We start from the raw sequence: 70,434 nt of genomic DNA on the forward strand, positions 1-70,434 counted from the left end.
ATTGGGGTATTATCCCATAGAAAGATGTGGGAAGTACTCCCTCCTCTTCCGTTGTCATTGTTATTATTGTTGTTGTTTTGGAAGAATTGTAAGTAATTGGTATCAATTTTTTTTTTAAAATGTTTGCCAGAACCATATTCTTTGAACCTGAAAGGGACAAACTAATTGTTTGTCAGAAAAAGAATTTTTTAATAGAAAGAAGACTGGCTCAAATTAAGAATGGCTCAAATGTTTGCAAGGGCTTTTCATGATCTGATGAGACAGAACATGATAAAAATTTATAGTCCGATCCATTTTATGAACTTTCATATGAAAATCTTTATCAAAAATACCAATGAATCAAATGTGACACTACCACTAATTGAAAAATCATGAGGACAAAACAGTTTCATTATCAAGGAGGTAAGGACAAAGTACTATGAAAAAGTGCATTAATATCAATAGTCCATTAATATCAATAATATCATTTTCAAAAATGAAAATCATACCAACTCAGTTGAGGCTAAAACAACATTTGATAAAATATCCATTCTTGATAAAGACCTTAAAGAAAGATGTCATTCATAGGTGGTACAACAGCAAGAGTGAAGTTTAATATTAACCAAGGACTTCGGGTGATAATGATGTGCCAGTGTAGGTCCAAAGATTGTAACAAATATACCACTTTGGTGCGGGGTGTGGGGTGTTGGTAGTGGGAGAGGTTGTGTGTGCTGGGGAGCAGGGTCTATGGGAACTCTTTGTACTTTCTGCTCAGTTTTTCTGTGAATCTAAAACTTCCCTAAAAAATAAAATGTATTTCAAAAAGGAGCTAAACATAAAAGAATGCTTCTTTAAAAATGATTTTTAAAAAATCTAACTTCAGACCAAAAGTCAACAATGTATTCACTGGTGAATTACTGAAGGTCATCCCATTGTAATATCTACTATCTCCTGGATTACTATCATCATTTGAAAGGTTCTGGCCAACACAGGACACAAAAATAAATTTCCTTTTAGAAAGGAGAACACAAAGAATTACTATTTACAAATGATAATATCCATTAAAGAACTCAAAGAAATAAACTGGAAAAAAAAAAGAAGTCAAAATGAGTAAGAAAACAGAAAATACAATGGCCAAACTCAAGGTAAATAGAATTCAATAGTTTCTGTTGTTAATAATCATAATACCTATATCAGGTGAATGCATGTTACATAGTAGGTACTGCGTAAGTGCTTCTCAATCTTCTTAAAACACTTCAGCCATTAATTAATTACATTTCATAACAACTTTTATGAGGCATGTACTTTGATTAACTTCATTGTATAGAGGAGGGAGCCAGGACCTAGAAAGCAAATTAACTTGCCCAAGGTCACAAATCTAGTCTGAAGCAAAGAAACATCAATTAAGCTTCACTCTGTATCAGTATTGTTATTATGATGATGATTATTGAAGAATGTAAGAAATCAGATATTCCAAAATGGAAAGGTGACTAAGATGTGCTTATTAAATAGTCTTTTGTTTGTTTGTTTTAAAGATTTTACTTATTTATTTGACAGAGAGACAGCAAGAGAGGGAACACAAGCAGGGGGAGTGGGAGAGGGAGAAGCAGCCTTCCCCACCCCCTAGCAGGGAGCCAGGCACAATCCAGGACCCTGGAGCATGACCTGAGTTGAAGGCAGACACTTCACGACTGAGGCACCCAGGCGTCGCTACCCCTCCTCCCCTTTTTAAAAGCAAGTTGCATGTATAGTATGAAACCATGTTGCAATGACTGGATATATTTGGTGGGGGGCGGGATTCACTGCTGGCATCCAGTGGTTAGAAGCCAGGGATGCTGCTGAATGTGCTACAATGCACAGAGCAATCCTCCAAAGAATTTCCTGGCCCCAAATACCAGTAGTGCCAAGGTTGAGAAACCCTGTTCTAGACGAATATATGCCAAACTCTTCACAGTGAGTATCTCCAAGAGTTTAATTATGTGTACTGGAATTATACCCTTTCTAAATCATTCATTTCTCTCTTTGCCTTTCTTTTAATGAACTTATTATCATCAGAAAAAGTGTTTTGAAAAGCTCTAAGCAGTTAGAATAGATGACACATTTAAAATATCAGTATATTTAATCCAATGACACAGCAGATGAACAGCCAGGAACCAAGACCAAAGCAGCTATGAGAAGAGAGACCTGGCTTGTTCCTAAAGGACGCTGCCGAACTGTTTAAAGAACTCAGGTAAGAAAGAGCCTTCCATCCAAAAGAAGGTGTTTACTCCAGAAGCACACCTCCCGAAGGGGCACTTCTCTCCTAGTCTCACTTGGAAGGGCTCCCCTTTCAGAATAGGGTTGACAGGGCACCGGGCCGTGTGGGAGCTGGAGCTCCTCCCTGTCTCACCTAGACATCTCACCTAGAGTCCTGGAGGTTGGGGAAGGCCACAGCTGGAAGTTTGATAGGATATAAGCGTACATGTGAAATAGAAGTCACGGTGCAATGTCCTTCCGCATCATACATTTTGCTCCTTCTCCCGCCCCCCCACGCCGCCCATTCGCGTTGTGGTTTTTGTTACACTGGACGCTCCTGAGCGCCATCTGGTGGACAGATTTCTATTAATACGTCAAACGTGGCTCGGGTTTTCCCTACAAAGATTTCCAGTTCCATTTAGCCACAGGTCTACACTTTAAGCTATGTCTTGTCTTCAATTCCTCAGCATCTTGCAAAACTGACAGATTATAGGCAACCAGAAATTGCTGAAAGAGTATATACTGTTGCAGTATAAACTGAGAGTGGATACTGGAGTCAAGTTGGAACCGTTGGTGAAAGAAGCCGCTGCAAATCAGGAAGGAGGCGTCTGGGGTAAAGGGTGAGTATGTTGCCTGCCACAGAGGAATAAAACAAACTCCAGGCCCGGGAGCCTCCGTGGCCCACACAGGGAGCCCAGCCGAGTTCTCAGGCACTCTAGGCAACTTCTGAGAGAGGGGACTCAGGCCCTCCCCGGGTAAGAGGTCACGAGGGGCCCAGCTTTACTGTGTGTGATTTAACTCACCCCTGCCTTTTCAGCTCTGCCCTGCCCCCCCCCCCCCACCAGACAGTGCGCTCCAGGGGCACGTTCCCTTGTATCAGGGACAACTGCCAATTGTGGGCCCTGGGGGTATGCATGGCCAGTGATGCAACATTTTCAGATTCCTCAAAAGAAATGCAAATCTTTTTTTTTTAAATATTTTATTTATTTATTTGACAGAGAGACAGAGATCACAAGTAGGCAGAGAGGCAGGCAGAGAGAGAGGGGGAAGCAGGCTCCCCGCCGAGCAGAGAGCCCGATGCTGCCTCGATCCCAGGACCCTGAGATCATGACCTGAGCCGAAGGCAGAGGCTTTAACCCACTGAGCCACCCAGAAGCCCCAAGAAATGCAAATCTTGATTATCACGCGAAATCTCCGAATTGTCCAACACTGGCTCAAGTTACTTTTGAAACACTCCACGGGCCAAAAAACAAACGAGTTTTTGACCAGCGTTAGTGACCCATCAACTAGAAGATCTCTAAGCTTCTCTCCACTCTTTTGACTCGCTGTGCCCACATAGACGCATGGCTGGTTTTTAAATAGTGTCAGTTGATAATCCTAGCTCAGTGTGAACCTCAAGGTTAGGAGTGCTCTTTCTTTGAAGTCTCAGTAGGACGAACTTCTCTTTAAGGAAAACAACAGGTCATTTCTCTTTGGGTAGGATATTTCCCAGAGCAACCCTTCCCCACCCCTTAACCCCACCCTATCCAAACCCAGCTGTCTCTTGTGCTTCTCTGTGCTGCACATCTCTGCAGTATGTTGTGTTGTATATCTGAACTAGATCCAGCCTCTGCATTCTGATCTTTTTCCCAGGGTGCGGTCTTTCAAACTTTCTGTTTTCATTTACTTAGAAGCCTATGATGCTGTCAAATTAATCAAATTAATTTCAATCAAGCACTGTGTGCTAAAGCTAGTGAATCATTTTGCCAACTGGTCTTTAAAAAGAGCAGGGTTGGGGCACCTGGGTGGGTCAGTGGGTTGGGCTTCAGCCTTCCACCCAGGTCATGATCTCAGGGTCCCGGGATCAAGTCCCACGTTGGGCTCTCTGCTCAGTGGGGAGCCTGCTTCCCCCCTCTCTCTCTGCCTGCCTACTTGTGGTCTCTCTCTCTCTGTGTCAAATAAATAAATAAATAAATAATCTTAAAAAAATGAAATAAAAAGAGCAGGGTTGAATGTAGACCACAAGACACACACACACACGTAATATAATACACGTATAATTATATGTGTATGCACATTATAGATTACGTGTAACGAACGTATATAATTGTTTATGTTTTACTTAAACTACATGTTTTCACCTTATTCACAGCTTGAAAGTTCTAGAGAACTCAATGTGGAAAGAAAAAGTTGATGAAAAATGTCTGACCCTGACCCCTGACTCACAATTACATTGCTGATAATTGTGGGAATGTTTCTCGAGTTTTCAGGCACAAGTCCCTAAGAGAATCTGACCAAAACAACTGAGTCTTCCCTCAAAGAAAAAAAAAAAAACACTCATAGGCATACATTTCCCAATGTCTGCACATAGATCACTAGGAATACATAGACCCCAGGTCAAGAACTCCAGCTAGATGAATGAGGAGTAAGGCAACTGCACAGAGCCTGTAGATCTAATTTAATTTGAAACCTGTTGACCATAAACTCTCCAAAAGTACATCCCACCTTCCAGCAAAACTGAAGCAGGATTCCAAGACACAATTTTTATACTGTCTTAAGAACTTGGGGTCCTATACCATACAAAGCTTCCCTGTGCCATTATAGCCTATTAAGATCATATCTGACCACTAAAAACTCCTATTTCTAACTTTATGCTTGGGCCCTATCTCCTCCATTTACTGTATCTCTCTTCCTTCCACTGGATTAGGATGGGATTGGGTCAGAACCGGGGATCTGTTAGCATCAGTGATGGGCTAACCATGAGAAGGCTGATACCCCCAAACCTGACCAATCTACCATGCTGTGATAGGCTTCAGTAATAGGGTAATGTGAGGATATCCTGGAACTAGTATCAGGAAAGTAACCAGGCAGGTGAGCGGTGCCTTGAGAAAGCCTGACAGGATATCTGGTGGGATCAGGAACCTAGCCAGGGAACCAAGGGTCTGGCCAGGACTATAATCTCTAGGATTTGGAGAAGCAAGACAGGAACTAGTATTCAAAGCTGTAGCCAAGGCAGAAAATTAGACACAGGGGAACAAAACAGACACCTAGTCACCAGTATTACACTGGAAAGTGGTGATTTGGAAATTAAGCACATTTTCCACAAACCAAAGGATAAATTCCCAGCAGAGCTAGCAGGAGATTGACTTGATTCTAAGTCAGTGAGCTTTGGTCTATAGCTCCTTACATCCTTCCTAGGTATCAGTTCATCTCTGAGTTAAGGATGGGGCTGACTCTAAAAGTGGGGACCAAATGGATCTACTAGAGGGTCTCAGAGGTCTTGAGGGGACAGAGAGCCAGGAAAAAACCAAGGGAATATCACCAGCATTCCCATCTTTGGTAGTAATTTATGTAATAATCAGAGTGGGAAGTCAGCACGGAACATACCCTAAACCAGAAGTATTTAGGCTGCGGATTTGTTTTGTTTTATGTAATTTTTGTTTTCCATAAAGTAAATAGAAAGATAGTAGTTTTGTGGTTATCAACAAACTTTGGAGGTGGAATCCCTGACTTAAATCTCAACTCTGCCACGAGGTTAGCTGTGAGACGTTGGCATGTGTTAAAAATCTCTAGATTCCTCACAGAGAGGTTAATAGAGTCTCTATTATAGGATAGAAGGTAATATTAGTACCCGTCTCATGGCATTGTTATGAGTAATGGATGAATGTGCTTATAACAGTGTCTGGCACATAATAAATACAGTAAATGTTGAAATATAATAAAGAAACTGAACACATTTATGACTCAGGCCACCTCAATATGAATTCCAAGACTCAAATGAAATCTCTTTGACAAGGAGGTGCTCAAGAAATGGTTCCACCGTGGTGACAGTATTGGGTTGGATTTTGGTGGTAGACATAGGACTCCAGGGACCTACTGAGATTTGGCCCTAATATAGTTGGGTCTTGGTTTCTGGAATATGAAGGGTCTGCCTAAGAATGAAGACTAAGAATTAATTCATCAAAGGGGAGAAGCAACTGGGAAAATTCACAAGGTAATGGAATAAAACATTATTTGTCTCACACCATACAAACCCCTTGGACTTGTCAAATTTTAAGGAGGTAAGAAAAGGAACACTTGGCTTCTCCAAATATTATTTAATCCCAGTTTGAGTTTTTCAACATCAAGAGCCATGTTCAATTCTTGTTTGTATCCTTTGGTCAGCAATGTTGGGCAGTGCGGTAGTAGGGGGGGGTTCTGTCCCACTTACTCACTAAAGACCCTGGGTGATGGGGCTTTACTATTGTCAACACATGACTTCCAAAGCCTCTCTGATCTCAGCTGGCAAATGAGTAGGGGAGAGAGGTTCATGTATCATAAAATAAAATTCACCTTCTAAATGATACATTTGGTGGAGCTTTCGGTAATTGTGTACCATTGTATAACCACTATGACAATCAAAATATAGACATTTCCAACACTCTGAAAAGTTCCTGGTGCCCCTTTATATCTGGTCCCTTCTCCCAACCCTTAGCCCCAGGCAACTTTCTGCCAATAAAGATAAATTTTGCCCTTTCTTCGATTCCACATAAACGGAATACAACATGTAATATCTTGTGGCATGCTTCCTTTCCTCAGCATAACCCATGTTGAGGATTGGATTAGTTGTTCACTTCTTTCTATTACTGACAGTGTCTCGTTTTATGGATACACCATGACTTGCTAATCCATTCACAATGGATGGACATTTGAATGAGTTCCAGTATTTAGTTTTTAGGAATAAAGCTGCCATGATTCGCATACATCTTTATGTGTACATATTATTTTCATTTCTCTTGTGTAAGTACCTCAGAGTGGGACCCACTGGGTCCCAGTAGTTTTGTAAGACATCGCTGTAGGGTTTACTAAAATGGTGGTGCCATCTTGCATTCCCACCAGTAATGTCTGAGACTTTAAGTTGTTCCACGTCCTTACCAATACTTGAAACTGTCAGTGTTTTTAATTCTAGCCATTCTAGTGGGTGTGGAGTTTTCCAACAATCAAATAAAGACCAACAATCTTGGTCTTTGTTTGCATGTTGCTAACAACTAGGGGCTGAACATCCTTTCACATGCTTTTTTACTTTTTGTATGTTTTGTTTTGTTCAAATCTTTTGCCCATTTTTTTAAAAGATTTTATTTATTTATTTGACAGACAGAGACCACAAGTAGGCAGAGAGGCAGGCAGAGAGACAGGAGGAACCAGGCTCCCAGCCAAGCAGAGAGCCCGATGCAGGGCTCCATCCCAGGACCCTGAGATCATGACCATGACCAGGCAGAGCCTTAACCCATCAGGTTTCTCATTATCCTCATTGAGTTGTAGGAGTTCTTTATATATTCTGAATACAAGCAAAGAGTGCACTCCTCATTATCCAGTACTTTCCAGTTTCTTCAGATAACCGTGAAATGTTCAGACTTGATAGATGTTTTGCAGGTGGGGGTGGGGGAGAGGTCCTGTAGCATCTTCATTTCTCGTTACAAGAAGTGGACACTATGAAGGAGATTTTAAGGACCAGGACTGGAGTGGGGTCTCATAGATTCTGTTTGCCTTCTGTGGCTGGAATTCGGTCACGTGACAACACCTAACTCCCACAAGGCTGGAAAATGTGGTCAATCTGTGTACCTATAGGATAGTGTGTCCTAGAGAAGAACAGGATTGATGATCAGCTAATAGGGCCTGCAACAGGGGACTGAGAAAGAACATGTAGTAGCAGGAATTCTATCTCTCCTAGGAGCATGGTTAAGTTTATTTCTAGATCCTTCCACAATAAATCATCATGCCATGTATCTACTATACACTAGACACTGGGCTATAATAACTGAGACTTTATTGGACACTTACTGAATGCCAGACTTGTATGGACTCTGTCAATGTTTCTTGATCGGTGAATGGACCTCACTTCCCTGGGTGGCCTGAGGAATACTATTCTCAGCTTTCACTACTGCTATTGCGTGATGACGGTGTGTCTAACGATGCCTCCCAAACTTGCCAGCCCCAGAAGAAGCAGGATTGTGAGTAATGAGGCTGCTTGCCAAGCACTCTAGTTTCCCCAAGGGGAAAGGATCACTGGATAAACAGAGCATTATTAATATCCTCCGAACTTCAACAAGCTAGTATTTCCACTCTCTAAGGTTAATTATTTGTGGGTTTCTGTTGACCCTCAGGGGTTTGGTAAGCTTCCAGCTTACAAGCTGTCCCTTTGGACTCTACTATGTATCTGTATCAAACTCATGACTACCCATGGCACTCATTCTAGAACATTCACAGACCTATAGCTGCTCTTTCAGAAAATTTCCTGTCTTGCCTCATGCTTTTGCCAGACTTACTTATAATACCCCTTTGATTTTTCAAAAGGATTGGAGATGCTGCCTGTTATCACCTCTCTGTACAAAGTATCTAAACACAAAATATGTATAATAATAATAGCTAACCTTTGGTGGGCACTATTGCTCACAAGCTGCTTCCATTTTATTCTATTCAGTCCACCCTCAATACATGAGTCATTTGGATAACCAGTGGTACAGTTACTCTCTTATTCACAGGCTTAATTTATCTTTTTCCTCACCCTACTCTCTTGTCCCAAAGGTTATCCACATTGAAATAGTCCAGAGAGGGGCGCCTGGGTGGCTCAGTGGGTTAAGCCTCTGCCTTTGGCTCAGGTCATGATCTCAGAGTCATGGGATTGAGCCCCGCATCAGGCTCCCTGCTCGGCAGGGAGCCTGCTTCCCCCTCTCTCCCTCTGCCTGCCTCTCTGCCTACTTGTGATCTCTGTCTGTCAAATAAATAAATAAAATCTTAAAAAAAAAAAAAAAAAGAAATAGTCCAGAGACATTCAGTAACAACAGCCAGTGAGAGAAGCAAAAGAACCAGACGATACAAAGGTGATCCAAGGCTCCATAATAATTCATACCTGAATGCTGTCCACACCTAGAGTCCCTCTTACATATTCCAGATAAAACCCACCACCGAATCAACTCTTTACCCCTTCCCTGCTTCCCTATCCCATTTTGGGATAATATGCACACTCCTTGATTGCAGGGCTATCCCTGACCTGACCAGTGTCCGTCCTCCTGGCTCATTACAAATCACTTTCCCCTCCCATCCTACGCTCCGATATTAGAGATCCATTTGCCCTTTCCAGAACACGTCATGGTTTCTCACACACTCATACTTTTAGGCATCCCATCCCCTCTGCATAAAGTGCGATGTGTTTACTAGACTGCTCCTGTGGGCTTTCAGTGTTCAGCTCCAAGTCCCCAGCACCGGGACATCTTCAGCCTGGCCTCACAACCCTGCCAGCTGATCTGGTTTCTACCGGCACCTCTGAGACCTTGTTCACCAAAGCACTTCCCACACTTTTTTGCAACAATGTCACTGATTGCAGCGCCTAGGTGGCTCAGTCGGTTAAGCCTCTGCCTTTGGCTGGGGTCATGATCCCAGGGTCTGGGGAATTGAGTCCCACATCCCCACATCCGGCTCCCTGCTCAGTGGGGAGCCTGCTTCTCCATCTCCCCCAGCCCCTCCCCTCTGCTCCCATGCACATGTGTGCACTCTCTCTCTCTCCCTCTCTCTCAAATAAATAAATAAAATCTTTAAAAAAAAAAAAAGAGTCACTGATTTACCCAACTGGGTGACCTACTCACTGCCAGCTCCTCAAAACTACGGATTCTTTCATATTTTAATAGAGCCATAAATCTGAATAAACAAATATATGAATAATATTTACACCATATGCTTCAACTCTTTGGTTTGTTTGATTTGTAGTTGGGATTACTTTTATAACTCTGTACAGATGGGCAAGGCAAGAAGAGACATGGAATAAAGGTAAGAGCAATGAATAAAATGCTACAAGAAAAAACAGTTTTGATGAAAACGGTTCCAGACTACAAGAAAATAAACAGTCACCTTTGAACACATTGGCCTTTTTCTTTTTTTTAAATCAAGTATGTACTCTTCAAACACACCCAAAACAGTAGGGGCTGTATTTTCTCATCACGGAACAGTCATAACAAATAACAATTGTTTAGGATGCTTGCGTTCAAAGCATGTTCCCTTTATTTTTTTCAGGACCCGTTCACAACGACTCTGTTTTCAGATGACAACAATGAGCTGTATAGAGGAGAAGTGATATATCACAGATCCAATAGCCACAGTATGGCCAAACTGAAAGTCTATCAACTTTAATGATCAGATTATTGATTTATACCTTCTCTGCCTAGAAGAGAAGGTAAAAAGAGTCTCTGTTTGCCTTCCAGAGAATACAGACACATAAATGATTATGCACATATATTAGACATTGTCTAATAACTTGCATAGATGGTTGGAGCAAATTGCTAATGAGCATATAATCGTGGACTTGACTCTAAAATTTACCAGTTAGCTTATCTTTTTTTCCTCCCTATCAACAGCCTGAATCCTGTGTCAATCTCTAAATTAAAAACCCCTCTGTGACATAAAAGGTTTTACCATGACCTCCTTTTCCAAACGAATCTCCTTTCTTTTCCAACAGAAAGCATCTGCTACAGGCAGGCCAACCTCCGCCCTCTCCCCAACTTCACCGCCACCCATCTCTAATGCCCATTGCTGCTTCCACATTTGTGCTTAGAACCCTCCAGAAAGGCTCACTCTGCTTCACTGCCCATGCTATCCTATCCTACCCTATCTTACCCCTTTTTAAAAGCCCGGTCCACCATTCCATGAAGTCTTCCAGAAATGATAGTCCCTGGTTATCTAGCCCACCTCTGAGCAAACCACCAAACATATGGTCCACGGTACTCAATAATAACAATAATAACATAATGTCTTACTAGTTTTCATATTGTCAATGCTGACTGCAGCTCATAACGAAGCCTCCAGTAAATCACTGTTCTATGAAAGAATAGAGTAATGATTTTATTTAAGACCACTGTGCTTTACCTGGTTTCCCCATTTCTGCCCTGGCCTGGAATCTCTCTCCAGACAGTAAGCTGAGGCAATCATAGGGCTTTCGTTATTGGCTTCTTAACTCTCAGAGATCACTGTCTTTTGTTCTAACATCCAGGGTCTTGAAAACCATTGTTTCATATATTTGTCTTTTGTTTTAGTTGTTTCAGGTAAGGGGTAAACCTGGACCCTGTTATTCCATGGTGGCCACCCGCAGAAGTCCTATGCAACCTCTTTGAGCCTCAGTTGTTCGTCTTTGAAATGGGGTTGATAATATCAGTTTGTTCTGCCTTATTGAGTCATCACAGTTTTATGAACTACACAGTTCCTACACAAGTATACGATCTTGTTTGGAGAGATGAAATGTGCATACAGATAACTGTGAGAGAAGTAACATTAAGATTGTATCAGTCATTTGCACTTTAGTGAGAATGGTTAATCAGAGATTTTACTCAAACAGATTCAAAGTTGACACTAGCATTAAAGATAGCAATCTGGTTTTGCCCCAGGCATTTTTACTCTCTATAATACAAGATAAAGATTATATAGAAGAATTAGTCTACATAAGAGTAAAGTAGTCAATGAATTATTCCAGATTACCCTAAAATACAACATTAAATGTTTCTATGAGAAGGTAAAAGAACTGGACCTCAGTGGAAAAGAATACTACCTCTTTGAAGATCTGAGGACTTAGAGAGAGAGCAACTCTGGCCTGAAAATATCAGAAGGTGATGTAAAAAGAGAGAAGAGTAATTCCAAGGTCAGGGTTACAAATGGGGAGTTTGCTGTCTGGAAGAGCAATGAAATGAAGAAAAGAAAGATTAATTCCTACAGTGCAGCCAATGCAAAGTGAATAAATGGAGACTTTGAATTTGTAACTCATGTCTCCCATATATATTTGGATTCTGAAATCCCCTGGGTGCTGTGCTGTAGAAGTAGTGACCCTTGGGTTTGATAGATATTGAGGAAACCTGACCTTGGAGCCCATGTTTTTCTGGGGGGTGGGGAAGGTTGTGCTAAGGTTTTGGAGCATGTTATAGATTAAATGTTTATGTCTTCCTAACAATCCATATATTGAAGACCTAACCCCAAAGTAATGGTATTTGGAGATGGGGCCTTTGAAGGGGATAGTTAGATTTTAATGAGGTCATGGGGACAGAGCCCCCATGTTGGGACTGATATTCTTATGAGGGGGTAAGGGATCAAATCGTGCTCTCTGCCTTGTGAGGACCAGCACGGAAATAGCCGTCTGTAAACCAGGAAGAGGGCTCTCACCGAGAACTCAGCCATAATGGCACCCCGATCTTGCAAAACTGTGAGAAATAACTCTCGTTTCAACCATCCAGTCTGTAGTAGCCTGAGTTGACTGAGGCATTAACAGGAAAGTAGCTCTGTCCTCCACATGTCTCCAATTCATTTTGATAATGACAGGATGAAATGGGATGAAAGTTTCTGTCTGGTGTCTACTTAGAGATGCCTGTTTCGTCTTCAATGCCACTACCTGTGCGCATGGCAATCAACAAAAGAGTGATGGTGCCCAGGTCCTCTCCCCACCCAGGTCGGCCAAGACCCTAGTGGCATTGAGGGATCAAACTGCACCTTCTCTAGGCACTGGTCACAGTGCTTGAATCTTCAGAGGTGTGTCAGAAGACTGTACTGAAAGCCCCAGAAGATTTCTATAGTTAAATGTAGCTTCCAGGTTCTTACATTACATTAAAATTTGATAGGCTGAGTTTCCTGGTTCTTGACCCCTTACCTCCTTTGGACTAGGCTGCTGGTGCTTACCATGATGATGCCAGAGTCTCTACCAGTGATGCCGCCAAAGGTCTGGAAGGCACTGGAGGGGAGGCCTGCCAGGCCCTGCTCTCCCATGGCTCACAACCCAGCCCTGGAACTGGCTGGGGGATGGGCAGCACCTTGCCCTTCCTTCATATCCTTTTTCCTCTCTGGCCTCCGGCATCCTTTATCAGCTAACCAGGAAATAGATGCTTGAGGAGTGAGAGGAGAAGGTAGGAAATTCCTCAGATCCCATCCACCCTGTCTCATTTAGGCTTAACTAGGACTACCTAGGAATTTTGTTTATTTGTTTGTTTTAATGTTAAATTCCCTGGCTAATAAGAAGCAAGGTGGGGAGGGGTCCGCTATTGTTCCTTGTACCCTTTCTGTCTTCTAAAATTTCTTTGTGCTTCACTGCTACTTAATCTGTCTGGATGAAATTTTGTTCTTTTCCTTTCTCGTGGTTTCCAAGTGTGCTAGTTTTCTGTTGTGCTTAACAAATCATCACAAAATCGGTGGCTTAAAACAACATACGTTTATTCTCTTGGAATTGTGGAATTCCGAAGACAAAAATCAGTTTCCCAGGCCTAAAGGCAAGGTGTCAGCAGCGCTGGTTCCTCCCAGAAGCTCTAGGCTAGAACCCATGCCCTTGCCTTTTCCAGTTTCTAGAGGCCCCCTTTGTATCTGGCTTGAGGCCCTTCCCCCATTTTCAAAGCACATCATTCCAATCTCTGATTCCATCACCACACGGCTACTCTCTCCTGGGTCTCCCTGTGTCCCTCTGTGAGGACCCTTATGATTCCATCACTCCACCCAGACAATCCACGATCATCTTCCCCCCACCCCAAACCCTGTAGCATAACCACATCCGCAAAGTCCTTTCTACCATATAAGGTAGTTTCCGGTTGTGGGCATTAGGGTGTGGACATCTCTGGGGACCCATCACAGACCAGCTTATCAGACCAAGATTCACACTTCTCAGTAAATATCAATGTCTCGGACAATTTCTCAGGCAACACAGAATCCTGATTTCTGCCTGTCATCAATAGTTATAACATTCGAGGGGTGCCTTGAAGAGGCCACTTTTGGGAAACAGGCTTGAGCAATGGACACCTGAGCAAGGCAGAAGGCCCCACTGTAACCACCAAGCTGAAGGCAAAGGGGTTCATTAAACGACCCACCTCAAAATGGCCATTGATCCTAATTGGTTACTGTTGTAACCAATTACAACAGGCACAGTTCCTAGAATTACAAAAAAAATGGGAAATTCCCTATGTCCCGATACTGTCTCACTCTCCCATAGAGCAGCGGCCTCTCACCATGACCTGGTTGTAGAACTTAGCTCTCCTGTCCATTGCTCCCTTACAGCATATTCAATAAACTTTTTCTTTTGTTTTGCCTCAAGCAAATTCTTTCACCAATGGTCCTGCCAGCCCCAACCCAATTGGGATGCCCCACATTTGGTGACCTCCCCATCCAATCAGAGTACCCCACAGGGATGACTGGTTCAGTTGACAGAGCATGTGACTCTTGATCTTGGGATCATGAGTTCAAGCCCCACATTAGAGTAGAGTTTACTTAAAAAAAATAGCTACAACATGAAGGCCTATTGTATTGTTTCTTTCTTTTTTTTTTTTTTTTAAGATTTATTTATTTCTTTGAGACATAGAGCACACAAGCATGGGGCGGGGAGGAGCAGAGGGAGAGGGAGAGAGAGAATCTTAAGGAGACTCCACGCTGAGCTCAGGGACACATGCAGGGCTGGATCTCCTGACCTTGAGACTGAGCCAAAACCTGACCTGAGCCAAAACGAAGAATCAGACACCTAACTGACTTTACCACCCAGGCACACCGGTATTGTTATTTCTAAATTGAGTATACTATTTTAGAGAAAGGAGGACTTTTTATTTTATTTTGAAAAACATGAGGACAGCACAATTAGAAGTCTGACTAGAGATTTAAGGAAATGCTGTAATCATAACTTTACAACCTATTGTCATGTAACTTTTGGTAAGTCATTTTACTTCCCTAAATTGTAAAGCTGGGCTAAATATGTGTCTCAGACTTACCAAAAAATAGTGGCACCTATACCATAGAATTGTGAAGATTTCTTGAGTTATACTTAGCTAGCACTTTAAAATGATCAATAAATATTTGTATTATCACTATGACTATTTTTCACGTTGTTACCATGCCTAATCCAGTAAATATGGGCATCTAACAAGAGTTTCGAGGGATCCTAGGAGGCCCACGAGTAGGCTATAAAAGGTATGTGAATTCCAAAAACTGTATGCACAGTTTAGGTGAGTGGGTTTGTAACTTTCCTCAGCTTCTTAGAGAGTTCAGTGACCTAAAGAGGTTTTGAGACATTGTAGTTAAAACTATTGAGAAGAGAACCTGAGATCTCAGAGGGAAGCTAGTGTTGTGTCCATCAGAGCTTTAGAGACTACCACTAGCCTAACTCACAAGAGACAAGAATATAAACCCAAATTCTCCTACAGGGGAGGAAAATTTTTCTATTCCTCTAGCTTCTTTTGGCTGGCCTATTAATTAAATTCACATAAGACAGATCAACAGGAGAAAAAAAATATAATTATGTATGTGTCAAAGCCCTATTAGAATATGAGACCCAAGGTCAAATCATGCGATAGACTATATACCCTCCTGAGCTAAGGAATAAGATAGAGGCCTGAGCTTCAAAGAGGAGGAGGGTAATTCACAGGGTGGTAAGAATAGCAAATGTTTCATAATTTGTTGCTGTCCTGCCATGTGGATAGGTCTTTCAGATAAGAAGTCGTCTCTGCTAATAGTTCTTTTTCTTGAGACTGCTGGGTCCTGATTGCCTTTAGTTCCAAATAATCCACATGCCATAGTGCATATTTTGGGGTCAAATACTTTGCTCCCTCTTACTCTTGTGTTCATGAACAGGGAGGTTGTGTATCTAGTGACTATGCCTAATTCCCTCAACCCTTGTTGCTTGACAGCATTCTCCTGTTGACAGGAGCCCTTCCAAACACAGCCTTTTGGGGAACCCTCCTACACTGTTGGCGGGAATGCAAGTTGGTGTAACCACTTTAGAAAACAGCATGGGGGTTTCTCAAAAAGTTGAAAATAGAGCTACCCTATGACCCAGCAATCACACTAGGTTTTACCCTAAAGATACAAATGTAGTGATCCAAAGGGGCGTGTGCACCCGAATGTTTATAGCAGCAATGTCCACAATAGCCAAACTATGGAAAGAACCTAGATGTCCATCCACAGATGAATGGATATAGAAGAGGTGGTATATACATACAACGGAATACTATGCAGCCATCAAAAGAAATGAAATCTTGCGATTTGGGCTGATGTGGATGGAATTAGAGGGTATTATGCTGAGGAAAATAAGTCAATCCGAGAAAGACAATTATTATATGATCTTCCTGATATGAAGAAGTTGAAAGGCAAGGTGGGGGGCTTGGGGGGTAGGAAAAGAATAAATGAAACAAGATGGGGTCAGGAGGGAGGCAAACCGTAAGAGACTCTTAATCTCACAAAACAAACTGAGGGTTGCCTGGGGGAGGGGGGGAGGGAGAGGGTGGTTGGGTTATGGACTTTGGGGAAGATATGTGCTATGGTGAGTGCTGTGAAGTGTGTAAACCTGGAGATTCACAGACCTGTACCCCTGGGGCTAATAATACATTACATTTTAATAAAAAAAATTATTTAAAAAAAGAAAAAGAAAACAGCCTTTTGGCTTCTGCCTGTTTCTCCTTTTGCCACAGGACCTGACAATGGGATCTGGTGAGAAACAGATCCACTCAGCAATCCTTTACTGAAATCAAGGTATCTGGAAAATAAAATAGGTATTCAGAAGAACAGCAAAGGAAAGGAGTTGCAGAATCAGAAGGGATTTTTTTACACAAACTATGATAAAATCTGGAGAATTCTCCCTGTACCAAGTCAAAGTACACCTTGCTACGGACCACACCTGTCTGTCACATGCAGTCTTCCTCTCTTCTAGAACAGTGCTGGGTAAAAGCCAAGACTCACCTTGGACCATCTCTTTGAACACGCACACCAGCCTTTCCATTAATATATTCTTCCTGCAGAAAAATTACAATGCAATTGATTAGCTAAGAGGATTTTTTTTTCTTTTTAATATTTGGTAGTATTTGGATGAAAGAGTATTTTTCTCTTAATTTTGATCTGGTTGCTCCCAAAACTTTTTCAGACATTTACTGGCTCTCAGGATGGGTTCCTTTCTCAGGTGGTTAACTTCATCCATTCATTGATTCCTATTAGTTTCACTGTCCGAGAGCTGCCTTTTCAAGATCTGACTGTGCTTTACTGAGTTGTTCCAGGTGCCAAACAAGGGACCCACCTCTCTGCTAATCGTTGTTGTCATGGTTTTCACTGTCATCATTATCGTAATGACAATTGAAACAGCACTGTAAAAAGGAGTCTTTTTGGTGTAAAATATAGAATGATCATTTTAAAACTTAATACTTTCCCCTACTTATAACTAAACTTCAGTGGTTTCCCATCCTACTTCAAATAAAATCTAACCCCCTCAGCCTGGTGGAGTGGTCAGCTGTTGGTGTTGCCAGCCTGCCCTCCAATCCCCACTCCCCTTCTTTTGGTTTAACACCCTGAAGCTTCCGCAGGGGACCCACTTTCCTCATAGTCTTTGCATATATTCCAGATGGAACTTTCCTCAGATGTGAAGTGGGTGCTTTCCTCAAGACTGACCAGTCAGCATATCCATTCCCCCAGCCTCAGGGATAGGTTCAGGGATGGAACCATGACCTCTGTTGACCCAGTGAGGATCAGGTATGAGAATATTGTGGCTGGTGCCTGGGTGGCTCAGTCATTAAGCATCTGCCTTCAGCTTAGATCATGATCCCAGGGTCCTGGGATCAAGCCCCGAGTCGGGCTCCCTGCTCCATGGGAAGCCTTCTTTTCCCTCTCCCACTCCCGCTGCTTATGTTCCCTCTCTCGTTGTCTCTCTCTCTCTCTCTCTCTGCCAAATAAATAAATAAAAATCTTAAAAAAAAAAAAAGAGAAAATATTGTGGCAATTCTTAGAAAACAAGTACAATCTTCTAGGATTGCAAAACTGCTAAGAATTTTTGACTGAATCTTGCAGTCTTTGTTAACTGGTGACATTCTTGCCACATCTTGCTTTTCTGGAAATGAAGCAAAGTCAGATAAAACAGAGAAGGGGAGAGAGACAGATTGCCAATGACACCAGTCTGAGCTCATTTCTGTCTACATTTGATCTTCTCAGACACCTCGAGCCAGTTTTTAATTTGTATCCACAGAAGTTCAGACTATTTACACGGCTCGAGGGCTCTGTCGTCTCTTGATCTCTGTATCTCATCTCATGCCTCATTCCCCCTTTCATCTCTGTATGACAGATGATCTTTCCTACCCAAGTGACTTTATTCTTACTGTCCTTTTTCCCCCTGAATATTCTTCCAAATGTTCTCCCCTGGCTCTTCCTCCACCTTCAGATCTCAGCTTAAGTGCTGCTCTTCTCAGAGATTTTCCTGACTGTCCGACTGGGCTGCACATAGCACACACACTCACGTGCTAGACCATGAGTCCCCGGAGGGCAGGCACCGAGTGTGACTTGTTCAGCATTGTTATCCCGGGCCGTGGCATTGCGCCCGGCACACAGTAAGTGCCACAGGAATATCTGGGAACGAGTTCCTTGAATGTGCCAGACTTGTTCTGCTTTGCCCTCTGCTTAGAATTCTCTTTCCTCCACTCTTTGCAAAGTGACTTATTTCAGTGTCAACAGAAGTATCTTTTTTTTGGAAAGCCCCTTCCCGGTTGTAAAGTCTAACATGAATGCCCCCACATCCCAGCTTCTCTATCATGTCATTCTGTTTTGTATTCTTCATCATACTTTCACATCCTGAGGTTATCTTGTTCCATTTTTCACTTATTTATTTTCTGGCTCCAAACAGAACATAAGCTCCATAAGAGCAGGGACCATGTTTGTCCCCTTCAAAGCTTCATTCCCAGCACCCTCAGCAGTGCCCGGCACATAACGGGCTCTCAATAAATATGTGTTGATTGTCTGATTGAATGAATGAATGAATGAATGAATGAAAGCCAAGCATTACAGTTTGGAATCATTGAGTGCTTTGCATATTGTCACAACCATCTTATGAAGTAAGCATTTCCTATTAGCCCCATATTACAGAGAAGAAAACTAAGTCTAAGAGAAACCATGTAATTTGCCCAAGGTCACATAATCAGTAATTTCAGAAGCTGGGATTCAAATTCAGATGTGCCTGTTGTGCAGATGACAATTCATCATCTACTTATCAAAACACGTTTTATTACTCCTAATGTGACTTTGGAGATCACAGCCGGGCTCCAAGTAAAAAAATAGGATTCCTACCTCTCCCCTTTCCCTCTCTCCCATGGACCTTATCCTATAAAGACAGAGTAGCTGGACTGCTGTGGCTCCTGCCCCCCGCCCCCCCAGATGTGTGTGGTGGGGCCTGGTGGGCTCACCACTACACAAGGAAGCAGGGGAGGGCACATTATTTTTGGGTTTCAGCTCCAAAGCAGGGGCTGGCCTGGGCTACCACTAGGACCTTTCTCCTAAACTCACTAATCAGAATGTCTCTCTTCCCAAGGGGCTGGTGCTCAGGGAGTGGAGGGAGTGAGGGGTCTTAAGAGAATGGCAGAGTTATTTTCCTAATACTTCCAAGAAGGCCAAAGTTTCTATTTTATGGATGGAAGCCATAACATGGGGTGGGGGAGATAGTATTTCCTCTGCTCCTAGGCTGATTGTACAAGCAAAATCTTCCACTTATAGTTGATGTTGGAGGTAGGGGTGAACGGTGGGAATGGGGCGGAGGAAGGGGAGTGGTGCAGAGAGATATTATCTCCATTAGCAGTGCCAGAGTTCAGCTCAGCTAATGTAAGCAGATCCTACCTAAAAAGTCACTCAGGGCCACTGTATTACTTTGGAGTGTGGTTCAACTCCTCCCCAGAGCAAGGCCCCTGCTGGGCAGCCTGACCTTTCTGCACTTTGGTTTCCGGGACCCCTAGGCATCTCCTCCAGCTAGTCTTCACGCCCTGGGCCTCTGTGTCACTTCTCTCCCTGGTTATTTCAAGATTACACAATTGACAAAGAGCAGCTTGAATGCAGATAATATTTTACTTATCACCATATCCTCAGGTCTTCTCAGAGTCCTGGCCTTCTAGGAGCATCAGAGTGTCTTATGAAAGGCAGCGTTGCTGGAAGCCTTCTTGGTGCTCCCAGGCGAAGCTGGGTGTTTCTCAGGACCAGGGCGCACGTTGGCGGAGGATAGCTCACTGCTGGATAAACTGAATTCTCATTCACCTAGGAGCGTGCCTGCTTCTCCTCTGCTTCCGATCCTAGAGGGCCTTAAATAACCCCAAATGGATCCCCCCCCCCCCGCCAGTATTTCCAGAAAGAGGGGCATAGGATAGGCACGTTTTGTTGTGGGGTTTAAACATAAAGGAGTTCAGAGCTGGGAAGTGTCTCCTTGGTCATATACAAATTAGATCAGACTGACATCATACATCCTTTTGTCTTTTCCTAATTAGAGAGAAAGTGGAGGAAGAGGAGAATGGGGAACTTGAACGCAAATTCTGGCTGCTCTGAATGCATCCTGGTCCCTGTTCTCTTTCAAACTCATAATTCTCAAGGCATCGTTCATTTGTAAATAAGCACTGCTTTGTGAGGTCTCAGGAAGTTTCCTACTGGTTTTCACTATGTAATTTTCCGGTCTGCCTTTGGTACCCTCGGTGTCAGCCCACCAGAGGATGTCCCAGCCCCTTCAGTATCCAGGACGGTGCCTTGCACGTAACAGGTGCGTGCAGTAAATGCTTGTGAAGGAATTTCTTTCTTCGGAAGAAAGAAGTGAACCTGAAACATTTCTCTCAGGCTGAGATATGAATCAGCTAGTCAGCGCAAATTGTGTTTCCATGCTCACCAGGTGTAGGCAACGGCTTTCGCTGAGATTGAGAAATTCATCGCTGGAATATAATAAAGTGGGCGGAGAGCTGACGGCTCGAGCCTCGAGGAGGAGGCGGAGTCTCCGAGAGTTTGAGTATTTTCGTCCAATCAGAAGGAGGCGGTAGGAGCAGAAGGGGGAGATAAAAGGGGAGCGGGAGATCAAGAATCCTGCCCAGTTACACTAGCCCGGCAGCCGGAACTACAGCTCCTTAGGTGCTTCTGCCCCGCGAGCAAGCCGCTGACTCCGAGGCCGACTCCAGCAATGGCCTTTGCAAATCTGCGGAAAGTGCTCATCAGTGATAGCCTGGACCCTTGCTGCCGGAAGATCCTGCAAGATGGAGGGCTGCAGGTGGTGGAGAAGCAGAACCTGAGCAAAGAGGAGCTGATAGCCGAGCTGCAGGTAGGACGAGCGGGAGAGAGACAAGGGTTCGTTGGCATCTCCTGCCGAAACCCGCCGGCCCGCGCCGGGGCCAGCGCGCCCCGCCCCCACTCCCTGTCCCCGGTTCCAGTCATTCCTGGGGCCTCCCGAGATTGGGGGCTGGGGGAGGGAGAAGCAAACTGTGGCGAGCTGCAGGATGCAAACTTTGTGTTCAGTTTGCAACCGCGTGTTTCACGTCACTGCAAAGTGCAGGCTGCTCCAACTGGCCCTGCAGGCTGCCCGCGGGATGCCAGCTCGCGCCTCCCCAGAGCCTTCGCGCACAGTGGCCCTGGCAGCCCTGCACGGCGGGGGGAAGGGGCGCCAAAGGGGCTTCCGCGCGGGGAGCCCAGGGACCCGCGATCCTTCCCGGACTAAGTCCTGCTTAGTCCCGCCGAGTCCAGCTTTCCCCGGGGCCCCAGCCTGTCTCGTGGCAGCTGGAGAGGCGGCAGGCAAGGCGGCTGGGCTAGGGCAGCAAACGCCGTACCCGCTTTTCGTCTGATGCAAGACCGCCGCGAGTTTTCCCCGCCCCTCGGCCTCCTGGGAGCCGTCGGAGGAAGTGGGGGGGGGCAGGCGGGGGGCGCCGGAGGTCCCCCGGGCCGCCCACGCAGCACCTTCCCGCCCCCTCTCAGGGATTCGGGCTTAGTTCCTGCCCGCCTGCCCCACCGTTGGCCTCAGTCGCTGGTCAGGAATCAGACTCCGATCCCAAACGCCCCCAGGAAATTTCTGTTTCTTGGCAAATCATTCTCAGACATGTATCAGTTTGTCGTGCTGCATACTTGGCGCCGTCTACTTCAGATCCTTCTCTCCCTGTTCTAAGGGTCCTGTTTGTAAGACTTGTGAGGTTTCTCTCCCATGTTTGTAAGGTGCCCTCGTGCAGGACATTTACTTTGTGAGCTCGTGACTCCAGTTCCCGCACCCAGCACGCCAGGGGCTGATGTCCCACGTTCAGTGGATTCTCCCCCCCACAGCCCCGCTCTGCCGCCTACTCCCAACCTCGCTCAACCCCCGCCCTCTTCCACCCCCTCCATTTTCTTCCGAGAGGGCCCCTTGAATGACACCACAGAGGCAGCTGTGCCGGAACCACATGGAAACTGTGCTCCCTTATATCTGCTGCCGTGTTTCAACACGATGCGGCCCCCCACCCACACCCCCTCCACCGCCATGGTGCTGTATCTGAGTACTTAAGAGAGTAAGTCCCCTACTGTCCTGTACTTAGAGAAGCATCTGAGTCCCTGCCTTCAGGAAGCTTGTGGACTAGTTAGGGAGCCTGACCAACACCCCCAGGACACCCCAGGATTGAACAGATGGTACAGTACTTGAGTGCCAAGGGAGACCACCCAGCAGCCTAGCCCCTGCCTGCTCTGCTGCTCTGAAAGTAGAGAAAAGGGGGATGATTAACCTAAATTGGGTGGGAAGACAGGGGTCATGACCTGATCCTTGGAGCAGGATGGACGGGAGGCAGGCACCTTCTGCTTGTCCCCTCCTCTTTTGTATGCGTGTTGTCAGGGCCTTGGCTCAGGGCAATGGCCAGAAGGCAGTGCCGTGGCCTCTAGAGCTGCCTCTGATCCTCACCTCCACCAGATCGCCAGATCGCCAGAGCACCAGGTTGGGACGAGTGGCCTCACTTGGGGCTTTGCAACTTTCTTGTGGAAATTAGAAATCTGAATTTGTATGATTTCTGGGGGGGGTGGGGGCAGGTGGGATAAAGGCAGAACTGAGAAGAACGGGAGTCCTCTCCAGCAGGGCGGGGGTGGGGGTCCATGAAGTTGGGAAGTTGGCTGGGTGGGTTGCTGGAGTCTGGCCTGCAACTTGGAGGACATTTTAAAGGCACTGAAAACTCCAAGCAGGAGAGGAGGGAGGAGTGTTTGTCTGCTGGCTGGTGTCATGCCTGGGCTGTGAGGGGAGCCCCCAGCCTTTCGTCTGTCTTTGTAAAACATTTGCTTCAGAATGCAGGATAGCGGGGCACCTGGGTGGCTCAGTGGGTTAAAGCCTCTGCCTTCGGCTCGGGTCGTGATCTCAGGGCCCTGAGATCGAGCCCCGCATCGGGCTCTCTGCTCGTAGGAGCCTGCTTCCCCCTCTCTCTCTCCCTGCCTGCCTCTCTGCCCACTTCTGGTCTCTGTCTGTCAAATAAATAAATAAAATCTTAAAAAAAAAAAAAGAAAAAGAATGCAGGATAGCCCACCTGGGCAGCCCACTGGAGGGGCCACATGTCCACACTGTGTCTTTTCATTCTGGGTGGAGAGGTGTCCACATTAGTAGTGCCCCTTGCCTTCGCCCACTGAAATCTTTAATACCGCTGGACTGTGGAGCACATTGCCTGCCCAGGCCTGGCCTCTGTTCCCACACCTCGGTGTTCTGGGCAGACACGGTCTGCTCTCGCTCATTCTGTGGTCTGGAAGTACAGTTACCACCTCCCCCCACCCGCCCCCCCAGTTGAGAATGGTGCTTTTCAGACTCCAAGCGAGTCATCATCGCACATTGGTGGGTAGTGATGTTGGTTTACTGGGTCGTGATTAGCATTTTAAAAAACAAATGAAGTGAGGCAGATAGGCTCAGTAGGGTGCCCTGAAATTTGTTTCAGTTATATGGGTAGTGGTGGTGCCTGTGTGGTTTGTGAGTATAAAATCACAACTTAAACATATGTTTCTTACTGTAAGTCGTAGTCAAAAAAGTTTGGAAAACACTGGCTTGGAACAGCGGAGCATCGTGTTCAGAATTCACAAAACTCTTGGGACTCTCAGCTTGAGGATTCTTTTTCTCCCTCTGCCCCTGCTCCTGCCCCAGTGTGTGCACTCTCTTTCTCTCTAAGCTAAAAATAAATGAATCTTTGAAAAAAATTAGCAAGTTCTCAGCCCTTGCATTAGGGCTTAATTTGCAGAAGTTAAATAGACATTGACTAAATCAGAAACATGCATATTGTGCCAAGCAGTTCCTTCCCGCATTGCCTAGCTGGGGAACAATGACATGGAGAATTTGGCTTTGCGTCTGATTTAAGTTAGAGGCACCGGCCATGCTGGAGCCCCCCTCAGGGCCAAGTCTGTCGTCCTCGGGAAAGGAAGCGTGTTTGAACTTGAGAGATGTGAATGGCTTTCTACTACTGAGTTAGCATAGTTTTTCTGGAACAACTATAAGAGTGGCCATTTTCCAGCTCTAAGGCAGCTGTGGAGAGCAGTTGAGAGCAGAATGGGTGAGGTTTTGAGAGGGGCCAAAATGGCCTGCAGGACACAGGGGAAAAGAAAGTCGTAGTCATGGCAGACAGCACTGAGGATGTGGGAGGATGTGCTTTAAAGACCCGCAGTTTGCATAAGTAGAGTAGAGGAGCAGGCAGCTTGGGGCCAAGCCTGGATGGATGCTGTGACCTGAGGAGGGTATGGTATGGGGGGAGGGGGAACAGGGGTTTTGAGGAGTCACCACTATGTGCTAATCGAATGTATCAATTGGTGATGCAATTGAATGAACTGGGGGGTGGCAGAGGGTGTTAGGAGACCTTGAAAGCTAGTGGATCCTGGCAAGTGGGATGTCGCGCTCAGTGTGGGTCCAGATCGACTGAAGGGGAGTCTCCAAAGGCAAATTCCCTGCTTGGGACAGGGGAGATCTGAATGAACATCTCTACTGGTCCGACTGGAGATTCTTCAGACTTCTGGCTTCAAAGTAAGCTTACTTCAGAGTAAGCATCAAGGCTGGGCCTGTTCAAGGCTAGTTGGGATGTTTCTGTGCTTGTCCTAGGCCTGCGAGCTTGGGGTAGGGTCCTGGAGAGCCTGCAGCCCCCACTTTGGAATACAGATTCCTAAGGTTTGGGGAGGGTGGTGGTGGCTTTTGGAGAAAGCATTCAAGGAGGCCAGATTCTTGGGGGCCCTCAGAAAAGGACTTGGGCCTCAGATTTGGGCTCAGGAATTTGATACTAGAGCGCCAAGGTGAGAAGATTGTGACCCTTTGGGTGGTCCTGCTCCAGGCCTGCTTCTTGTCAGTTGGCCCTTGGTCCTGGACTGATCATTTCCAAGGAAGCTTGACATCCTCAGTGTGTTACCATTGACCCTAGGTGCCAGAGCTGGCGGTGATGGAATGCACCGTGAAAATGTGCTCGCACACCACCAAATTGCTCTCTCTGGGTTGTGCAATTTATAATCCTTTTCCCCTGCACTCTCACCGACATTGACTATTACCATTTTTCATTTTGTCAGTATGATGCCTGAAAAATCCCACGTTTTAAAATCTACATTTTATTATTTTTTAAAGATTTTATTTATTTATTTGAGAGAGAGACAGAGATAGCAAAAGAAAGCACCATAACTGGGAAGGAGAAGGAGAAGCAGACTCCCCGCTGAGCAGGAAGCCTGATGCTGGGACTTGATCCCAAAACCCTGGGATCATGACCTGAGCCGAAGGCATATGCTTCACCGACTGAGCCACCCCGGTGCCCCCAAAATTTATTTTCTTGATATCTAGTAGTTTAAGAGTCTTTATAAATTACTGGCCGCTTTGTATTTCTCCTGTGAATTGCCTACTTGGACCTTCGTCCATTTTTACACTGGGATCTTCAGCATTTAAGAAAATGATTTGTAGGAAGCCTTGATTATTTATGGTGATGAGTCTTTGTTCTGTCATGTATAGTGCAAGGATTTTGCCCCATTTTAAGCCTGTCACTTGTCTAACTTTGTTTATGGGATCTTTTCCATGAGAAATTTACATTTGAAAATTGGTAGAGCATGCAACTCTTTTTTTTTCTTTTAAGATTTGATTTTATTTATTTGACACAGAGAGAGAGAGATCACAAGTAGGCAGAGAGGCAGGCAGAGAGAGGGGGGAAGCAGGCTCCCCGCTGAGCAGAGAGCCCGATGTGGGGCTTGATCCCAGGACCTTGAGATCATGACCTGAGCCAAAGGCAGAGGATTAACCCACTGAGCCACGCAGGCGCCCCTAGAGCATGCAACTCTTTGATCTTTGGGGGTCATGGGTCCTAGAGCTTACTTAAAAAAAAAAACAAAAAAACAATTGACATTTGAAAAGTTATCAGTATCAAATTTATCAGTATTTTCTTTTATGCTTTCTGGGATTTATGCCTTGCTTATGAAGCTTACCCATCCTAAGATCATAAAAATATCCCCTTACATTTTCTACTAATGCTTACTTTTAAAAAATTCTTTAATTCTTCTGGATTTTTAAAAATCTGTAGTGAGGTTTTTTCCTGACTTTTCCTAATACCTTTTATTGCATAGCTCTTCCTTTCCCCATCAGTTTGGCATACATGGGTTTGTTTGTCTGTCCCAGACATACATAGGTCTGTTTGTCAGGTGCCTATCTAGTTCTCTTGATCAATTTGTCAGTTTCAGAACATTTTTCTCCTGTCTCTCTCCTTATTCTTAGGCTCTTAAAACTCTTGAGTGCTGTCATATAGATCTGATGCCTCCTTATCACAGTCAAGAGAAGGTATTTCCCATGGTTGATTTTGATCATGTTACGTGTTTGAATTATTTAGGGAAGGAAGGTGGTGTGGGGAGAATGGTGAGGGTAGGTTTCCACCAGCCTCTCATATCGCTGAATTCATGTATTCAGTGCAAGTGTTTTAGCATCAGCTATAGAGATAACCCTGCTTTAGAGATATAAAATATAGATGAGGAGACCGAATTGGAGATCAGACAGAGGACACCTGAACGTAAAACAGATGATTGAAAGGTTGGGGGAGGGTGTGATATTGAGTCCAGAGTTGTTGGTAAAGGTTTCATGGAAGAGAAGTTTACTGTGCCTTGCCAGGTTGGTAGTAGGTGGCCAGGCAGGGGGAGCCTTTTCTTTGGAGCCAAGTGCAGTGGACTTGAATGTGGGACAGTCAGCAGTGTCCCCGTCTGCCCAGGCATTGGCTGATGTTCAACTAGGCTGCTTTATAGGGAGGAATTCCAAGCACCCTCAAGATTCCCCTGGCCTTGGCCAGTGTTGGCAGTCAGCCCAGATGGGGTGGCTCCTGTTTGGTTGCTCTAACCTTTCCATGTCCGTGGCCTTATATATTCTGAAGTCACAGCATACATGTGTACTGGTGAGTTTTGGGGTGTCTGGCAGTATGAGCCTCTTGAAGGGTAAGCTGTGACTTCTTCATCTTGGCTTGACAGAGTCTAGCATGATGCCGGATGCATACTGATCAGACACCCAGTAGATGGAAGGAGGGCATGGAAAGGGCAGGAGGAGGGGACATGGGCATCCTTAGTCTTGGTGGGCTTCAGTGTCTCATCTGTGAAATGGAGTTGGACCAGAGGCTTATCAGTGTTGCTTGGAGCGTCACGTTCTGAGTCTCTGTTTCCAAACTGCACACCTGAAAGGGCTTGGCGAGGCTGGGAGGGGTCCTGCATCTGGCTGTCTGTGGAAATTGCAGAGATGTTTACATCATTGGTGTCAGATCAGACGTGAGAATGACCTGAGGGTTCCAACCCTCTTATTTTATAAATGAAGACCAGGAGTGGGGGTGGGGTGACTTAGCACTGTGACCACAACCCCAGCGTCCTGGTCCCCAGCTTGCTGCTTTTACAACAACACTTGCTTCTTTACCAACCTTGGACAGCCATTTTGGGACAGAGCGTGTCCTTGCTTGCTCTCCATTTCTTGGGGACTCTTCTTGGGTGTTCAGGCAACAACGTCCTTATTCTGAGAAGATATCACTGGATTCTGGATCAGCCTAGGAAAGACTGTCTTGGGGCTAGCTTAGCCCAAGAAAAGCAGCTATGATGAATCCAGAAAGTACTTATTTTTTGCATATGTATATTTTGAGTCCAAAATTGCTGGCGTATCTGAGCAGCTATAGACCAGTTTAATTGTTCTTCCTTCCTGCCCTTACTTCGGACTCTATTATAGGAAATGTCTTTCTTTCAACAGTTTGTCTTTTGTTCATGTCTTAGTTATTCAGCCAGCCGGTACTTACTGAGTGCCTTCCATGTGCTGGTCATTGGGGCTTTCAAAGTAGAGTTCAGTCCCGCCTCGTCCCTTCAGCTTCACGGTGTCCGATGGCGGAGGTGCTGTCCACTGGGCATGAGGCAGAGAGAGTGTCTGGCTGTACCTGTCCTTTCTCACTTCCTCCTCACACATGTGAGGAGACCGTGTCTCAGGATCATAGCTCATAGGGGATGGAGCTTGGATTTGACCCCAGGCCTGCCTGCTGGCATCCCCTGCTGGGTGTGGTTGCCATCTGCTTCCTTTCTCTGAAGCTATCCACCCAGCCAGCATGCAGGAACACTCACTTTAGGCAAAGAGGGGCTAGGAGGTCTTGAGGACCCACTGTGGACCCAGATGTTTCTTTTGCCTCAGGACTGTGAAGGCCTCATCGTCCGTTCGGCCACCAAGGTGACTGCGGATGTCATCAACGCTGCAGAGAAGCTCCAGGTGGTGGGCAGGGCGGGCACGGGCGTGGACAACGTGGACTTGGAGGCTGCCACCAGGAAGGGCGTTCTGGTCATGAAGTAAGTCGTGGAGCTCGGCAGGGGTGAGGGTGGAGGCTCACCGGGCAGGGGGAGGGGAGCTCTTCAATTAGAGAAGGCGGGGTCATCCACAAGGATGCCTGGGCCAGGCTGAGTTCAGACAGGTGGTCCACACTCACAGCATTGGAGTTCCCCAGGTTCTTGACAAGGAGGCTCCCTTTGTGATCTCAGATCCCTTCACAAACCTGCTCTGCAGACATTTGAACTGCAGCCTGCTTGGGAATCAGAAGAACATTAGTGAATTTAGCTGCATTTCCTGCCTCAGCACTCTCTGTTTTTCTGGCTGGAGCCCGGTGTTAATTAGCTCTGGCTTGCTTGGTCACCTGCCCCAGGCAGGTACATGGGGTTTGCCAGCTGAGTGGCTTTGCATTCTTTCCCTTCCTCACGGCCCCTCGCCCTTCGGCAACCAGGACCCCCATTTTTCTTTTCACACTTTGGTACCTAGAGAGAAAGGGTCCTCCCTAGAACGGTTTTTGCAGAAACTCAGCACAGAGATTGTGACTTGCACGCCAGGCCTTGGCCACACATGCTGCTCGTTCCTGTCTGGCACTTAGATGGTGTCACAAGGTAATTATAGCCCTCTTCTTCGTCCCCAAGCCCATTCTCTTCCCTTGGGAGGCTCAGTGTCCTCAAAACCGTTCCCTCCCTTGCCTCCACTTCTCCTATAGCGTAGGAGTTAATTGGTCATTGGGCTGAGGTGAATACCCAGCTGAGGGAAGGTGGAATGGTAGCCCTTCCTACCCTCTTGGCCTGGGTACAGAGGCAGCGCCCCCCAGCACTGCAACCCTTCCTGCATCCCAGTACAGCCGGTTCGCAGGGTTAGGCAGGAAGCTAGGTGAAAGGATGGACTCTGAGAATCCTTTTCTCTTGCCTTTTTTTATTTTGGGGGGGGAGGATAGGATCTCTTGACTTTTCCCTCCTTGTAACCTTCATTTCCAGAGGTGAAAAGATCCAATAGAGGAAAAAGGAGGGTGAACATGTATGTTAATAAATTATTCCAAACCAAGCAAACAAATAAAAGAGCCTTTGAGAACGGGAAAATAGTTTCATGGGTTTCAGCTCTTTTCTCCTTTCTGTGAAGTGGGCCGAGTCAGCATGGCCCCGTGCGTTAAGGTGTTAGGAAGCTTTCTCGCTTCAGAACTTGCTGAGAGATAGGAGGAGAAGTCAGACATGTGGAGATAAAAATCCTAGCTTTGTTGCTGACAGAACCCGGGCTGGGCAGCTTGATGAAGGTGTGTGGGCAGTGGGCTGACCTGAATTTGATAGGCTTGCTCACCCATCTGGGGCACGGCCTCAGGATGAGTGATGGCTCGATGCAGCAGGAATCTGTGCTCCCCGTAGGCAGGTGGATCCTGAAACAGGAGGAAAATGAAATGCTGAGCCACACATGTATCTCCCAATCAAGTGAGGCACTTCTCGGCCTTGGGAGAAGTGAGCTTGGGGAGAGAGGCCGGCTGTGTTTCCCTAACTGGAGTCCCTCGGTGTGACAACATAAAGCCAGGGTGGGGGTTTTCCCTCCAACCCTGGGATTAGGGCCGGTGTCCATCCAGGTGGGAGGCATAGGGTGGTGGTTTCTGTCTGGACAGGAATGGGAATATGGGGTCTGGATCCACTGATGTCTCCTTCCTTCTTCCATCTTTAGCACCCCCAATGGGAACAGCCTCAGTGCTGCGGAGCTCACCTGCGGGATGATCATGTGCCTGGCCAGGTAAGTCCCTGTCTTCCCAACAGAACCAGCCTCTGGTGTGTCCCTGTATCCCTAAATGAAGTGACCCGGAGAAGGGTGGAAACACTTTGGCTGGGCACCGTGTGCACTGCCAAGAACCTTCCAGGCCACCCGTCCTTTATGAAACACTCGATACCCTGTTCTGGCACACAAAGGTCAGGTGGCTTCTCGAGAAGGGATCGGGTGGGGGAGGGGCGCTTGCGTGGCTGCTCCTTTGCGGTGTTGTCTTTCCCTCCTCCTTAGGCATTTCCTGCAGTCCACACCATCCTCTGGCTTCTTGAACCTCTAAACCTTGAGCATGCGGTTTCTGCTCCCTGGAATATTCTTCCTCATCATCTTTTTTTTTTTTTCCCTTGAGTCTTTCCAGTACTTTATTTTTATCATACTCATTATTAAAAATCCAACTTCACATAGGTAGAAAACAAACAGTGCTCAGCATTTTTTATTTAGTTCGGAACATTTTTGAGTGAATTAATGCCAAAAGGTACCAGCCTCTGTACCTCAGAGACTTCTCATACCCCAGAGGTTCCCAGACTTTGCTGCACATTGATATCACCTGGGAGCTTAAAAAAAATGCTAATGCCTGGCCTGCACCCCAGAAATTTGTATTTAGTTGGGATGGAGTGAAATATGGCATGGGGATTTTTTAATAAACTTTTTTGGGGGGGAGCTTTAGATGTAGAGAAAAGTTGTAAAGATAGTAGAAGGGCCCACACACCTCATACCCAGTGTTCCCTATTATTAATATCGGACATTAGTAGAGTAAATTGGTCACAGTCAATGAACTAACATTGAGATATTGATACATGATTTTTAACTAAAGTCTTCCCCATCATCTTCATCCAAGTAACTCTTATTCTTTTTTTTTTTTTTAAGATTTTATTTATTTATTTGACAGAGAGATAAAGAGCACAAATAGGCAGAGAGGCAGGCAGAGGCAGAGGGAAAAGCAGGCTCTCCACTGAGCAGGGAGCTGGTTGCGGGCCTCGATCCCAGAACCCTGGGATCATGACCTGAGCTGGAGGCAGATGGTTAACCAACTAAGCCACCCAGGCATCCCTGGGTGACTCTTATTCTTCAAGATTAAGCTCGACTGTTAGTTCATCTAGGAAGCTCTCTCTGGGTTCCCTGGCTGGGCCGTGTCCCTCACTGATTGCCCTGGCCTCCAGGGCTTACCTCTGTCGCTGGCTTTACATATCTTTATTGTGATAGAATGGAGTAAAAGCTGTACCTACCTGTGGATTCTTTTTTTTTTTTTTAAAGATTTTATTTATTTATTTGAGAGAGAGAGAGAGAGCATGAGAAGAGAGTGGTCAGCAGGAGAAGCAGACTCCCCGCTGAGCAGGGAGCCCGATGTGGGACTTGATCCTGGGACTCCAGGATCATGACCTGAACCGAAGGCAGTCACTCAACCAACTGAGCCACCCAGGCGCCCCCCTACCTGTGGATTCTTAACACAAGGGAATCCAAATGGTCAAATGTCTTGCTCTTGCAGCAGGAATTCTGGGGGTGTCGGCCTCTGGAATAGAAGGGGACAACCTAGGAACCACTGGGTATGGCACAGAATGGGCCTGAGTTTTCTTGTATTGGGCAGTAGAATGACTGTATTGAGGACTGATGTTGAATAAACCATTGTGCGGTCAGTGGGGAGGGCAGGGAGTCCGCTAGGTCCCTTCACAGACCCTCAATCCTTAAACCAGGGGACCCAGGCAACAAGGACTCTACATCTCTACTTGGGCCTAAAACTTCTGGGGCCGAGAAATTACTCTTTTCCCCTCTTGAGACTTGTTCTCCCTCCTTCAGGGACAGGGTCTGGAGGAGTTGACCTTTGTTCTAACTCCTCCCCAAGATTTCTACCTGAGCTCCTAAGTATTCACTGCTACTCACTGGCCTGTGAAGAGAAGAGGAAACTGGAGAAAGGGAGGAGCAGGGCCAGTGTGCACAGCGGAAGGGACCAAGCCTGGAAGGGGCCCGTGAGCTGGCTGTCTGAATCTTCCAGAACATCTGGGCTGGATGGATTTCCCCTGGAGAAGCCTCATGCGCTGGTTTCACTTGTGCTATTAAATTCAGTGGTGTTTTTGTTTCTGTTTTTGAGTGACTGATCTGTAGCTCTCCATCTAATTAATTCTCTTACTCTTTTTCTGGAGATGGAAGGAAAGACTTGGGAGCCAGGAATGATTTTTGTCCTATTCCAGGACCAGCTTTATTTAAGAGAATAGGTAAAGGGGACACCTGGGTGGTTTAGTCAGTTAAGCATCTGCCTTTGGCTCAGGTCATGGTTTCAGGGTCCTGGGATCAAGTCCCACACTGGGCTCCTTGCTTAGCAGGGAGTCTACTTCTTCTTCTGCCTGCTACTCCCTCTGCTTGTGCTCTCTCACTATATATATGACAAATAAATAAATAAAATTTTAAAAAATAAAAATAAAGTGGAATGATTTCAAGGAAATGCCCCATTTCCAACCTCTTATCCAACAATTTCACTCATCAAAGATGCATCAAAATTAAGAACTAAGCACCCTATTAAGTAGGAATGGCCTAGGGGCATCTGGGTGGCTTAGTCAGTTAAGTATCTGCCTTCAGCTCAGGTCATGACATGATCTCAGGGGTCCTGGGATCGAGCCCCATGCAAGACTCCCTGCTCAGCAGGGAGCCTGCTTCTCCTTCCTCTGCTGCTCCCCCTACTTGTGCGTGCGCTCTCTCGCTCTCTCTGACAAATAAATAAATAAAAGGAGGAAGGGCCAGTCTGTCGTACCTTCTCGTGTGTCTGCTCAGACTGCTTTCCCAGCAGGGCAGTGACAGCAGAGTGGGCGCTGTGGCTGGAAGCTTGAGAGCATTGAGCAATGTGGGTGGAGGGAGGGCCTGGATGGGCCTCACACTGGGGGACTTTGAACAGACGGCAGAAGCTCCTGAAGTGCAGGGGAACAACAGTGACACAGAGAGAGAGAGAGAGGGGAAGGCAACCTCCATAGCTTTCATCTCACCTGCTTTACCTTCTCTTTCTGTAAGTCAGGATGGCTACCGCTAGGTTCTCGGTAAGCCCCTTGCCCACCTCGTCGTCCTTCCCAGACGCCCGGTGAGCAAGCACCCTGAAGTGCTAAAGGCTGGAGAGGACCCATGAGTATCTGGAGGGGGCTGGGGATGTCCAGTGCCACCTGCCCTCTCGGATGGCACTGTGGACCCAGGAGGGCAGAGCGCAGGGTGTGAGCCAGACCTGGGAGGAGATGGTTGGGCCCTGTCTCCCTTGGTCAGGGGCGTAGGAGCAGGTTCGCTTTGCTGAGCAGGGAGCACTTCCTCAAGACAAGGTCATTGCCCTTGGGACATGGCTGACACAAGGACCGTCTCCTGGGGCCTGATGGGCAGAGCAGCGGGATGGAGCTTCTTCCCCACGAGGCTCGTTACTGAAGCTTTGGGAGTTTGCCTGTGAGATTGCAGGAGCACAGATCTCCCCTCAACCTGATCCTCAGATGGAAGCATGTCCTGGCAATGTGTAGACATGAGAGAATGTTCTCTTATAAGAACTCAGTGAGATGGAGCATGGAAACAGTATGTTGGAGTCTCCCCTCCTTACACGCACGCACATGCGTACATACGTGTACACATGCCACTCTTGAGTTTGTGGCTGGGAGGAAGGACTGCTTTTACATACTTAGGAGGCTGACTGTGCTGGGAACGTGCTCGGCTTTGGGTCCATTCAGCTACTTCCGGTGGGATGGTGCTGTACAAGGGGTTGAAGCCCCCAGTTGTCTCTCCGTGCACTTGGGGTGAGCTTGACATGGGCTAAAGCATGTCTGAGTGTTTCTCATGGAGTGTCTGAAATAGAGCAGACATTAGGACCCCCATGTTAACCAAGAGGAGGAGATAGGCTGGGGAGGGAGCTGCTTTGGGACAGGAGCTGGTATGGATTTGGCACTCACCCACCCACCCAGTCTAGCCTTAGGGGCTTAAGAAACTCGCAAGGAAGAGTAAGTTCTCAGTTGTCCGCTGATACAGTGGAGGGTGTAGGTTGCGGCCTTGGATGGAAGAGCAAAGCAAAAATCCTTGGACTTCTGGAGCGCCTGATGTTATCAGAGCCCCTCGGTACCCCCATTTCATTAATCCACGAGCCCTGGAGGGTTGGTTCTTTTTACCAGCCTGGAGTCACTCAGTGGTTGGGGTAGAATCAGAGCCTTCTCCCAGACCTCTGGGAGCTGGAGACAAAAATCCTGGGGCTCCCACATCAGGTCTCGCTGATGAGTTTCCCTCTGCTGAATTCCCTTGACCCTCCTCCGTGTCTCTGCCCCTGAGCTTGGGGGAATGACCGTCAGAGGGGGGCGCTGTGCAGAACTCATGTCACAAGACTGCATGGGCCCACTGAGCCTGCGTCTGTCCTTGCAGGCAAATTCCCCAGGCGACGGCTTCCATGAAGGATGGCAAATGGGAACGGAAGAAGGTGAGTGGCCAGCCTTGCCTCGTCCCTCCCGGCTCAGCGGCCGGGGTCCCACTCGTGGTGTTTACTTCGGCCACTTTGCCTTTTGCTTCTCTGGTTGCAGTTCATGGGAACAGAGCTAAATGGAAAGATCCTGGGAATTCTTGGCCTGGGCAGAATTGGGAGAGAGGTGGCCACCCGGATGCAGTCCTTTGGGATGAAGGTAAGAGGTTGGTGAGCTCCTCTGACGTGGGGCTTCCTCGGGAGGGGCAGCTTTGCTTGAGAGAAGGTGAAGGCTTTTTCCTCGGAGGGTCTGACTGTCCTTCAGAGTCCCTGATGAAGTCGGCGCGGGCGCTGGGGAGGGGAGTGTTGGCTGCCGTTCTGGACACCTGAACTCAAAGTCTGGGTACGCTCCGTGGAGGTGCCTCAGCTCTGGGTCCCAGCGGAGCTGTGGGGTCATGCAGCCTGCCCATCTTTTCCTCGCCTGCCACAAGGGCTCTTTGTTTGCCTGTGTCTGTTGCCTGTATAATTCAGAGAAACAGGAGCAAATGTGCAGCCTTCTGGCAGAGCAGTCCTTCATCCATCTTCTAGCTCTGTGCCACAGTGTGGACGGACGGAGCGGTGATGATGTGAATGCTGTGAGATGGTGTTAAGGTGTGGTGGCTCGATCACCTCACCTCTTGCTCAGAAATCCTCCCTGACCCGTTTCCTCCTAGGACCTGGTTTCATCCTGTTCTGGGAACTCCATGGTTCTTCTGGTTGAGGGAGGGTTGTCACCCCCTGAGGCCCATTCAGGAGACGTTGCAAAGGGGGAGGCCGTAGAACCACAGGAGACAGCCCGTTGGGGCTGGTGATGGGGTGGCCAGGAGGGCCTGTGGACGTCTCCTTGTTCTCTCCTGGTTCACTGTTTGCTGTTGGGGGGATGGTGTGTTCAACCTGCGGCCGCGAAGGCTTTCGTGAAACAGAAAGGAGAACAGTTTTGACAGCCAGATCATTTCTAGAAAAGTTGACATAGCGCTGCAATGGCATTTTCCCTTTCTCCCCTTCTTCCTCCCTTTCTCCATGTCGGCCCAGCTTCATAGAGTTCAAGGGAACCTTAGAGATTAATCCTTAATTTTATATTGACGTCTGGAGTTGGTCCGTTTTTGCGCAGGCCTCCAGCAAATGGAAGGTAGACAAGAGCCCAGATAGGCTTCCCGTGGTACCACATTGAACCTCTTCCTCCCCCTCGTGTCCCTGCTCCCCCACCACATTTATTTATGCTGGCCAGACCACTTTCCTAAGCCTCAGCACATTTTTCTAGATCCCTGGAAGAGGGGGAGGCGGCCCTGCAGGATCCACTGATCATGAGGACAAACCAAAGCCAGGCCCTCCTGTGCAGGGCTGGCCAGGTGCCATGTGCCACAAGGAGCGCTTTCCCTTCCTCTTTTGTTAGGGATTGAGGGAAAGGCTTAGCTCACAGAGAATTCTGATCCTCAAAAAGCAGGGGCCTGCAGTTAAGTATGACTCCGAGTGCAGTAGACAAACGGGAGCGCCTTGCTGATGACACAGAGACTTGGGGGAAGACGTGGCTCCCCTTTCCCCACGGCCTCTGCTGGCTCACTGGGAGCCTTCGTTCTTAGGGACTTGAAACTTTGGGCCAGTGACTTACCCAGACAGAAAGCCTCGCCTCATTTCCTGAGTTGTGGAGGTGACTGGTCACCTTCTCTGCTCATCTGGCCCCGTTCAGCAACTCAGCAGCTGCGGCGGGCTTCGGAGTGGCCCAAAGAGGGAGGCAGGTCCTCAGCCCTGGGGCATGTGTTTGATTCAGAGAGGTCTGGCTCCTGCTCCTGAATGTGAATCCTGGTGTCTGGGCAGACCAGGTACCACCCAACCACATTCCCGGCGTGGCTTTGAGGGTGTGGGTGGTTTCGTCTGTCCCAGCACCTCGACGCTCCCCTGCGGGTTCTTCTGTCCAGATGTCTCTGGGGGTTCACTGTAGGCTGTCTTGCTTCTGGGATGTGATCTTTGTAAAGCAGGGAAACATGCCTTGGAATGGTCACCACCACCACCACCCCCCGACCCTGCCAGCAGTCCTGGTCATTTCGGAGTGGCCCAGGGGGCACTTTGACTGAGCTCCCTAACCTTTCTGGGTCCAGATGAATTTTGCCTCGGGGCAGACAGATGACTGAACGACATCATCCAGAGCTCCTCCGTTGATATTTGAGCTTTTGGGGAAGAGCAAGGTTTTCTAAAAGGCAAGGGAGGAAGATTCTTGAACAAGCTGTGAAAGAGATGGTTTATCAGAGTCCAGGCAGGAAACAATGATAAGTGTTTGCTAAGCACAGGTTGTTTTAAATCGCCCTTGTTCTCTCTTTGAAAACCAATATTAAACTGATTGATCAGGGTCATCCTTAGGGCTCTTATAATTTCATAACTGGATGATTTAGGACCCCTGCATGGCTCAGTTGGTTAAGCAACTGCCTTTGGCTCAGGTCATGATCCTGGAGTCCCAGGATCGAGTCCCGCATGAGGGTCCCAGCTCAGTGGGGAGTCTGCTTCTCCCTCTGATCTTACTCCCTTGTGTACTCTCTGAAATAAATAAATAAAGTCTTTAAAATTGTATTTTAGTCACGTAAGATGTGAATAAATCCTCACAAAAATTGAAATATAGATTCTTATCTCTTTGATAACCACCCTAGTCCTGGTCTCACAGGTAACACCAGTTTGGTGTGTATCATCTCAGACTTTTTTCTCTGTGTTTACATGGAATGCATACAGTTCTTTCCCTTTAGAGGGATCCTATGCCTATAGAAAATAGAATATTGTACGTGGTGTTAAGATAAAAATGTATGTCTTAGAACAAATAAATTTACCATATTTGTAAACTATTGCATGGAATTCTGTTGTGTGGACAGATTGCTTTTTATTTGGCCATTTCCTCAAGAATGGACATTTACATTGTTTGGAAATTTGGACTTGAGTAAGACATTGGTGAGATCTTTCCATGATACCCTTGAGGTTAAGATGGAGACTATGAGCTTGGTGCTAATGGTTTAGTAACTGGCTGAAGGATAGCTCTGTCTCAATCTGGAGGGAGATGGTATAGGATGGTGCAGGGCTCTGCCTTCTCCACTGTTTTCATCAATGGCCTGGGGGGCAGGAAGCAGGCAGAAGTGGGTAATTCTTAATAGTGTGGAATCAGATCCTAAGAGATAAGAAGGCTAGAATGATTGGCTATCCTAATAGGAAATTTAGCTAGAATCCCCATAAGTGCCCTAAAATGAGCCCCAACAGCAAGTAAACACATATTGGATGTAGAGGTGTTGTTAAAAAGTTTTCTAGGGCAGGAGATCTTCGGTTGACAAAAATGCAGTGTGGTTAATGGTGGCATGGCTGATGGAAAAGGTAATGTGACTTTTGGCCACATTAAAAGAAGTATGGCTTCCAGAACAAGGAAGGTGACATTCCTCACGCTCTGTATATGTCAGAATCTCACATACTCTGTGAGACTGCAAGCTCTGGAGATGGAAGGTGGTGGTGAGAAGCTCATGTCTGTACTTCCTAAGGAAGGTTGAAGGCACTGAGGTCTCTGAAACCCCATCATGACTTGGGAGGCCATCAGATAGCTAACAGGTGGTCTGTAGAAGAGTCATGCCATCTGAGGAGTGGATCCAAGGAAGACCAGCAGGTATAAGCCAGAGGGAACAGAGCTGCAGCCAGAGCTGGCCCCAGATGGAACGGAGAGAGAGAGTGTCCCACTACTACAGATACACACCCGAGCCTGGTTAAACACTTGGCCAGCATGTGAGGAAGAACAGTGAGCATTAGCTGAGAGGAAGAAGCAGGTGGCTTGAAAGCTCTGATGTCTCTGAGCACCCATCATTGCCTGTGGGCTACAGTTTTCTTTATCTGTGAAATGGTTTCTAGCAGCGAGTTCTCTGTGCAGCCATAGGAAATAGAGCAAAATTATTAAGGACTGTGGTTTGTTACAGAAACTTGGGAGAACCCTGTAATTAAAGAGAGTGTGGACCCGGCGGCATAGGGAGCCCTGAGTAGTTCCTGCTCGGGGATCGCTGCAAAGCACGTGAAGATCATCCGTATTACCCCCTTCCTTCCCTGGCCCTGGGGTCTTTCCCAGGCTGTCACGCAGGCTGTTAATCACTAATAAGGCTGTTAATGGGAGACTGACATCTGACCCGTTCCAGAGTATCGTGATTTAAGAGTGGACCCCTTTATGCAACAGGAGGGATCGGCAGAGACGCTTTTGTGCTCAGATGTTGGGGATGGACTGCCCCCCGTCCTTTCTTTGTCACTATCCAGTCCCTCAGGGAAGCGGGGATCCTAGGCCTTAGCTCTGCTAGGGAGCTTAGCCACCTGGCTCCCCAGCAGTATCCGGGGTGTGTGTGGTGGGGTTGGTTGGAGGAGAGCCTACCGAGGCTGCCCCTCCCAACCGGCACAGGCCTGGAAAGGAATCTTCACGGGCCATCTGAGAGCACCTGCTGGCATGCTCTGAGCCACATGGCGCAGATGTGGGTTTCAGGAGGGTTCTGGCAGCCTGTAGCCTGCTGGTGGTCTGAGTCATACGAGTCTGAGGCCCTATGGCGTTCCTTCTGCCTGAAGCTTTTTCTCAATCATGTTGCTGAAGAACAGGTTCTACACTTTGGAGACACAGCTCATGCATGCTGGCATGGCCCCTAGAATGTGTTGGCCTAAGCTAACAGGCCCAAGCCAGCCAGGAGCTGAGCCTTGTGTTCTCTTACGAAGGTCTTCTGTGAGGAGCAGGCCAGCATCTCTTACCAATTTCTTGGAGGACAGTTGTGATGAATCCAAACTTAGCCCAGAGGATTGGACATTGAACCCGAGATGCCAGGAGTCCCTGATTCTTCCAGGCCCAGCCAATGTTTACTGAGGTCTGCTGTGTCAGTTACTGTGCTCACAATGACCCTTGCGGGGTCAGTATCCTTACCCCAGGCTTACAGATAAGGAAACTGAGGCCCAGGACGCTTTTACAATAGGTTCAAGATAATAGGACTGGTAAATGATGGAACCTAGCTTAAAGTCTGTGTCTCCCGACCTCCAGTCTGGTACCCTTTGTCCTGCATTACCACCACCGTCTTTGTTCCTGATCCATGTTGGTTAAATGGTCACTGTGCTCAGCCTTACTCAGGATAGTAGCTTCCCAGGACGGCAGCTCCTATCACCTAGTCTGGTAACTAGAATTCCTACTGCCCTAGAGTACTGATTTTTTTTTTTTTTTTTAAGTTCGTCCCAGAGCCTCAAGTTCTAGAAAGTACCTTAGGGACACAGGGAGGGAACCCTAGAGAAAGATAGTAGGTGGTGGGGCTTCTGGGCCTTCACCTCTGCCTCTTTGGTCAGTTTTTAGATTGGGTTTCCATTTAAGATTTCATTGTGTGAAGGGAAGAGAGTTTGAATCCTAAGCCGAAAGATTTGGCCAGAGGTAGTAAGAGGGTGTGATAGTTAGACTCCGTTGTTGGAGCCTCCTTATCATGAAGGCCCCCTCTTTCTCCGGCATCTATTGCCAAGCCAGAGGGCCCAGGGCAGCCATGGTCAGCCTCTCAAGTCTGCCTACGATTCCAACTAGGAAGTGGCTCTGGAGTACCTCTGGAAAAACTAGGGTTCCCCTGCTGCCCAGCATCAGGAGTCTGTCCTGAGGCTGGGGTTCAAGTGGGGAACCCCTCCGTGGGTCTCCCTAAGGCTTCTCTATAAGAATAGTCTTCGGACGGTCCATATCCGGAATCGTTCCACCTTCCGTGGATCGGGACTTCTGACCCTTTCCAGGAGACGTCAGGACCCTACTCAGACACTGGTCTCCTGAGCCCAATGCTACTCTTTCCAGTCTCCGCAACATGGTCTCCTGGTATAAGAATCCCAGCTCCTGGTGGTGTTCAGCTCCCATCTGCTCAGGGTATCTCCAGTGAAAAATGAAAACAGTTTTCTCAGTCGAATTCTTCCCTGCAGTTCTCTGCAGGTGAGCAAGAGAAAGCAAGCTGAGTCACAGCCTGTTGACCACTGTGGGAGATGTGTGTCTCCTCCTGGCCCATGTGCTCCCCATTAGCTGCAGGCACCCGTCACTGGGCCAGGGGGTCTGGCTCGGCCCTCGGGACCCTTCCTCTCCGTGGCTCCATGTTGATTCTTGGCTCCCAAGAGCCTGGAAGACCCAGAGTAGGGTGGACTCACCTCCTTCGGGCTCGGTGTTGTGACCTCTGCTGGTATCTCCCCTCCTCTTCCCACTCACACGAACAAAGAACATCTGGATTAGAGATGAACGGGGCCATTCTTCCTGGCGGCCTCCAAGCTGGTGGCCAAAGGTGACATGGAGGAGTCCGGGCAGGGGTCCTGGGATCCTCTCTCCTCGCCTGGACGCTTCATTGTCCCGGCTGAAATGAGTGGGTTACAGCTGAGGGGAACGGCCACGGGAACTGTGGTGGTCAGGAGCTTGAGATCTACAGCCTCTCCCGCTGTGGTCCAAAAGCTATACCTCATTCATAACCACATCCGCGTCTTCTCTGGAAGGGCTGAATTTTACATAGAAATACTCTTTGCCTTTATTTTCTAAGATGACTTTTCTCTTCCCCCGAAAGAGATTCAGGATGAGAAGGGGCAATGTTGCAAAGCCCAGGAAAGCCTAAGGGAGAGAAAAAAAAAAATGAATTCCACCACACGGAGATGACCATGGTCAGAGTATCCTGCTTTCTGTGGAGTTGGTTTGTTCTTGTTCAATCCCTAGCCACCTCTGAACATTCTAGGATTCACCTGTAACCTTTTAGAGTTAAGGGAACTGCCTTTTCAAGGAACACTGAGTTGTTGAGTGTCGGAGCAGGGGATGACTATGAAATCACCCAGCCAGCTCCTTTACTTTTCGGACTGAGGACTCAGGTCTGGGCCTCCTGGTTCAGCGTCCGTACCTTGGCACCTGTAGTTCTGTCCAGGTCAGTTGTCTGTCTTGCCTTCTTGAGGAGAGTGATGCCTTTGAGATTGTAATGGCTCCCCCACCTCTGTCCCCGCAGTCAGTACGGCTGACATGGACCCAGCTGATGGAGAGAGCCCTGGGGGGGGCCTCCCCGGTAGACCACACAGAAAGTGGATTAAGTGTTTGCGGTAACGAGAGGTACAGATACTTCCTGGCTGGTTATGGATTCTTCCCAGCTGCTGGTGTGGACGTGGTCATCTCTAATGCCTTGCCCTTGCTGGGGAGATGTGTGACCGGCACCCAAGACTGTTGCTATCTACTGCACCCCTGTTTTCTCAGGTGGGGCTGGGAGCCTCCTGACCTCGCCCCACATTTGAGGGATGGGCACTCACGGTACAGGCTCTCGGATCCAAATGGTGGTTCTTGTCCCCTCTTGACCATCTCCCAGCTTTGCGACCTTGGCTAAATCATTTCACCTCTCTGCCTTAGTTTCCTCAACTGTAAAATGGGGAAATCCTATTGCCTAATCCATTGGGTCTGAGTTGAAAGCCCCCAACACACAGTAAACGCTAAAGGAATGTTTGCCATTAATAGCTACGACTACGTGACCTTTCTTCTGAGCTTTGGCTTCCTGACTTTCCTTCTTGCCCTCACCTATATCTGATGACCTTTGGCAAGTTTCGTGAATCTGATGTAGTTTGTACCCCCCAGAGTTCCCTGCCTGCCTCCCTTGCTCCCTCCCTTCTCCGCAGCCTTAGAGAGGTCCCTCCTCCCCTGCCAGCCCAGAATAAGCTTCTTTCTGGGTCCTTCCCCATCCATGGTGCCTTTATGCCTCCCTTTTCCCTCTTCTTAATGTGCTTGCACCCTGTCCCCGTCAAACCTGCTTTATTGAAAAGATCTATCCTGGGGCGCCTGGGTGGCTCAGTGGGTTAAAGCCTCTGCCTTCATTCAGCTCAGGTCATGATCCCAGGGTCCTGGGATCGAGCCCTGTATCGGGCTCTCTGCTCAGTGGGGAGTCTGCTTCCCTTCCTCTCTCTCTGCCTGCTTCTCTGCCTGCTTGTGATCTCTGTCTGTCAAATAAATAAATAAAACCTTCAAAAAGAAAAAAGAAAAGATCTATCCTTAGTCCTTTAGACCTCCATGTGGCTAGTCTTCAAGTTAGGCCTTCCAAGACTGGATGCATTTGAATGAAGCCTTTTTAAAAGGAACGTCAAGAGGGGACCAGACTCTGCCTGCTGTTGTGTCAGCATGCCCCCTCCCCAGCGACTGGGCTTGGTCTCCGTGATAACCCTGCTCTGCACCCCTGCCCCCTCCTGCTTCTTTCTCATTCTGTGAAAAAAGTCAGGGGCCCTGCCTGCTTTTTGGCCCAGAGGGTTCTCCGCTGTGGCCAGCCTGTCCTCCCCCGGCTGGTCATACCCTTTGAGCATGTCGCTGCTCCCCACATGGCTGTCCTGCCTCTCCTGGGCTCCCTCCTTGCTAAGGGTTCCTGAGCTCCACCTTATCCAGCCACACACGTGTATACGCGCACACACGCACACACATGTACACACGCACACTTGCTCCTCATGCGTCTGTTCGTGGTTAAGAGCTTAGAGGTAAACAAACCTCCCTTCGCGCTCCGGGCCTGCCCCTCCTAATGTGTGAGCCCAACTTTCCTCATCTCTAAAGCAGAATGGTAGCAACCCTTACTGTGAGTGGCATTTGGAAAGGCTTAGCAGTAGTGCTTGGTAGATGCTCAAATAATGGCCACCATTATTAATAATACCAGTACTGATCAGGGACAGTGACATTCACTTGTGTCTTAGTCTCTCTCTTGCTTCTGGTCAGACTGTAGGGTACGACCCCATCATTGCACCGGAGGTCTCGGCCTCCTTTGGTGTCCAGCAGCTGCCCCTGGAGGAGATCTGGCCTCTCTGTGACTTTATCACTGTGCACACGCCTCTCCTGCCCTCCACCACAGGTAGGTGTGTCCCCATTTGTGGGTCGGCCACAGAAACCACTGCCCAGGTAAGTGTGGGCCCTTGGTCTGCACTTTCCGCACACCCTGGGGACTAGGTCCGTCGAGCACGGAGGGATGATTTGCTGGCTTTACCTGCCCCACACGGAGGAAAGATGAGCTAGCTGGAAACACATGAGCGGGCCGGATGTGCACGAACAATGACCCCATGGTTTTTTTCCTGGGGCCACTGCTTCCCTCCCTGGTTCCAGGGATCTACTCAAAGTACTCACAGCTCAGGGACCTTTAGGATGTTTCTAAACAGAGTTTGGTCTAAATCCAGAACAGCGACTCTGGCCCCAGAGCCAGCTGAGAAGGGAGAGGTGAGGCCAGAGAGGCTGTGGGCCCGTGGGGAAGGAGAAGAGGCGAGGCACCCGGGCCGCAGGTGAGCTCTTCCCTCATTCCAGGCCTGCTGAACGACAGCACATTCGCCCAGTGCAAGAAGGGCGTGCGCGTGGTGAACTGCGCTCGGGGAGGGATCGTGGACGAGGGGGCCCTGCTCCGGGCCCTGCAGTCTGGTCAGTGTGCTGGTGCTGCGCTGGACGTCTTTACAGAGGTGAGTGCCTGTAGGAGGAAGGGGAGCGCTGAGCAGAGGGGCCCAGGACCCAGAAGACCCAGTGTGCACAAAGGGCTCTGGCTTAAGGGCAATAGCATCCATAGCAAACTGGAGAAATTCCATTGCTAAAAATAATGCCATTGCGGTTTTGGGAGCCCTGGCAGGGCATAGCTTGGAGGCAGCCATGTTGGCTTTCAGCAAAGCCAGATTTTAAATAGGACCCAGTCCCTGGTCTTAGGCTCCCTGGACTGCTGCCATGTGGGAATTCCACGGAGGAGGTGAAGCAAATCCGTTCTGAGGTTGAGGATTTGGGGCAGGATTTAATGTGTTGATACAGGTCTTTGATGAAATGAATCCCGTTGCCAAGAAGACATCCCACCCAGTGTCCGTTGGCTTTCCCTGCCTTCCTCTCTTGTGGGGAGGAAAGGCAGCCTGAGGACAATGGCTAGAAGCGTTCTCCTGTGTCCTGTGTGGGCTGCTGTCCCTGCCTCCCTGTCGGAACCAGAGATTCCATCTTTGCTCACCTGTTTCCCTGCCTGCTCTTTTGCTTACACCAAAGGGAATGATGGACAGTGCATGTCCACTGAAATCCTCTTGGCCTCTCTTCAAAGTCCTGCCACCAGCATCACAGATCCAGGGGAAAGAGTTCCCTGGCTCAGCCCCTCCCTTGCTGTCCCTGGCCTTCCTGTGGCCCCCGGTACTGTGTGGACAGCACTCATAGGCCCAGGTGGCCAGAGAAGGGGCCTGAGTGACCCTCCCAAGGGCAGTACATGGTGCCCAGTAAGCAGAAGGGATGGAGAGGACACTGGAGGGTGGGCAGAAGTGCTCAGGGGGCCCACCTGTCGTGGTGAGAGCCAGGTTGGGACAGCTGTGCAGAGGGCCTGTGAAGTCTGACGCCGTGAGGAGCTGTAAGTGCTGGCAGGATTCATGGGTGAGGGGAAACTCGAGGGAAGAACCAGTAGCAGAAACAGTAGCTTCCACTGGCTGAGAACCTTCTGTTCTTACACATATCACAGTGTGCACAAAGTGATACGAGATGAGTAGTATTAACCCATTTTATAGATGGGGAAGTCAAGGCACAGAGAGGTGCAATTTACCCAAGGACACATAGGTATAAGTGGGGAGCTGAGAGGCAAATCCCTTCTCTAGCTCTGTCCACGGGGCTGTGGAGGGACACTGACGAGAAGCCAGTTCCTCAAAACCCATGACGTCTCTGGCAAAACCGAAATGGAAGGTGTCCTCCCCCTTGCCCGCATCCTCTCCAACTTCCCCCGGCAGCCAACGGAGAGGTGTCTCTTCCTGGGCAGGAGCCACCACGGGACCGAGCCTTGGTGGACCACGAGAGCGTCATCAGCTGCCCCCACCTGGGCGCCAGCACCAAGGAGGCCCAGAGCCGCTGTGGGGAGGAGATCGCCATCCAGTTTGTGGACATGGTGAAGGGGAAATCTCTAGCGGGCGTGGTAAGTATGGCCAAGTGAGGCTGGGGCCCCGAGGGCAGAGAGAGGAGCAGGGTAGGGGAGGGCGTTTGGTTTTGGCGAACGGTGACAGCTCCAGGAAGCAGTGGTGTGCTGACCAGATTCAGCCCTGGGAGCCGGAGATAAGCGCTCCTCTGGAGCCAGCCCTCTGGGTTGGCTAACGGTGGTGGGGGCTGGGGAGCAGCAGGGAGCGGCCTGGCCCTGCTATATTGTCGCTTTGCTGCCGAGATTGTGGCTTTTCCCAGGGTCCAGGCTTCAGAGAAAGGCTCCTTTGTTCTCCACATGCCTTGGGAGTGAAGGAGTGTGGCTTGGGTGATGCCGGATGCCATGGAGCGGCGGGTGGAGGGCTGGCCTCTGGAGAAGCCTGTCAGGGCCCTCTCTCACCTCCTAGGCCTGAACGTTCCTTTTACGGTATCCATCCTAGAACTCTGGGCAGGGCGAGTCCCAGCCCCCACAATGAACCCTCCAGGCCCCCTTTCTGTCCTCAGATCATGGCCTAATGTCCTTACTTCTTGTCTTAGCTCACACTGCATCCTTCCTGGCATGTTTCTCCCCCAAGCTTAACCTGACCTATACTTCCAGGCCTATCTCCTCCATTCAGTCTTTGGATGTTCCTTAAGCTCCAGAGGGTACCAGATGCTGTCCTAGCCCTTTGCGGGACACAGATGAGTAAGGCAAGCATAGCTCTCCTTTAGGGGCTTGCCACCCCTTCACAAAGACTTGCTTGGTCTTCCCAGCCGCCTCCACCCTTTTGCAATGAACCACATTCTCTCTTATTCAGATTTCCTGAGTTTGTATCTTTAAATTCTGAATTCTCTGAGGACAAAAAAAAGCCCAGGATGTAAGCTTCTCTGCAGCTGTGTGGCTCTCTGGGAGAGAGGCGGGGAACGAGGCGGGGGCGGGGCTGAGACTGGTGAGCGAGCTTCCTGGCTGACCCTCTGCTGGGGATTTTCATTGCTGAGGACAGAACCATAGCAGGAGAGACACAGCATGCTTTGTTCAATCTGCCAGCCCTGGTGTGATGGCCCAGCTCCCTGGGCCACCATGCCTGCTAAACACCATCCCTGCCCCTGCCCCCCCCCAACCCCCGGGAGAGTAAGGGAGCCAGCTCCTCCCCTGAAGGACCCCTCAGGGCCAGCCTGGTGGCAGCTACAGGATGGTGGTCAATGACGATGACGACGATGATGCTTGGCCTGCCCATCTGTGTGCCTCTCCCCTCTCTGGTCCGTGTCTCTTGGCTCCTCAGAGCGTGGGACACTTTTTCATTCCCTTTGCCCTTATCACTTCTGAGCCACTCTCCCCAGGTGATGCGCTGAGACCAAGGCTGAGGCTTGGGTTATGGCCAGTGCCAGCCAGTCAGGGCTGGGCCTTTCCCTCCAAGGCCCTTTGCCAGGCAGGCCTCTGCCCTCACTGTTGCAGCCCTTGGGAGTCACTGTGGTGGGTGGCATGTGAAGGGGATTCCTTGCCACCAGCTCCGCCAGATGGAACTAGACTGTACCTATCCTCTAGCAGGGGTAAAATCTCGCAGTCAAAGTCATTAAGCTTGGGCAGATTTCAGTCTCTGGCCAAAGTGGCTGGTTGTCCTACAGTAGGCTTTTAGAAAGAAAGACATTTGTGTCACATGGGAAATCTCTCATTCTCCGTGTCCCTCTCCAGTTCGGTTTTGTCAGAACCTTAGACGCAGATGAACATAGGATCAAATGCGCTCAAGGGCGCCTGACTCTTGGAGCCCTTCGGCTGGCTTTCCAGACCTGCCGTGAGCATCCTCAGTGCGGGTTCCACGGGGGCTGTCTGGAGGTCACTTCCGTCCACCTGCTGTAGCCTCAGCCCAGCCCACCGGCACGCGGGCCTGCATCTCTGCTCCCAGCAGTTGGCCTGCCCTATCCCACCTCCTGGTTCACTGCTGGTCTTTTCTGTGTCCTTCTGGAGAGGAGCAGGGGGAGAGCCGCCGCGGGAGCCCTCAAGCAAGGCGGCTGGCCGCACAGAAGGGTCTGCTGGGAAGCCCTGCCCCCTTGACCATTTTCAACATGGGCAGCCTGTTTGATTAGTATCCAACCCTGCGTTTCGAATTAAATCCTTCTTAGATCCTTTGGTTCTCTTTATACACTGACTCACAAAAGTGGCCAGTGCTTAATTTGAAGCCAGACCATCATGAACCACAACATGGAATTGCAGTTTTGACCTGCGACAAGCTGGCTTTGTTACCAAGCCCCTGGTGGGGATCCAGCTGTCTGGAACCTAGAGTTAACAACTTTAGAAGGACATGTGGCTTTGGTCTCTGCCGGCTGCCCAGCATGCCTCCTGGTGGACTTCCCGTAGGCCAATGTTTGAAGAGTGATAGGGTCGTTGAGGATATGTGAATCCAGCTTTATAAATTGTGCTGTTTGGCCAAAGTGATTAATGACAATGTAAACACATACTCTCTTTTTTTAGTTGACATATAAATAAAAAGGAAGGCATCTTGGAGAGACCTAGCGTAGGTCCCATTAGTCCGCGACTCAATATCCCTCTTGTGTCAGAGACCCACCTTCGTATTGTGCTGTCCAGACCTTTCCCAGCACGGGAAAAACCAGTCTCCTGTGGAGGGCATGAAGCAGGCACAGTTCAGTGGGTAAGAGAAATGCCTTTTTCCTGCTTCTGGCAATCTGGAATGGTCTTAGCCTTTTGTGTTCTTTCCTTGCTCTACAGCTCTCCCAAGCTAAAGGCACAAGTCATTGTCTTGGTGCCTGATGGAAGTTGTCTCCACATTCCCCAACCCAGGCACCCGAAACAAGGATGGCCCTGTGCCTTCTGCTCTCCAGGTGGAGCTGTGCCTCTTCCTGACCTCAGCTCTGTTCCCCTTTTCTGTGCAGGTGAATGCCCAGGCCCTCACGAGTGCCTTTTCTCCACATACCAAGCCTTGGATTGGTCTGGCAGAAGCTCTGGGGACCCTGATGCGAGCTTGGGCTGGATCCCCCAAAGGGACCATCCAGGTGGTAACACAGGGTGAGTTGGGGATACTGCAGAGGGAGGGGAAGAGGGTTGTGTCTGCAGCAGGTCACAGTGAGGGGCTGGCAAGTGACTTGACCCTGGTCCTTGTGATTCCACGTCCCACGTTCTGTCTATATGCGGTTCACTTGCTACCCAGTGGGGACACAGGGAAGGGTACAGAAAATCACTGGGAAATATGTGATTTTCATAAATCACATTTCAGTAGTGTTTTAAGATAGACATGTGCTGGGTGCAAAAAGAAACTTCCATGAGAGACAGTTTTCATGGGAGAGGCAGCTGGTGGGTGGAGGGAGTCCCAGAGAAGCCATGAGACCTTTGATTCTGGGTCTGACCCTGTTGCTTACCTGCCATGGACTTCCCCTTCTCTGACTTTGGGCTCTTCGTGTCTAAAGCGAGAGTTGGGATGGCTGTGCTAGACCGACCGTGGGACAGTTCGTACTCTGTGACGTAGTGAGGCGGGTGGTCCTCGGGAGCCTCTGCTCAGCTGGTGAGCGGGGAATGAGGACAGCGCCCTAAATGTCTGACCTGAGGGTCTGGGTGGGCTCCCACCACTTTCACAGTGGCTCCAGCCTGTGCAGATGTAGTTGAGAGACTGCAGAAGGTTCTAGTTCCCTAAACCCTGTGGAGGCTTGTCTTCCCTATGGTCTGTAAGGCATCTGAGCTCGGGGATGGTGAGACCCTGGGCATTGCCAGTGACAGGACAAGTCAGAGCTGGGGGAACCCCAGAGGAAACAAGGCAGGGAACGGGGCACAGTCACTGTCTGCCTTCCAGAGGGAAGCAGGACAGCCTTTGGGCTTGGCGCCCCCAAAGTGGTCAGGAGTCTGTGACCCGAAGCTAGGTGATGGTGATCTGCCGGCTCCGGCGTTGCTTAACCAACAGCGACCTCATGGTAGTTTCTCTGTCCCCAGGAACATCCCTGAAGAATGCTGGCAACTGCCTAAGCCCCGCAGTCATTGTCGGCCTCCTGAAAGACACTGCCGATCAGGCGGATGTGAACTTGGTGAACGCCAAGCTGCTGGTGAAAGAGGCCGGCCTCAATGTGCGTGTCCCCCTGCCCCCTTGCCTCTCCTGTCGGCGCTGTCTTTCTCTCCTTGCCTTTTCAGAGCAGGCTCCCAGCCCTGCTTGTGGACCAAGAGCCCTGGGCGCAGCTCCTGCTGTTGATGTGGTCCACCTGGGCCGGGCAGCTCGGATTTCTCCATCTGCCAAGCGGACACAAGGCCTTGCTCTGAGCCTTGCTAGAGCGAACTGAATGTTCGTGAAAGTGCTTTGTGCACCAGTGCCCTGTGCGTGCGAGGCGGCGGCAGCAGAGGTCCTTTACGGCTGGGGAGCGTGAGGAGCTGCACTGTCTCTGGTGGGAAGCTGGGGGGTGGCCAGCAGGCGGGTGTCTGGCCCCATGCAGGGCTGTTTCCCGCCGCCCCCAGGCCCCTGATCAGCTTGCTGCCTCAGAAGCCAGCAGTGTGTCCTCTTAGCTTCTGCTGCCCTCACGCTGACCCTTCGATGTCTTCCCTTCTGGTTTCCTTTTTAGATCGCAGGCTGCATCCCTCAGCTTGTGGGAGTCGGCAGGAACTGTGGGCAGCACAGCCCTCACATCTCCCCTCCTCTGCTTCCCACTCCTCTAGGCCACTGACTCTGTTCAGGAAGTAGTGAGCTGGAGGGGCCCGGCTGCGTCGGCCTCTGGGACAGGCCTGCCTCCTTTCCACCTCCTTCCCAGCTCCCAGCCTTCACCTGTACCTGGCAGACCCCTCCTGGCCTTCCCTTGAGGGAGGCCATGCGCTGTCCCAGGAAGCTAATGCTCAGGACCACTAGGCTGGGCCCATTTGCCCTCTTCTCCGGCCCTGAAGTGCTGAGCATGTTGGCCCCGCTGCAGCCCTACCGATCGGCTGCTGGGTGGATGCAGAGGGTGGGTGCCATACAGCTGGGAGGACTGACCGTGGCTCCTTCTCCCTGCAGGTAACCACCTCCCACAACCCTGCAGGGCCAGGGGAGCAGGGCTCTGGGGAAGGCCTCTTGACCGTGGCCCTGGCAGGTGCCCCCTACCAGGCTGTGGGCTTGGTCCAGGGCACCACGCCCGTGCTGCAGGCGCTCAACGGAGCCGTCTTCAGACCGGAAGTGCCTCTCCGCAGGGGCCTGCCCCTGCTCCTGTTCCGGGCCCAGCCGTCTAACCCTGTGATGCTACCCACCATGATCGGTGAGGAGGGCTCTGTGGAGCTTGCCTGCGTCCTTGAAGCCGGGGCGAGTGTGCGTGCGTGTATGCATGTGTGGATGTGTGTGACAGAAGGGATTCTCTCCTGGGATTGGACTCCATGGGCCTTGGCCTCCTTTAGCTCCGTCTCTCAATATTTCTGGATCTGTAGCATACAGAGGGTCTGTCAAGCCAGTTTCCAGAACATCTGGGAAGGGGATACAGAGTTCAGAGGTAGCAGAGCCACGTGGCAGGGTAGAACCCCAGAGCCCCTGTTAACCGTCCTGCTCACTGTCGTGAAGCTCACAGTGTAGACCTGCCTGCAGGGCTGTATCCCAGGAACTCTGAGCCTTTGAGTGCAGGTTTCCTTCTTCCGACCGCAGGCCCTGGGGGCCAGCCTGCCTGCCACGTCAGGGCGTCCAGCAGTCCGCGGACATCATGGACCTGCCTCAGGACCCTGGCTGTGGGGCCCTGGGCATTCTGAGCGTTTTGGAGCACTTCCAGGTGTGGAAGAATGTGTCCACAGACCTCAAAAGGCCTAATTTCACCATCCTTGCCAGTTGACCAGAGGAACTTTCCCCTGCTTTGCTCCTTTGCTCTTGGTCTGGATGAAACTGACGACCGGCGAGTCAGGAGATTGCTCTAACTCTAAGCAATTTGTGGCTGGATCATTCCTTCCCTGCTGACCAGATGGTCAGGGTGCTCCTACAGAGTCTCTGAATAGTGAAGGAGGCTGGGCAGGTACCCTCTTGTTCCATCTCTTCACTCTTTGATTCTGAGACCATCACTCCCCCACCTCTCACTGCAACTTTGCTCACAGGGGTCCAAGGCTTCTGGCCCTGCTCCCAGCCTCTTGCTTCTCCTTCCCCTGTGCCCTCTGCCAACCAGCGGTTTTCCTATCTACTTCCAGGCCTCCTGGCAGAGGCAGGCGTGCAGCTGCTGTCCTACCAGACCTCGGTGGTGTCAGATGGGGAGACCTGGCACGTCATGGGCATCTCCTCCCTGCTGCCCAGCCTGGAAACATGGAAGCAGCATGTGACTGAGGCTTTCCAGTTCCACTTCTAAGCTTTGGGGAGCTTTTCTGAAGAAATCTGCCCACTGTGATCAACAGAGGAGATCCACATTCCTGAGGCTGACAGCTGCTTACTCTACAGACCTTGGCTGACCTCCATAATGCAGCAATAACCACCTAATAAAGAGCCTGCACCAAATGTCCCTGCGTCTCTCTGTTATTACCCTGCAGATCCACCAGAGGGCAGCCGTTGGCTGTTGCAGCAGGTTCCTTGGCAGGAGGGTTGGGGATGTGGAGGGAGATGGGGGTGGGCAAAGAGCATGCCTAGGTGTGTGCTCAGAAGAGGGATCTCTCTCTTGCCTGTCTCAGGTTGTTCAGAGGCATCTTTATGGGAACACAACTCAGTATCTCTGATTCCTGTGGTGTTTCGGATCCCTTCCTTCTGGGGGTATACACGCACGTTAATAAATGTATCAGCAAAGAGGCACAGCCCTTCACGCCAGACACTGGGCTGAGTTATTTGTCCCAGAGGAGGGTTAAAGCCCAGACCATTCCCAGCGAAGTCTCCGTCCGCTGGGAGGGACAGCACACAGAGGCCCCTGGGTGTGGTGGGGTGTGTGTGAATTCTGTTGAGTCCAGGGGAGTGATTGAGCAGAGGATGGTGTCTGAGATGTTGGGAAGGTTTCATAAGGGAAAGTGCATTAAGGTATGAAGCATGAGAATATTTGCCTATCTCACAAAGCCGGCTCAGTATAGATTGGACAGTATATTACTTGACATTAAAAAAAAATGTGATTTTTCTGAAACACGGCAGAATGGCACTCCTGAACCTAAGGGCGTCAGCTTTTAAGGGTCTCCCCCTCCCCATTTGTAGGGGATGACCCATCCCCACCTTGGGCTGAATGGCATCTGCTTTTGAGGCTCCCGACTGGACGGAGAAGGTTGGACCAAGGCAGCTGATGGGCACGGCGGGTGCAAACCCATCACTTTGGCCTCTTTGTGCTGTGATTGAGCAAAAGGTCCACGAGAACCACCAGGAATCAGCGGCTGCACCGTGTCTGCAGTGCCCTTGGAGAAACGGGTGTGTTCTGGCCTGGCTGTAGCAGACCTGGAAGGGGCGGGGGGGTGGCCTTCGAAGAATATTTAATTCTCCTAAAACTTTGTTTCCTCATCTGTATGAATGGGGTGCCTCAGAGCTCCAGTAACAAAGGGATTAAAATGTTTCATCCCTTTGAGGATGGACAGCAGGTCTCCCTCAGTCTCTCATTGAGTCCCTCCCACTAAGGAGACCTTCCCTTGAGGCCACTGATCCTAGAAAAACAGGCTGAGATGGATGGAGTTAGAAATTCTGTTAAAATTTGAGCTCAATATTTAGTCTCTTGGCCTCATTCTCCGAAATTCCCTGGACACACCATACTTGGGGCTCAGAGGTGGTCAGAACCAGTTCTGGAGGCTCAAATTACTTGAGCATCTCCAAACAGCCTCCTAGCCTTGGGTGGCATGGGCAGGCCCGGGACAGTTTCCTTGCATCCCTCCCGTCCCGTGGCTGTCCACATAACTCCCAGATCAAAAAGGGCAAGATTCTCACAATCCAGCTGGCGCCCCACAGAGGGGGCTGTTTCCTTGGTGTTGCTCTGTGGCATTGCCGCCGTACCTCACTTTAGAGTGCCATGTCATTCCATGTACCTCGACTAGGAAGCAGAGCTGTGACAGAAGTGGTGGGCTGGCCATTCTTCACGTCCAGTTTAATAGGACGTGATACACTCTTCTCGCGGCTCAGTGCCTTTAGCTGGTAATCCCTTCATCCTCTTCCCAGCCCCAAGTCAGCCAGGGCGATTTCTTGCCTCTGCAGGTTTTTTTTTTTTTTTTTTAAACACTTTATTTATTTGAGAGAGCATGAGTGGAGTGAGGGGCCAATGGAGAAGCAGACTCCCCGCTGAGCAGGGCCCTGAGATCATGACCTGGCTCAAGGCAGACGCTTAACAACTGACCCACCCAGACGCCCTTGCAGGGAGAGTCTTTGCCTGCCAGTGTTATCTAGACAAGGAAACAAATGGTAGGAGCAGACCTGAGGGTGAGCATGGGACAGGGCGACTGGAAATCCTCCCCCGCTATGTTGACCTTACATGGAGGGGAGGGCTTTGTTCAGCAGCCAGCAGGCATCCATTTCAATGGAGTGCTTCCAGAGCTGCCATAGGAAGGCCCAGGGCTCAGTACCAAAGCTGGTGAAGAAGTGGACCCGAGGGGGGCCAGGAATCTCGGCCTGCGGGGTGGAGGCAATGACCGATGGCGTTCTGAGTGCCTGGAGTTGAACCAGGGCTGATAATCACCTGGCGTGCCTGGGGCACGGGCAGCATCCGTTCAACCCTTCAGCACCTTGACATCCTCATTGTCAGATCTTATTCTCACTCCCACATCGTGTCCAAAGGACTCCTGAGTGGAGGCACCGGGTGACATGAAGGGCCTCGTTGCTAAGGCCGATGGAGGCAGTTTCAGCACCAAGACCCCCCAGTGAGCTCCGTATGGATAGACGGCAAGGCCCAGAGACTTTTATCGGGAGTAGGGACTTTTGCCCGTGACTCCGACGCCACGCCAGAGATCTTAGGGAAGGCATATGCTGTTTTGTGGGAATGCCATCTAGACTAAGGGCCTCCAGGCAGCTCGCAGGGGAGGAGCTACGGCTGGCAGAGAGGGGCAGTTGGTGGAACGGGAGGAGTTCAGCACGCACCTGGAGGGAGGGCTGGGGAAGTCAGCTGAACTCCTCCTGAGTTCTGAACTCAAATCGGGTTTATCTTGGATTTTCTGGTGCGTGTGGGGATGTGGACAGCCTTGGGCCAGCCGTGAAGTGGGCGGGCTCAGCATCTCATTCCCTTCTGCCCCGTGCCCCCTTATCTCTGGCAACACCCCTCCTAGCCAGCCCTGTTTCCCACCAAAGGAAGCCAGCTTCTCTTCTACAAAACGGGGCAGCTGAGGAAGCTTTTTAAAAGACCTGGTATCCTTCCTCCCCCTCCCACACCCCTCCCCAGCTCAATTCCCACTGCCATGGACCCTTGCTACTTTATAAGAGGGTCCTGGAATAAGCAGTGGCCTAACCCAAGGGAGACAAAGCAATCTCTAGCAGAAGAATTCCCTGCTAGGTATCAAAATGCAATTTTTTTTGGCTGGAGGAGTCAAGAGCATGCCGCATTAACCTCTGCTTGGTGTGTATTTGCCCAGAGAATGCTGGCAAGGCCTGGGCAAGGAGCTGCAGCCGCCCTTGAGCTCATTTCTGGCCGGGTCTACAGGTGGCGTCTTTAGATCAGGGAAGGAAGCTGGGCGCAGCTTTGTTCTCCTGTGCTTCTTGGAGAATGGAATGGGATGGGGATGGGGTGTGTGAGGTGAGCACTCAGTGGTGGGGGCAGGTGGGGGTCACGGAGAGTGGGCCCTCAGAGCCAGGGTGTCCGGTAGTCTCCTCGGCATGTCAACTGGTGCCTGTTTTGAGCCCTGGTTTTTCCAAGCAATGCAATGAGGGACTGCCTCCTTCTCTAACTTTTGGGTTGTGTTGTATGGGCTTAGTACCAGCTGCAACATCTAGAAACTGATGGAAAAACTTAAGAAATGAGTAAAGCTACAACAGCACAGAAATCTAGTAATGATAATAATGGCCACAAGGGAACATGACAGGCAAAGTTATCTGGATTTTTTTCCCCAGTTTCAGAGGGCAAGGTTTCTGGGCTAGGCTTTCTTCGCATCCCCTCTTCCACAGAGGACCCCTGTGCCACCATTAGCCCAGAGAAAGGCAGAAAAGACCGCTAAGGACGGCCCTTCACTCCCCAAGGCTGCTGCTTCTGGGGACTATGGTGTCCAATCCAATTCATTTCCATCTAAGAGTGGGCTTTTAAAAGTAGGATCCATGAGCATAAACTCTGCTACTGTAGATTTTCCAGGAACCGTGGTCTGTAGAAATTAAAGAGACAAAAGAAGGACATTCAGTGTGAGCCTCATCCCAGGCATCCCTCCGGCCTTGCTCCCAATACCTGTGTTTTGTCTGAGGTAAGGCTATGCTGAGGGATCTCCTGCCTGCATCATGAGGTCTGGGGGGCTCTGCTGCCAGCCCAGCTCCACGCCTGGACACCTGAGCCACATGTGTCCAACACCACAGGAGCCAAGGGAGAGGGGCGGGGACACTGTGATACATTCTGCCTAGTGGAAGAGAGGGTTGGACAGGTTGGACAGTGAAGAGACACCTCCACAGAGTGGCACACTGACAGAAAACCTTTCATTCGCTTAAAATTTCATTGTTGTGAGGTTCTTGTGTGAGCCATCAGCACGAGACATCAGCACGAGACAAGGACCAGAGTCCCAACTTTCCTCCTCAGAGGTACAATGCTTGAGGACCATGAGAGGGAGGGAGCCTGATTTAGAAACTTGCCCTTGAAAATCCCAAATCTCTCTCTCTCTCCTTCTGATGACTGAACTAGCCATTGACACATCTAATTGCCCCCTCTTCGCCATTGACTTGCCCTTAAGAATCCTATTACAAGCCAGCAGGCACACAAATGACTTAGGGGCGGTGTCCAAGTCTGTAGCCCTGGATACTGAGCTTGGAGTCCGACCACATCTGCAGCCCTGGCCGGTCAGGCCCCTTGTCCACCCTGCTGAGCACTTAACATCACATTAGAGGAGGCCACGTGCACCGAAACGAGGGCATCCCGCCTACCCCGTGGTTTTCTTGCTTTGTCTGGGTATCTCCTTTATCTGTGGACTTCCTCCTCCTCCCCAGATCCATATCCCGCCCTCGGCAAACCTTCCTCTACCCTTCACCTACCAGAGAAGGGAAACAATAAACACATACACATATAAAGGAAGTATTTGGGGACTGTATTTGTTGAGATTTACAGGTTGTTGAAGAAATGGCTTCTCACGCCTCCATTCTGCTTGTTTTAGCAACTTGGAAGATAAACTGAAGGTAGATGTCTGGGTCCATGAACTATATGATTCTAACCCTTCCCCCACCCCCCCCTTTTTTTTAAAAGATTTTATCTATTTATTTGACAGAAAGAGAGAGAGAGAGCACAAACAGAGGGAATGGCTGAGGGAGAAGGAGAAGCAGTCACCCTGCCTGAACAAGGAACCCGACACAGGACTTGATTCCGGGACTCCAAGATCATGACCTGAGCTGACGGCAGACACTTAAACCACTGAGCCACCCAGACACCCCCAAGATTCTCCTTCTAAATACTTGATTCTCCTTTTATAAGTATCCCAACAAGTCTCCCATCTCCCCTTCAGGCAGTCCTCTTGCAAGAAACCACCCCCAATCCCCCCTCCACTGATTTTCCAAACCTCACTGCTTTTACCCAGGTGAGGCTCCCTCCTCCTGAGGCTTTTGGCCCCAGCAGAATCCCCAACACTGCGTTTCTTACCCCTTTTGAGGAATGGGTTCTGTAGGTTTCCCTAACAGATGCCAATTTAGTTTCTATCACATTTCTAGGGGAGCTTCCTATCCTGAGCAGATCAGGTAAACAAGTTGACTTTTCCCTGCATTCCAGAGTTTAAAATGTGCCCTTCCCCCAGCTTTTGTCTTTCCAGGGCAAAGAGCCCCACCAGTTCTGGGTGGTCCTCATGGTACAAACTCCCCACCCCCAATCATTTCCGAGCTATAGACCTTGTCTGGCTTGGTTACACTATTGGAACTGAATCTGTTTCCCAGAGGACAAACTTGATATCACCAACCCTACAGAATGTCACTCACCACCTTTAGACTGGTCGCCGGGCATACTTGCGACGATATAGCTCATCTACCCGCTCCAGGTACCACGTGCCGGGGAAAAGACTGCTCGTGTCGCCAGGTGGTGAGAAATTCACTGTGGCATGAGGAGAAGCAATACTTACTAAGAGGTACCTGAGGCTGGGAAGAGGAAAGAGTGCCAGAGATGCCTTCACCGTGAAGCTCTCCTGGCTGCGAGGCTGGCCACCTGTCCCAGCCCCAGCAGAGCCCTGGACCAGCCCAAGAACCAGAGGTAGTCATCTTGGATCTAGTACATAAGCCTCAGTTATGAGAAATTTTACTGTAGGAGTATGACTTGTTCCTACATTAAACATGACCTTCCTCTCCTGAAATCCTCACCCCGCTCTCTTGCTGGGGATACCTGTCTTGAGGTATGTATACCTCAGAGCTTCCTGTCTTCTAATAGACACTTCCTTCTTAGCCCTAAGTTCTCTGGCTCTGATTCATTGTTATATTTCTGTTCTTTGTTCAACAAAGTTCATCTCAGAAGTCCCACTTTTACTTTGTTTTTCCTCTTTGACCTAAGATGTCCCTGTTCCAGAGAAGATGGATGACTACTAGGCCTAGGTTTTCTGGAACATTCCCAGTTCCATGTATTCTGTCTCCCTTTCAGATCCCATTGCAAGCCACACGTCCGAAGTCTTGCTTGAGAAAATATGTTTTGTTTTGGTATTAAAACCACCATCTGGTCTCTCCAGTCATAATTTCCATTTTGTCTCCTTTTCCTTTGTTGCTTTTCTGGGCAATATTTTTTTTAAAAAGATTTTATTTATTTATTCAAGAGAGAGAGAGCACAAGCAGGGGAGAGGCAGAGGGAGAAGTAGGCTCCCTGCTGAGCGGGGAGCATGATATAGGGCTTGATCCCAGGACTCTGAGATCATGACCTGAGCCAAAGGCAGATGCTTAACTGACTGAGCCCCCCAGGTGCCCCATTGGGCAATACTTTGTTTTTATGTTCAGTAGGGAAAGGGGGGCAGGTGCACAGAGACAGTAATATCTGTCAATAATAGAACTTTTTTATGTACATTAACTCATTTAATCTGTGTGGCAGTCTTGCAAAGTTGGTATGATTTTAGAAATAAGACAACTGAGAAAATATCAATGATTTCCCCAAGAGCTACTGGGGATCACAGGTCGGTTTAGATTTGAATATCTAGCTCCAAAGTCCGGTCTACTTCAACGGTTGCATAGAGAGCAGTTTTAAAGACCACCTGCCAGAAGTCCTTGGAACTGCATTTTCCAGGATCCTGTTTTGAGTGGTTAGCTACAATCTATACTGGAAAGCCACATGCTACCGTCCACCTCTTCTCCACTCTGCCTTCTGCTTTCCCACCCAATTCTTGCCCCTTTGGGCCTAACAGATTCTCTCCCAATCATATTGTCTAGACATCTTCGCTCTGGCCCAATGTAGTCCAGACTTCTGATGAATCCCCGGCTCTCTGCCACCAGCATGAAATCTTAGAAAATTTCCATCTCCTCTCTTCTCGTCCTTTTTCTTACCCTTATGGTAGAATTGTTCTCTTTGGTCCATTATTTCTGTGAATTCCTGAGGAGACACACGCTTCCGGGAGGCGAGGCGTTTTGGAAGGTCTGACATACTAGACACCAACTCCTCCAGGGGGGATCCTGGGAAACAAAGGCAAAATCGTTATATCTGCTTCACTGGCATTGTCACTGCTGCCAATCGCGAGTTTGATAAAGAGCCAGGTTCTGTGGAGGCTCCAACCCTGGAGGACAGTGTTGTGTGTGGCTTGGAATGTCGAGAAATGATAAAGGTCATCAAACATAATGTTAGCGAAACCTACTGGCAGACACACTCTTATAGTCAAGGAATGTCCCGCAGGGTGTTTAGGTGCACACCCGCATTTACATCTCACAGAAAATAATCAACATATATTTACTGAAAATTTCAAATCCATAAACTTCCCTTGAACTAACTGCAACCAAACAGCCATTAATTACCTCCTGCCTGAACTGTTGGCTGGAACAATCTGACTGGTTTCCCACTTCCGCCTTCATTTCTCTTCAATCTAGTTCTAAGTAGTACCCCGCCAAATGCTTCAACTCCATAAATGAGACAAACTTACTCCATTGCTTAAATCCCTTCTGGGAGTTCCTCTGTTCTTAATCACAACATCATTCTGCCCAGATGGGAGCCTCAGTAGTGGGGAGGAAGAGAGTGGTTTCTTTGACCAGATGAATCCCACCGGAAGGGCCTAATAAAAAGACAGAACTCACCTGGAGAAGCGTCCTTGGATACTCGAAATGAAAAAAAACTTGCAGCCAAGCCAGAGCCATAAGAAAAGGCCCCAATCCTAGAGCCAGCCAGGTCTTGGGCAGAGTACCTGTAGGTAAAGAAAGCAAAATCCAAGAAGCACGTTGGCATTATTCTGCCCTTCAAATAAGCTACCAACCTATCGCCCCAATCTAGTCAACCTCTTGCAAGTAGAAATGGGCTCCAGGCACCCTGCACAAAGAGGGGCTTTTGGAAGACCCTGGGGATAGACCCAGAGAGAAGAAAACTTATCAGGAGGAGAGTGGCTAAAATCCAAGATACAGAAGACCCATTGAGCTTAACAGAATTTGTGGCTTCTTGTCACCTATGGGGACAAGATGAATTCAGTGAACTCTGGTGTTTGGAGGTCAGACCACTTCAAGGCTTCCATGTTTTCTGGTAATGTTTCAGCAGTATCCTCATTGGTAATCATTTGATTGAGTTCATATATATCTATCTCCTATGTTATGTGCAGGTACTATAGTACAAGTATTTCCTATAAACCCCAGAAAATAGAGTATCAGTAGAAATAACAACCATATCTGAGCACTTGCTGAGCTCTAGTGTTTTAATTCCTTTACCCACTGAGCACTCATCAAAATGCTAGGAGGGACGTATTGTTAGTGCATATGTTTTATAGATGGGGAAAATGAAGCACATAGAGATGAAGTGTTTTTCCAAGATCAAAGCTAATAAGTGGTATTGAAACCCCAGCTGTTCGTTCTAATGCTAGACTCTCTTAACCACTGTGCTTTACTAAGGCCAGAGAGTTCAAATGCATGAGATAAAACTATGCACTGAAGTTCTGTTACATGCTTGCTGCATCCAAGCATACCTTACACATTCCTTGACATCATACATCGTCACTTTGGAGACCATTACTTAATCCTGATAGTAGAGCTGCCTACACATGTCCCTTTGAAAGAAGTTTCTTTCATTATCTTCCCTTCCTTAAGAATTTCTGAACCGGAAGAGGAACCAAATTTGGTTGAGCCCTCTGACCTTGACCATGGGGTGGGGGGTAGTACTCACTGGGACAGAAGAGAGGCCAGACACCCATACAGGGATGAGGTGTACGTATTCCCATTGTGAGTGGAGAGGTAAAGGGAGGCCTTGGTCTTCTTGTTGAACATGTCCAGGGAGGCCTTTTGAAGTGCCTTATCCATGTCCTTGTTGGTGTAGGTTTCTTCCAGCGCTAGCCCCCTGGGAAGCAAGAAGAGGCACGGGCCAGGTGAGAGACCGCAGAAGGGGAGGGAGGCAGCAAGGGGGAAAAGTAAGAGCTCCTGGAGAGACTTTTAGGCACATGTTTGGTTGGTTTTTGTTGGTTTTTTTTTGTATGTTTGTTTGTTTTCTACAGAATATTTAGAAATACAGACCAGCACAAAAAACAAAAAAAACAAAACAAAACAAAATACCAATGTCACTAATAGTCATACCATTCAGAGAGAGCCCTTAGGTCAGTTGTTCTTGTGGAATCTATCCCTGCCCTCAGAGGTTAACTAGAAAATAAAATCATGCTATATATTCCATTCAACATGCTTCCTTAACTAACTTTCTTTATGACATTAAATCAACTTCTCTAGCAATATTTTTAAAGGCTGCAGAATGGGTCATGATATGATGTGCCCTAATTGAACCAATCTCCCCGTCCTGTCCTCACCAGTTAAAATTCTGCCTCTTCCCTCTTACACATGGAGTTGCTGAACCAAAAAGTGTGCACGTCTTTGCTTTGTGTTTTCTTACTTCTTCCTAAAGCCCTTGTTTCAATTCATACATCCACTGTTGTCCATTTTCCTAGAGCCTCCTCCTTTTTAAAGATCTGAATCCTCAGATCTTTAAAAAGGATCTGAATCCTCAGATCTTTAAAAAGGCTATATAAGAGGTGCCTGGGTGGCTCAGTGGGTTAAGCCTCTGTCTTTGGCTCAGGTCATGATCCCAGGGTCCTGGGATCAAGCCCTGCATCAGGCTCTCTGCTCAGCAGGGAGCCTGTTTCCTCCTCTCTCTCTGCCTGCCTCTCTGCCTACTTGTGATCTCTGTCTGTCAAATAAATAAATAAAAAATCTTTAAAAAAATAGAAAGGCTATGTAAAAAAAATGATAGCTTCTTTTAATTTCTTACTAACGGGCAAGCACATTTGCAAATGGGATAATGTGCATTTCTTCTTTGAGGAAATTTCTGGGGCATATCTTTTGCTCATTTTCCTATTAGGGTCTCTGTTATTGATGAGACTTCCATGTGTTAAAGATGTTAAGCTATTATCTTTGGCATATATTAGAATTTTCTTTCACGGGGCAGGTCTCGTAATCATGTTTGTGCTCACTTTGATGTTTTAAGTAGTGGCAGGGTTAGTAGTAATTAGTAATGGGGGCAGATGTTGGTAGAATACTTCAAACTTGAACTAAACAGCTACCATACCAAAAGGGAATATTTTCTTCCTATTGGAAACTGTGTATTGAAGATTCTTCTATTCTAAATGTCTTGGAGTAATTTCTCAATAAACAGTATTCTTCTAAGGTGGGGGGAGCTGGACTATCTCTGTTTCATAGATGGGGGAAATTAAGGCAACAGGCAAGACATTAATTCAACAATGGCAAGTGAGAATGAGACTTGATGATCCCAAGTTGCTATCCTGTACTGCGATTATTTACTTCTAGGTATTTCTGTCTATACAGACTGGAATATCATGGAGTCATATTTATTTTGGCATCCCTAGAGTTGAGTATGAAGCCTGACATATAGTTGATGTTCATAAAATGTTTGCTGACTAAATGTTTTAGCTACACTCCCTTTTCCCTTTTTCTTATTGTCTGAAGCTTCTGATAGCCAGCCACTTGATCTAGAGGTAAACTCCCCGTGTTCCCTGAGATAAAAGATGGGGGGACCCCATGTAGACCATAACTCAATCAGTCATGTATGAACTTGGTGTCCTTTCTATTGTGTTGGAAGATTGTCCTTTTCTCACCCCCATGGTTGGCTGGTGGTACAGACTCAAGGAGTAAGGAAACCTCCTCCTTCCTCATCCCTCAAGAACCTCCAGGGTTCCCCGAAGAGGACCCACCTGAAGGCTTCAAGACCTTTATATAGGCTGGTCTGCGTGTCGCTGCTGGCTGACAAGAAGTCATTGAACATCAGGCGAGCCAGGGATTTCTGGACCAACTTGCAAAAGGGCGTGTGAAAGATCATGAACTGTAAGTCATCAAGAGTGAAAGGCCGATTGATGCCAGCTGGAAGAGGAAGTGTGAAAACAAGGATGTGCCATGGCCAATGAGCCACTTAGACCTACACTCCAAGACCGAAGTGTTCCGAGGGACATGAGGTGTCCCAGGGAACCAGCTCCTCTACCTTCAGCAAACACATGTAAGTTGTTCATTCACTTAAGCACTCTACTTATGAAGAAAGACGGGAAACAAACAAGCATTTTCTTCCTGTCTACTATTGCCAACCTTTATGACAGATAATTCCTCCAAATCAAACTAGTGTTGTGTTACTTTCTGTGTTTTTCAGAGGAGGAAACAGAGTCTCTAAAATATGAAGCTAGGTCATGTTTCAAGTTTAGTCAGCTTGAAAATGGCTGGCTTTGGATGTAGGTTCTGATGTTTCTGACTCTATAGACACCCCAGACTGTCTCTTAGAGCTGAGGGCCAAAGCAGCATCAATCAAATTCCACATAAGGTTAGGGAGCAAAATGAGAATGCTGAAAGAATACAGAGCTGGTGAGAGCAGTTAGCCAAGAGCAGGTTTACAGTGGATGGAAGGTAGGGAAGTCCAAGTCCACTGCCTACCTGTAGGGGCCAGCCGTGGTGGCTGGCAGCCCTCTCAGAGCAGTGGAAAGGGGCAAGAAGTGGCTCCTCAGGCCACGCCCTAAAGCATCCATGCTCTGACACTTACACACGTGCCTTTTTCCATACTGAAAACTGCCTGTCACAGATGCCCTTCTGGTCATAATAAGAACCCTTTGATTTTTTTAGAGTGCTCTGAACTTTTAAAATAAAGTTTATTTCCTTTCTGATTATGAAAGCAGCACATATTTTCTTAGCGGGAGAACTCAGAAACTAAAGGTGAAAATAAAATTAACTTGTAATATTATCATCCAAAGAAAAATCAGGAACACTTTACTATACTGAAAATAGAGATAAGATTTCTCAACATCGGCCAGGCTTTAAAAGGCAGCAAACTACAAATGGTGAGTTAAATCACTCCTGACTTCAACAGAAACAAATCTTAGCCCCAGTAGGATGTGGTTACACTGACTCACCGCAGTACCTCCCCAGGTGGCTGACAGTCACTGGTTTCCTACTGGTGGCTTTGGTCCTAGCATGTTTAATCTCTTGCATTCAGCTCAAGTAAGAGGCAGCTTCGTACTTGAATTGGAAGCTTCTAGATGGATTTTTTTTAGCATAGACCCATGAAAGGGTGTAAGAGGAAGGGGACATGAAGCCATGCTCTTGAGATCATTCTTGAAGGAGAGAAGAAACCTTGTCTTAAGCTTTTAGGACCAACTCTTTGTCCCCTAGTAATAGAGTACCCACTTTCTGCCCTCTGAGTCCCATACCTTGTTTCCACTGGTTCTGGATTTTTTGACGGTATAACGTGTAACATCTGTCCAAGGCCCGTATGTAGCACTGGATGGAGAGCTTCCCATCCACTATTGGGTACTCTGTAGCTGCATCTGGTTTGTAGAAGTCGTAAACGTTCTCCATGTGGGTTCCTCTAAGCCCTGGCAAGGCACACAGGGGGATTCAGGACTGTATGATGGAGCCCCCATGGAACAGAGAGGATAGGGAGACATCTACTAACATTTCCCTGGTTTTTCTCTGCTTGAGCCCACTCAACATCCCTCCCATGTTCAAAGGGAATCTAATAGATGGTTGCTCTTATATAAATGAGATCTGTTATTTCCCTTTCCATACATTTATGGCTTTAACAAAATCTGGAATAGATGCCAAAAGTCTCAAAGGAGAACCTTTTTCATTATGCCCAATTATCTTCTTTCATCTTCAATTGCCAGTCTAGCACCTTAAAGTTCCTGGTCTGCAGCAACAATGTTACTCATTCTATGCATCATGATCCCAATATGTGATGGTGCAGAAGAGGAAAACTCGATGATCCCTCTGTTCCCTTCCTCACTGCCCTTTGCTCCCCAGTCCAGCCTACTGAAGGCATGTGATGTCATCCTCAAATCCACACTTCAGCTCTATGTAGGGGGTATGCCAACTTGGGATTGGGAGCTATGCATTAGCTGTGCACAGTCTCTTGGTACCACATTTCCACAGTTTACCACAGACCTCTCTCAAGAGCCAGAGGGGCCTTGGGCCCAACCAGCATGGCCACAGCTCCAGCCCCACCTGTGGGGCGAGCATTACCACTGGGATAGACAGCAATGTCTCCGCAGACCACCATTGCATAGCGACCTGTAATGAGAGACAAGAAGTAATTATCTCTACTTGAGATCACAACCAAAATCTCGAGTAGATGGAGTGCTTCGTGTGAGCCAGGCACAATTTTAGGTACTGAAGATAGACCAGTGAACAAAAAAAAAATCCTATCACTCATGATCAGCCTATATATCAGGCACAGTTATTCTCTCTTTATCAACAAAAAATGGAGGCCCAAAGATCTTAAGTCACTTGGCCTAAGCCACCCAGCTAATAGATGGTATGATAAGGATTCAGAGTCAGGATTCCAACACAAAATCACTGAAACCCAAGAATCTTCTTTTAAGTATTGGAACAACTCCAACTCCGACAAAAAAGTATTGTTGTGTATGTATATATATATATATATATATATAGAGAGAGAGAGAGAGAGAGAGAGAGAGAGGGAGTTTGGAAACTATAGAAAAGTATTTAGAAGCTGTTAAAGAAAAGATTAGTAAATTTGACAATCTAAAAATTCAAACTCTTTACAGAAACAAACTCAAACTGGGGAAGTATTTACAATACTTACAACCAATAAAAAGCTATTTTCCTTCATTTATAAAAGTCTCATAAAAAAACCCCAAAGTATGTAATGGGAAAATGGTCAATGAACATCCTAAAAAATACTGAAGCTTTTTTATAATGAAAAAAGGGCAAATCCTTATTTTTCCATATTAAATTGACAAAGATTAGAAAGCTTAACAATACTTATTGTAGGGATATACTTTAGTACAACATCTTGAGGAACAATTTGGCACAGTCTTTTTTATTTGAGAAAGAGAGAGAGAGCTCAAGCATAAGCAATTGGGGAGGGACAGAGGGAGAAGTAGATTCCCTGCTGAACAGGGGTTCCCAACATGGGGGTCCATCCCAGGACACTGGGATCACGACCTGAGCCAAAGGCAGACACAACCAACTGAGCCATGCAGGTGCCCCAATTTGGCACATTCTATCAAACTTTTATATCAACATATCTGGCAATTCCTTTTCTAGGAATCTATTCTTACAACACATTCTCACAAGCATGTAATGCTATTATGCAATGTTTATTAAAACATTTTTTTATAATTGCAAAAAATATACAGAACCTAACTACCCATCAGCATGGAACTAATTAAATAAAGTTTGGCATATTCATCAAAAAAATATTGTAAGGCTTTTAAAAGATGAGATAGACTTTATACATATTGGTATGCGATGACCTCTAAGACATCATGGAGGTGAGGAAAAATATGTACAATGTTAAAAACCAAAACTGAATAGTTATATATGTGTATACTTGCAAGAACAAAGAAAAATTCTGGAAGAATACATAGAAACCATTAGTGTGAAATTCTGGAAAGTGGTAATGGGGTGTCAAAAGAGAACTTTTCTTTGCTTTACACTCATTTGTGTATATGTATTTATTTCAACTATGCATTTCAGTTACTTTCACTAAAAAAAAAAAGACAAGAAAAATGAAGTCTTCTGGACAATCTGAGGCTGTGCCACTTTTTCCTTTCCTCAAAACCTGCTGTCTCTATGGGGTGATTTGGATCTTCCTGGTGAGTCCCCAAACCACCTTTGCTCGTCCGAGAAACCCCAGCTGGATGGTTGGTCAGATCAGAGCAGACATCCCATCTACACTGGCTTTGCTTGGTTTTGGTGGTTACCATTAGGTTCAAGCTTAAAAATGCTTTTTGTTTTGGTACAGACGAATGATTCACATCTCAATAGTTTATTTTTTTCTCCCTCTAAACAAGACATCCTGTTAAAGAAGGAATACCCTGCCACTCAGCAGAATCTACTCATTGGAAATGACATAATTAAAGCTGATGATGTTCCCAAACAAGGTTCTGATTTTTGGTTAAAGGCTGGTGACTATCTCTTGCCCTTCATTTCTACTTCCCAACTAATTGCATAGCTGGAAATATTGGTGGTGATGGTAGTAGGGGTTACCAAATAGGAAAAATGCTCTAAGAACAGATTTGATGATGTAGAGACTAGAACATCCCAAATCAATGGAACTGTTGATGTTGAGGCTATTCAAGGCATTCCAAAACAATACTGAATGAATTGGAGCATGTGGGTGGCTCAGTTGGTTGAGCACTGACTATTGATCTCAGCTCAGGTGTCTGTCTCAGGCTCCTGAATTCTGGCCCCTCATTGTACTCCACGCTGTGTGTGGAGCCTCCTTTAAAAAAAATACTGAATAGGTGTGTGGAATTACACTGCACAGCAAACTGTCCAACTTTTCTTGGCTTCTCTTTGAAATAAAGAATATTGAATTAGATAATCTCCAAGGTTCCTGCCAACATTAAGATTTTATAATTAATGTTAATTATGGCTTCTACAGTTTTAAATTCCAGTTTCCACTTAGCATACTAAGTGCCTTGACTGCCCAGATAATCTCTGTGGATCTCTTGTATAGTCAGTCCTTTTACCAGCCCTGCAGGGGAGGTTGCCTAATAAGAACTATGAGGCTTGAAGTGGTTAAGGGACTTGCCAGCAGTTATCAACAGAGCTAGATTTTGAACTCTCAACTTGTACTGTTTCCCTTGGATCTTTTCTTACTATCACAACAGGGGGTTCTTCCTCCAGTATAACATCCAGAGAAGATGTAAGTAAGAAACAAGATAATGTTAATATGTTAAGCAAAAAACATGGGGTACCCGGGTGGCTCAGTGGGTTAAGTGTCTGACTCTTGATTTCAGCTCAGGTCATGATCTCAGAATCGTGGGATCGAGCCCAGCATCAGGCTGCACGCTCAGCACAGAGTCTGCTTATCCCTTGCCCTCTACTCCTCTGCCCTTAAAATTAAATAAATAAATAAATAAATAAATAAATAAAATCTTTTTATAAATATGTTAAGCAAAAAGCAATTTCCTAGCAAGTAGGCGAGGGAGTATGAAAATATATACTCTGTGTAATAGTCTATCCTGTGATTCTTTTTTGTTTTGTTTTGTTTTTTTTTATTCTGTGATTCTTTGGGTCTCCTCCTACCAGCATGTTTTCCCCTTAATACCTAAACTTGTTTAACTCTCTCTCAGAGGCTTAGAAGAACCTTATGAGAAATAGGAATATATTGGATTTGGTTTGGCATCTCACCCCTGCCAAACACTGTGTAAGATATCAGATCCCCCATTTTCTCATGTGTAAATCAGGCATAACACCCACTTCCTAGGCTGTTGGAAGGACTAAATGAACTATGTGCCCATGCTACCTAGTTAACAGTATACAGTTATACAAGTCTAAGTGGTAATCATCATTGTGGTTGTTGATGACAAGAACAGCTGTGTGAGTAAGTTGTCATTCCCTCCCTGATGAAACCACTGGGGAAATGGAGAAACAAAACCGAGGATTCAGCCTCTAACCCAGTTCCTTTCTTACATAAGGTCTCAGGAACCACCTACCATCCCAGGAGCTGGACTCTATCCAGTTGGCAGCATTGAAGAGGGAGGCAGTGCCACCATAGCAGGCATTGGTGGTATCTATGCCCTCAATGTCAGTGTTTCCGGAGTCCTGGAAGAGCTCCATGAGCACTGTTTTGACAGCCTTGGACTTGTCAATGATGGTCTCAGTGCCCACTTCCAGCCGTCCCACAGAGTCCCATGGGAGCTGTGTGCGCTCCATCAGCCGCTGCACCACCGTCAGGCACAGGGAGTTGATGTCCTCCTGGACTGAGCAGAAGCCCATATGGGTTTGGCCCAAGCCCACCGTGTACCTCCCTGCTTCCACATTGTTAAACTTCTCCAGGTCTGTTTGGTCCACATACTGGGCTGGGAAATAGACCTCCAGAGCAAGGATGCCCACATCCTTTGGCCAAGTATCTGTTTTGGCCAAGGGGACAGCAGGGATGGTTGAAAACCTGTAATGGAGATAACAATCAAAATCCTATTAGTGGTCTCCAGCCAGTCTCCTCAAAATACAATACAGCAATCATCTCATTCATTTTTTGTATATTTTGAAGCTATATTATCAGATGAATGCAAATGTGAGGTGGTTATCTTTCTGTTAAATTAGTACTTTTAACCTTATTAAATGTCCCTTTTTAATTTGTCTTTGTGATATTCCTGTCACAAAATCTACTTTTCCTGATATTAAGAAAGCTGCCTTAGTTGTTATAATTATTATTATTATTATTATTATTATTATTACTGTTGGCATGGTGTATCTTTTGTTGTCCTTTTATACTTCTAATCTCTCAGGGTCTTTATATTTAACACACATCTCTTCTTTTTTTTTTTTTAAAGATTTTATTTATTTATTTGACAGACAGAGATTACAAGTAGGCAGAGAGGCAGGCAGAGAGGGGGGAAGCAGGCTCCCTGCCAAGGAGAGAGCCCGATGTGGGGCTCGATCCCAGGACTCTGGGATCATGACCTGAGCCGAAGGCAGAGGCTTTAACCCACTGAGCCACCCAGGCGCCCCAACACACATCTCTTCTAAACAGCACATAGTTGGAGTCTTTTTTTGTTTGTTTTTTAACAAGCCTTACAGTATTGGTGCTTTAATTGGAGTAACTGGTCCAATTATATTTATTGTAATGACTAATATAGATGGGATTAAATCTACTGTCTCACTCTTTATTTCCATTTGTCTCACATGTCCTTTGTTTATTTCTTCTTTCCTGCATTCTTTTGGATTAAACAAGTATTTATTACTCCATTTTATCTCCTCTTTTTCTTTTAGGAATGATCTCAGAGATTATAATATGCATGCTTGGTTTATTGTAATCTAACTTACATTAATACTTCTACATAAATACTTCTGTTTTCTGAACAGTGAAAAACCATACTTTAATTCCCTTTATCCTTTCCATCCCTTTGAGCTATTATTGTTATGTGGTTTATTTCTACACATGTTATAAACCTCATAGGACATAACTTGAAAAATCTCATTCAGTTTTAAAGTGCTCCTTTCAAAAAAAAATGCCCCTCTCATCACCCCTTTTCTCCTTGTTTCTTCTTACTACACAAGAACACACCTATTGTTTTTCTACTTT

General features: G+C 47.8%; 2 protein-coding genes across 2 annotated transcripts in view; one reads left to right on the plus strand and one right to left on the minus strand.

Moving 5' to 3' along the window:
* The first annotated feature begins 20,979 nt into the window (after positions 1 to 20,979).
* On the plus strand, positions 20,980 to 52,184 carry LOC111142968 (phosphoglycerate dehydrogenase). The gene is made up of 12 exons (XM_022496326.1): positions 20,980 to 21,256; positions 28,562 to 28,713; positions 30,374 to 30,439; positions 34,832 to 34,886; positions 34,987 to 35,085; positions 43,603 to 43,735; positions 44,179 to 44,327; positions 45,635 to 45,787; positions 48,655 to 48,787; positions 49,703 to 49,833; positions 50,745 to 50,982; positions 51,887 to 52,184. The coding sequence occupies exons 1-12, from the start codon at positions 21,119 to 21,121 to the stop codon at positions 52,039 to 52,041; spliced, it is 1,602 nt and encodes a 533-aa protein (XP_022352034.1). The 5' UTR covers positions 20,980 to 21,118; the 3' UTR covers positions 52,042 to 52,184.
* Positions 52,185 to 55,608: 3,424 nt separating this feature from the next.
* The window catches only part of LOC111143301 (3-hydroxy-3-methylglutaryl-CoA synthase 2), an 18,312-nt gene continuing 3,486 nt past the window's right edge, over positions 55,609 to 70,434 (minus strand). Inside the window, exons 2-10 of the mRNA XM_022496950.1 lie at positions 68,843 to 69,297; positions 65,319 to 65,444; positions 64,586 to 64,750; positions 63,092 to 63,257; positions 61,066 to 61,236; positions 59,997 to 60,103; positions 59,259 to 59,384; positions 57,723 to 57,834; positions 55,609 to 55,924 (exon numbers count right to left, since the gene is read on the minus strand). Coding sequence (XP_022352658.1) covers positions 57,728 to 57,834; positions 59,259 to 59,384; positions 59,997 to 60,103; positions 61,066 to 61,236; positions 63,092 to 63,257; positions 64,586 to 64,750; positions 65,319 to 65,444; positions 68,843 to 69,297 — 1,423 coding nt within the window. The 3' untranslated portion in view covers positions 55,609 to 55,924; positions 57,723 to 57,727. The remainder of the gene's footprint in view (positions 55,925 to 57,722; positions 57,835 to 59,258; positions 59,385 to 59,996; positions 60,104 to 61,065; positions 61,237 to 63,091; positions 63,258 to 64,585; positions 64,751 to 65,318; positions 65,445 to 68,842; positions 69,298 to 70,434) is intronic.

This window comes from Enhydra lutris, unplaced genomic scaffold (genome assembly GCF_002288905.1).
Source record: "Enhydra lutris kenyoni isolate GAN:26980312 unplaced genomic scaffold, ASM228890v2 scaffoldscaffold9, whole genome shotgun sequence".
Lineage (NCBI taxonomy): Eukaryota > Metazoa > Chordata > Mammalia > Carnivora > Mustelidae > Enhydra > Enhydra lutris.

Coding starts and splice junctions, on each gene's coding strand:
- LOC111142968 (XM_022496326.1), top strand. CDS start 21,119: ATGGCCTTTGCAAATCTGCGGAAAGTGCTCATCAGTGATAGCCTGGAC. Junction 34,887..34,986: donor GCAAATGGGAACGGAAGAAG/GTGAGTGGCCAG, acceptor CTCTGGTTGCAG/TTCATGGGAACAGAGCTAAA. Junction 49,834..50,744: donor TGAAAGAGGCCGGCCTCAAT/GTGCGTGTCCCC, acceptor TTCTCCCTGCAG/GTAACCACCTCCCACAACCC.